Raw genomic sequence first — 72089 nt, 5'->3', positions numbered from 1 at the left:
AACGTGGTGTTCAACAGAATGCCAATAATATCAGCAATCTGAGACCAATATAAGGGAATCATAGGACAGCTCCAAAGGACTTAAAAGAGGGATCTGATGGCACGGCCACAGTGCCAACATAGCGGATCAGCATGATAAAGTGTAGACGCTGAGGGGTAAAGTACACCCCAGTCTAGTTTTCAGTATAGACTCCCTCTGAGCTGTACTAATGAAAGCTTTTAGTGACCAATAACATGCTTTAGACCATTTACCAGGGGCAAAAGTGGTATTCAATTCTTTTTCCCAGTGTAAAATGGCAGGACTTTTAAAGAAGGTGTCAAGGTTGCCAAACAACATGGAGTTTACAGTCAAACAGGGGAAGCACCTGGGCAGACCACATGACCGGACGTTTAAATTTTTCTATTAAAAAATGTCTGATTTGTAGATAAAGAAAAAAATCATGAGGGGAAAGGGTATATGAATCCCTTAATAATGAGTAGGGCTTCAATATAAGGCCATGAAAAAGATCCTGGAGTAGAAGAAGGCCAGCTTGGCAGGGTGGCTAGTGGTCGAAAAGGAAAAGGACAAGGTTAGTAGGGGGATTTTAACAGTGGGAAATGTATGGGGGGAACCCCGTTTGGTATTCAGGGTTGACCAGCACTTTAAACTGGCCAAAATTGTGGATGAGAATGTAGGGAGCGTCTGGGGCAGAAACCAGATATGGGAATATAAGAGGGCCTTTAAATTACCTCCAGAAAAGTGTTGCTCTATATGTTCCCAAGGTTTAGCAGAGTCTTTAGACCACCAATCCCTAAGCTGGGCCGCATAATAGTAATGTGGGTCGGGAAGACCGATGCCTCCTTTGTCTTTGGGTCGGGTAAGAGTATCATACGCAATTTGTGGTTATTCCATACGTATCTGGAGATTAAGGAGCACAATTTTTTTAAGTAGAACTGAGGCATAGGTATGGGGAGTGTGCGATATAGTTATAAAAGTTTAGTCAAGAGCATCATCTTAAATGCTGCCAGACGACCTGTCCAGAAAATTTCAGATTTGTTCATTTGGGTAGCCAGTGTCTGAAGCTCAGAAAGCAAGGGTAGATAGTTAGCAGGTTTTACAGGTTTTACATAGTAGGGGTAATATGTGTACCTAGGTACTTAATCGACTGTGACTTCCAATCTAAAGGGCAGGTAGAGTTTAAGAAGGGGGGGCTTCTGATTTAGTAGTATTCAATTTATAGTATTAAAGGTTTGCAAAATGGACAACGAAGGATAAGGATGTACGGGGAGAGCTTAAAGTTAGTATCACGTCGTCTGTGTATAGGGAGGTGACATGTTGTGAGTTGCCAATTGTGATTCCAGTGACAGAAGAGGCTAATGGTTCCAGGGACATGATAAATACTAGTGGGGATAAAGGGCACCCCTGACTGGTGCTGTTTGTTATGCGGAATGGGGAGGAAAGGGTACCGTTGGCAAAGAACTGCGCCGAGGGAGCAGAGTACAACACTTTGACACATGTCAGAAAGTCGCCAGTAAGTCCCAATTTTTGGAGCACCGAGAAGGCGAATGGCCAGGCGATGCAGGAGGGAGACCAGCACGGAGGGTGTCGTTCTCACATTAACATAATAGACCAAGTTAACAACCCGGTGTCTGTTATCAAAGGCCTGTCTATGTCTTACAAGAGCCCGTCTGGTCTCCTGATATTATAGTGGGAAGCACTTTGGCGAGTCTGTCAGCAAGAATTTGCATAGATCTTGATGTCAGTATTGAGAAGGGATATGGGATGGAAATTTTAGGGGTGACAGGTGTCTTGTCAGCTTTGGGAATAGTAACAATAGTAGCGAATTGACTTTCAGAGGAACCAGTAACTCTAACATGGTGGAAGAAGGCCAAAAGGTGGGGGGACAAAATGGGTGCAAAGGATCGGAAGTAGTGATTAGTCAGTCCGTCAGGTCCGGGTGATTTATTAGTAGGGAGGGTTTTAATCACTGAGAGTAGTAGTAGTAGTCGGCAAGCTTAATTTCCTAAGGAAGTCATCAATGGATTATTGGGTGGGTTGTGGGGTCTGGGGGTCTTCTTTTTAATTATATAATGGTGCGTTCACACCTACAGGATCTGCAGCTGATTTTCTGCAGCAGATTTCAGTTAAATAACTGAACACAGCATCAGATTTGATGCTGTGTCCAGTTATTTAACTTAAATCTGCTGCAGAAAATCAGCTGCAGATCCTGTAGGTGTGAACGCACCCTAACGAGGCGTATTAATCGCAAAAGCAATTAGCAATTGCCTTAGGGTCAGTGAGTTTGCCCTGGGAGATTGGGTCGATCATACGTGGGATGAGGGACTTTCAATTTGGCCGCTTACTGTTACCTTGGGAACAGTAGAGTGACTAAGACTTTCTAAATTTATATTCGCATTCGGAAAGTAATACCTCTGGCAATTTACTACGAAGGATTTTAATTTTATCTGTAAGGGATTGGGACAGTAGACGTTTATGAAGTTATTCCAATTCCTTAATTTCTGTGAGTAGATTGGTAATTGTCTACTGTTTATCCTTTTTAACTCTACTGCCTAGTTGAATAAGAGCCCCACGGACAACCAATTTGTGGGCAATTCCACACAGTTGTTGGAGTGACATGGGTAGTAGAGTTAATGGAAAAATATTCCAGAAGAGCTCGTTCCACAACGGCCTTATGGACAGGGTGGGTGACTAGAAAGTTGTTGCAGCTCCACAGGAAGGATCTAGATGGGTTGTTTAATTTGCTAAGAGAAAAGGTGAGTGGGCAGTGGTCCGACCAGGTGCGTACTTCAATGGTAATGCACTCTACTGACGGTAAAGTCTGCATGTCAGTCAGTAGCAAGTCAATGCGAGAGTAGTTATTGTGGACCGGAGTGAATAAGTGCCTAGCCCACTTGTCGCTCCTCGTGGACTCCCTGGAATTGTCAGGGACTACGTTAAAATCTCAGCACATGACAAGTTTCCCAGTTTTATGTTTGGAGATTAGATGATACATTTTCTTCATAAACCCAAGCTGCCTGTAGGAGTAGTGCACACTTATACTGTATAAGGAATCTACCTGCGGGATCAGCAATTTCTTTTTGGATGGAAACTGTCAACAAACTTTTAAATGCTACCAGCACACCACATGCCTTGGAAGTAAATTGAGCATGGTGTATCAAAAGAAAGAGAGGGTGTCGGAGCCTGTGAGCATTCTTGGCAAGTAAGTGTGTTTTCACCAAACAAAGCATGTGACTCTTGAGCTTTCTGGCCTCAGCCCAAAGGTGAGATTGGCGGGCTGGTGAGTTAAGGCCGCGTACGTTATAGGAAACAAACCTAATTGTCATTGTGGGAGAAAAGTGGAAAAAAAAATGCAAAGAACCTTAAATCTAGGGGGTAGTGAGTGTAGGAATAATAGAGTAGTTTACTGTACCAATACTTCAAATGTACCATAGAGAACATCAACGGTAGTCATCACATAGTAATAGCAGATACTAGTGCCATAGCCTGCAAACAAAACACAGGAATATAAAACAAAACAAAAACAAAGTCAGAAACAATGTCTGAAGCATTTAGACAGCAAGTCACATAAAGGGGACTCAATCAAGAAAAAGGAGCTTAAAAGTCCAGCAAAGGCTGAGAAAGGGGACTAAAGGATATCAGTGGAACACCAGAAGTCCAACCAATGTATTCAGCGGCGACCTTTATTTCGGGTGGAGATTGTTTGCCAATCCAGATGAACACGTTGTGGATCAGTGGATGACTAAAGATGAGAAGCAGGGACCTCAATTCCCCACATAGAGAGGAGCTGGATACCTGCAGTTTTCACCATCGAGGAGGCACCATTTCTAGTGATGATCAGACAATTAGGATATCCCCACTTGTATGGGATATTTGCTTCTCTCAAGGTGGCTGTGACAGGAACAAGGGAGCGCCACTATTGGAGGGTTGCGGCGGACAGGTCCGTAGTCCTTATACTTGTCAGGGATATTCTCTTTACTCCTGGTGGCGTTCATGAACTCTTCCTTAACGTGGAAGTAATGAACCCTGGCTAGGGTATCACATGGAACTTTGGGGCCCAAGTGCCTGGGGGCGTGGAACCCTATGGGCTCTATCAATGGTCAAGTCTCTATGGGAACAATCCAGAAGGACATTTTTAATCAGCTTCTGAATATAATTAGTAAGTTCAGAAGGAAGGACAGTCTCAGGTATCCCACGGATTTTGACGTTATTATGCCGGGACCTGTCCTTCAAGTCTGTGACCTTTCCCTTTAATTTCTTAAACCTCATCTTCCAGTGGTGAATGAGAGTCTAGAAGAGAGTTATGCGACTTGATAATATCTATGGTCTTAGATTCTTAGTGATCTACCCTGGAACCTAATTCATGCACTGTAGCTTTAACTGGATCCACTGTTTTAGCAAGGTTGTACTGGAGAGAGTCTCTTAAGGCAAGAAGCAGCAGTTTCAGTGAGTTATATTTAATGGGTTCATCTGATAATTGTAGAGCATCCATGCAATCAAAGGGGTCAGCTAGTTGAGAGGTGGCAGGGCCGTATTTAGTGCAGTTCATCTTTTGCTTTAGTTTGACTGGGCTGGCATTTACACTAGAAGGGGAAGATGGAGGGGAGGGAGATTCATTAGCTGCATTATCAGTGTGGCTGGGGCGGTGAGCAGCAGAGGGACCCGAGGCAGCGTCCTTCGAGTCTCCTGTCTCACTCCAGGTGTCGAGAACAAGGAGGGGAGCATATTTGTTGAAGATAGGCAGGACCTTACTGTATGTCGCTGAAGATACTGTTGGAGGATACTGTTCTTTATATAGTGGATTTTTTTAAGTAATGTAACGGTGGTAGTAGTCACTATCTGTTGGAAATGGTAGTGGTGAATATATTGGTTTCTTATATACCGGATGTAATTTAGTGCATGCTGGGAGTTGTGAACATTTAACTTCCAGCATTTACTGATGGTCTGTAGTAGTGATGAGCGAGTACTAAAATGCTCAGGTGCTTGTTACTCGAGACCAATATTTCCCGATACTCGGGTGCTCGTTTCGAGTAATGAACCCCATTGAAGTCAATGTGAAACTCGAGCATTTTTGCAGGGGACCCAAGCTCGGCCCAGGGAAGGTTGTGTGAAAACCTGTCAACCTCTGAAAATGATGGAAACACCACAGAAATGGATTCCTCTGAGGCTGCCTTATCGCACCATTATGCCAAATTCTGGCCAACAGCATTGCAGTGAGAACACAGTGAACCATCAACCCCTTAAGGACAGAGCCTGAAATGGCCTTAAGGACAGAGACAAATTTTATGAATATGACCTGTGTCACTTTATTCATTAATAACTTCGGGATGCTTTTACCTATCCGGACGATTCTGAGATTGTTTTCTCGTGACATATGGTATTTACATTTCTGGTAAAATGGAGTCGATACTCATAAGGAATCTTTATGAAAAATACCAAAATAACGTGAAAAATTGTGAAAAAAAGCATTTTTCCAACTTTGAAACCTTTCTGCTTATACAGAAAATGGTTATGCCACATAAATTATATATTAAATAGCATTAGCAACATGTCTACTTTATGTTGGCAGCATTTATTAAACTATATTTAATTTTTTTTAGACAATAGGAAGCTTAAAACATTTTCAGTAAAATTTTCAGTAAAATTTAAAAATCTGATATTTTTAGGGACCTGTTCAGGTTTAGGCTGGGTTCACACTACGTAAGTTTCCGGCCATATCGCGTTCCGTGAATAAGCGGCCGGAAACTTACGTAGTTTGCGTACAATGTAAAGTATACGATCTACGGCCGCACAGTTCACACTACGTACGAACTTACGCCCGGATCGCATGCGGCGACGTAAAAAATGAACCAGACCATTGTTTTGGGACGGAAATGCCGTAACTTACGCCCGTAGCGTTACATGCGGTCCCGTACGTAGTGGTGATTTCTTCATTTTGAAAGCTTTTTGTGCCGATCCAAAAGGTTCTGTGGGGTGTCCGGGGCTAGGCGAAGATTTCCAAGTAAAAGACCGCTGTCACATTGCTACGAAGAGCGCTCAGGAAGCGTAAGTACACTACGGGCGTAAGTTTGCGGTCCGTACGTATCCGGCCGCAACTTGCGTAAAGTCCCGGCCGGAGTTTCATACGTATATGTCCGGCCGCGGAAAATATGCGGCCGGACATATACGTAGTGTGAACATAGCCATAAAGTGTATTTGAGGGGACTGTATGTTAGAAAGCCCCACAAAGCACCCCATTTCAGAAACTGCACCCCCCAAACTCTGCAAAAGCACATCCAGAAAGTTTTTTAACCCTTTAGGAAAGTCACAGAAATAAAAGCTAAGTGTGTAAGAAATTTGAAAATTTTTATTTTCTGTGCAGAGATTTTATTGTAATCCAATATTTTTCATAATGATAAACCTATTAGCAGAGAAATGCACCCCAATATTGATTGCTCCGTTTCTTCAGTTTATAGAAATATCCCATATGTGGCCCTATTGCACTATTTGACGCAACCACAAGCCTCAGATATAAGGGAGCGCCTAGTGAATTTCAATGCCTCCGTTATATTTGGTCATTTTTGACCGTACCACTTCAGGTTGGCAGAGGCTCTGGGGTGCCAAAACCTAAAAAAACACCCCTAAAAGGACACCATTTAGAAAACTGCACTCCTCAAGGAATGTAACAAAGGGTGCGGTGAGCATTTGGACCCCACAGGTGCTTCACAGATTTTCAGAACAATTCTATTTTTTACACAAAAATGTTGTTCTAGCCTTCATTTTTCATTTTTACAAGGGGATAAAAGAAAAAAAAAACACCAAACGTGTAGTGCAGTTTCTCCAGAGTACAGAAATACCCCACATGTGAACATAAAGTTCCAAGCGGAGTAGGACGAGCCTCCAAAGGGAAGGAGCGCCAATTGGCCTTTGCAAGCTGGATTTTACTGGAATGGATTTCAAGGGTCATGTCGCATTTACAGAGCCCTCGTGCTGCCAAAACACTGGAAACCCCCCACAAGGGACCCCATTCTGGAAACGACACCCCTCAAGGAATCTAACAAGGGGTTCAGTGAGCATATGGACCCCACTGGTGACGGGCACAAATGTGGAACAATGTGACGTGAAAGGGAAAATTTTCATTTTTTCACTTTCACGGCACAAATGTGGCCGTCATCAAGGGGTCCATATCCTCACTGCACCCCTTGTTAGATTCCTTGAGGGGTGTAGTTTCCAGAATGGTGTCACTTGTGGGGGGTTTACAGTGTTTTGGCAGCACGAGGGCTCTGTAAATGCAACATGGCGTTCATCATCCATTCTGGCCACCCTTACCTTACCCTGCACCCGCATGGCGCTTTATGTCCACAAGTGGGGTATTTCCGTACTCAGGGGAAATTTCTCTACACATTTAGTGTTTTTTTTTATCTTTTAACCCCTTGTGAAAATGAAAAAATCAAGACAAGATCAATGATTTAGTGTAAAAATTAAACATTTTTTACACTAAATGTTGGTCTAGCCTTGATTTTTTCCTTTTCCACAAGGGGTTAAAAATGAAAGTGAACACAAAACGTGTAGCGTAATTTCCCCTGAGTACAAAAATACCCCACGTGTGGATATAATGTGCCATATGGGCACAGGGCAAGCCACCAAAGGGACAGAGCGCCATTTAGAGGCTGGAATGGAGGATGGAGGCCATGTTGCAATTAAAAAGCTCCTGTGCTGCCAGGACAGTAGAAACCCCCCACAAGTGACCCTATTCTGGAAACTACACCTCATAAGGAATTCAACAAGGGGTACAGTGAGCATATGGACCCCACTGGTGACGGGCACATATGTGGAACATGTGCCGTGAAAATAAAAAATACAATTTTTTTTCATTTTCACGTCCCAAATGTGTCCGTCACCAGGGGGACATATCCCCGCTGCCCCCCTTATTAGATTCCTTATGGGGTATAGTTTCCAGAATGGGGTCACTTGTGGGGGGTTTCTACTGTCCTGGCAGCACAGAGGCTTTGTAATTGCATCATGGTATCCTCTAATGGGAATGGTGGCCATACCTATTTAGCTGGGGAAAAGGGACAATTCTAATTTATTTGGGGGTATTAAGCCAATAATTAGTTTATAAGGTTGAAAATGACAGGTGTCCATCAAATTCAACCTGTGTTGATCCAGAGGAAGGCAAAAAACCCTCGTGAGGCAAACGACAGTAGCCTCATCACAGGGGAAAAATTCCTTCCCGACTCCATAATGGCAATCAGAATAATCCCTTGATCAACGTGACCCCTGAAATAAGAATAAGGGACAGAATTTAGATAATGTGGAACTCCAATGACGTGTAGTACGCCTTGAAGTGATCCTGTATGCAGAGAACGGGGTGATCAGGACAGGTGTCACACTGGAAAATGGTGTCCTTCCTGATCCCCCTGTTACGCCACACTCTGCACTTCTTCTGGGGTCTCCCATTCTCCAGTGTGGGGGACGTCACCTGGAAAATGTTGCCCTGGTGCGATACGGGGTCCTTCATATCCAGAAGCGCCGGGTCCGCTCCATGACTGCTAAATATTAGGGCTTTATTACTACTGCTGATATTTTCGGATCGTGCCACAAGCTACAGTAGCTCGGGCAGCGAGGGACCAGAAGAGGGGGTGCTGGTATAAAAGTTATCCCCATACAGGTGGTGGTGACCTTTATCCAGCAGTGGGAAGATCAGTTCCCGAATGATCTCCCCACTAACTCCGAGGATGGGGGGGTGGCATCTGGGGGCTGCAGTCGGGTGTCCCTTCCTTCATACACTCTAAGGGTACGTGCACACTGCGGAATGGCGAAGATTAACCCTTTGTGCATTCCGCAGCTGGCACCCGCCGGCGGGCTGATGGAGGCGCATATGTCTCCTCTCGTGTCACACTCCATTCTACGCCAAGAAAGGAGCTGCTGATAAATGCTGCACTTATGTGCGGCACTTATCAGCAGACAGTGGCGGTAGGATATAGGGGGAAAAAACGCCCCTACGCCAAAAAGGAGAAGTTGCTGATCAGCGGCTCACTCACGTGCAATGCTGATCAGCACTCAGCGGCGTTAGGGCGCAAAAAAAGAAAAAAAAAATTGGAAAAAAATAAATAATATCTTTTTAACCCAAAGCAACTGATCAGTGAATGATATTCACTGATCATCCGCTAGGGGGCAGTAGAGCGACGCTGCCGGAGATTTCCGAGGCCCGCCAAACCCGAGTGTTTCCGAAGATTTCCGACACTGGACGACGAAGACGCGAGGACAGCGCGGACCGCAGATCGTCACTCCGGACGCCCAGATCAGGTGATTATGGTACTCCTGCACCACACACACGTGTTCTGCACCCCTCAGCAACCTAGCTGAGGGGTGCAGAACCCGGCAAAACAGTTTTTTTACAGTATGATCGCCGTGATGGGCCGGCCGGTATTGGCCGGCCTATCACGGAGATCGTGGGGGTGGCACCGGCGCCATCTTTTGCTGGGTCACTAATGGCGATTGGTGCTATCTCGGACCGCACCAATCGCCATTGCTTTCCGGGTCACCGGGTCACCGATGACCTGGAAAGCTGTTTTCAGCTGCTATATGCTGATCTGTATTGATCAGCCTATAGCAGCGATTGTCGGCACGGGAAGGGTTAATCACCCCCTGTGCCGACGAGCAGAGATGGCCTGCTATACATTACACACAGCGATCGGGGAAACATCGGGCGTAAGTATACGCCCGTTTGCGTTAAAGTCCACCCTGCGGGGGCGTATACTTACGCCCGATGTCATTAAGGGGTTAAAAGAGAGGTAGCATATGAACCACCCCAAAATTTAGCCTGACACAGCATGGCAGTGAGAACACAATGAACCATTAAAACAGAGGTTGCAAAGTTTTTTGAGGTTGTCATATAGAATCTGTGGGTAAGTGCTGCTATAAGGTGTATGCCACCTTCTTACACAGGACAATCAGCAGTGAGCTTGGTAATTGCTGCACTAAGAAATAATAAAGCAACCCTGGTCACCGGCTGCAGATGAGAAAATATACTGGTCACACTAGTTTTTGGAGGTTGTCATATAGAGTCTGTTACACAGGACAATAAGCAGTAATGTTCTATGCAGCTGTACTACAAATCACAACAATACAATGTACAACAGCAGCAGCACCAGCAAGCAAAAATTAAAGATTTTAAGCCTTCTTTCTCTAGTATCCCTGCCTACAGGAACGCTAATTCCCTCCCTAACACTCTCCCTGACAATCAGCAGTTCTTGCCCTATTCTCTTCCAGCCTGCATGTGAGGCGAGCACTGCGGGCCCAAATTTTTCCATGCCAGGGTCATCTGATCTGGCCAACCAATCGCTGCTATCGACATGTCCCATGTCATTGCACGCTGTACCAAAGAGTCTCCTGCATGTTGATTGGCTGAGAAATTGCGCCCAAACTTACAGGAAAAGGATGATGCCATGCTTTCGAGTATCCCGAGATGCTCGTCCGAGTAACGAGTACCATCGAGTATCCTAATACTCGAACAAGTACCAAGCTTGCTCATCACTAGTCTGTAGCCCACAAAATATGTTGGGAGTTGTACAGGGGCGTAGCTAGGGGTTCAGCCTAGGGGGGGCGAGTGAGGCTGAGTGGGCCCCCAACCAACGTTACCCATAGGGAACCCCAGCAGGTGACAAGGATTTTTTTGAATAATAAAGGGAATATTCTTCTACATTTCTTATAGTGAATAAGGATACAGAGCCGTGTAAGAGGCTTCTACATCTGGAATATAGAACCATAAAAAAAGTAAAAGTGCTTAACATTAGAAAAATATAGCTGCCTTCTTCCACAGACAGCACCACTCTTGTCCTCAGTTTGATTCTCCTGGTGGCTGCAACCTGTGGGTGACAACCATCAGCCCTGAAGTTCCAGCAATACATCTGTCTACAGCGGCAGGAATCGGAGGATTGTACTACAATGTAGTACTGCCCCCTTATAGATGCCCCCCCCTGTATTACCCCCTTATAGATGGCTACCCCTGTATCCCCCCCCCTTATAGATGGCTCCCCTCCCCTGTATCCCCCCCTTATAGATGGCTTCCCTCCCCTGTATCCCCCCTTATAGATGGCTCCTCCTGTATTCCCCCCTTATAGATGGCTCCTCCTGTATTCCCCCCTTATAGATGGTTCCCCCCCCTGTATCCCCCCCTTATAGATGGCTTCCCTCCCCTGTATTCCCCCCTTATAGATGGCTTCCCTCCCCTGTATTCCCCCTTATAGATGGCTCCCCCCCTGTATCCCCCCCCTTATAGATGGCTCCTCCCCTGTATCCCCCCCTTATAGATGGCTCCCCTCCCCTGTATCCCTCCCTTATAGATGGCTCCCCCCTGTATCCCCCCTTATAGATGGCTTCCCTCCCCTGTATTCCCCCTTATAGATGGCTCCCCCCCTGTATCCCCCCCCCCCCTTATAGATGGCTTCCCTCCCCTGTATTCCCCCCTTATAGATGGCTTCCCTCCCCTGTATTCCCCCTTATAGATGGCTCCCCCCCTGTATCCCCCCCCCTTATAGATGGCTCCTCCCCTGTATCCCCCCCCCTTATAGATGGCTCCCCTCCCCTGTATCCCTCCCTTATAGATGGCTCCCCCCCTGTATCCCCCCTTATAGATGGCTCCCCTCCCTGTATCCCTCCCTTATAGATGGCTCCCCCCCTGTATCCCCCCTTATAGATGGCTTCCCTCCCCTGTATTCCCCCCTTGTAGATGGCTCCCCCCCTGTATCCCCCCTTATAGTTTGCCCCCTGCACAGCAGATTAAAAACAACAAACACACAACTCACCTAACAAGCGCTCCCCCGTCGCTGCTGTCCTCTCTTCTGCCCCCAGCTGATGCGTCCCTCCCTGGGGGATTCCCGGGCAGCGCACACATCCGGAAGCTGAGTGTGCGCCCAGGCCGGGACTTCCGGTACAGGAAGTCCCAGCGACGCGCACTAAGGTTCCTGATACGTGCGCTCCCTGGGAATCCCCCAGGGAGCGACGCATCAGACAGGGGCAAGATTGCCTCTTGCGGCCGCAAGCAAGACCGTGCTTGCGGTCGCAAGAGAGGCATAAAGGAGGGGGTGGGCTCGGCGGTTCGGGGGGCGTGTGCGGATGCGGAGCGCAGCCTCTTGTGGCTGGAGGCATAACGCTGCCTCCGGCCACAAGAATGATTGACACAGCCAGGAGCCAATGGCTCCTGATGCTGTGTCAATCACATCCTGGCCCAGTCGGAACTGTATGCGCTCATTAGGAGTGCGAGCGCATACAGTTCCGGCCACTACTGACGTGTTAATGCTGTCTGCAAAAGCAATAGCTTTTGCAGACAGCATTAACTGTCTAAGACCTCAGTGGGCCCCTGTCTGAGTGGGCCCGGGGGCGACCGCCCCCCTTGCCCCCCACCAAATTTCGCTACTGGAGTTGTAGTACAGTGAACAGACAATCCTCGGATAACCGCTGGCACTGTAGAAGGATATATTGCTGAACCTTAAGGGCTGATAGTTGTGACCTACACAAAGGGCATTCTGAGAGTTGCAGATCACAGAAGTTGTGGTCACAGAGCATACAGCTGATTCCAGGATGCCAGCATGCTGTTTTTTACTGGTTCTTTGGTGGGGCCTCAGGATTAGTTCCACTACTGGGACCCAGGTACCCAAGTCCTACACTGCTACTGACACCACCACCCACTGCATAATATCTTCTGAACTGTTCACACAAAATGTCTAGAACAGTTTCCAAGAGAAGTTAATGAGTCAACTCAAGGCATATATGGACTTTGGTGTGAGACTTCATCCATGTTAAAACTAACTAAAAGCTAACTCTGAGACACCAAATAGGTGGTGTTTTGACTAAAACCCTGTAATGGGAAGGTTAAAAGGCTTATCCAGCATTAAAAAACTTTTTGTATGTTACTGTACGTATAAAACAAAATACAAACCTTTTCTCCTTACCACTTTACGTTCCCCTGATGTTCTCCTATGGCATCTCTGGGTCTCCTGCTGACTGCACTTCCAATACGAACTTGGCTCAGTGATCGGCTGCTCAGGCAGGTGGGCGGTTTGTTGCAGGGGGATGAGGGGATGATTGGGCATAGGTTTAGATTGTTTAGGAAGTGCTGGTGGCTGCAGTCAGGGGGGAACCTGCAAACTATGCAGGAGAACACCGGGGGAGCACAGAGAGGTACGTTTGTTATGTTTTATATAACTCCCTTATATGTAAAAATGTAAAACAAACTTTTAAGTGATGGATAACCATTAAAAGAGAATTCTTGAAGATTAGTCAGGGATGTGAGAATTGTCCCTCTTCGTTACTGGTTAAAAAACTAATTTTTTAGTTTACCACAACCAAAAGCATTATTGTACCTGTGGCCATTGTGAACAGCTGTTCATAAGTAATTTTCAATTTAGGTCAGTTCAAAATGGCTATAATTTTGGCATTTTGATTAACCATTACCTCATGTGTATGGCTACGAAATAAAACATACAGGGGCGCCTTATGGTATAGTATCTTAAGTATCACAATCAGGCCAGGGGGTGTATAGGTGTGTACACTCACCTGGAAGGGTTATGCTAGGTCGGACAAGGGCCAAACACATTGCCAATAAACATTTAGTTGGAGTAACTTGATACTGTGTCTGAATTCCCTCCACCTTCTATTTAATCCGCATATATTGCTGACCAGCCTCCTGCTTAATGTTGTCGTAATCACTGTGTGCCAGGTCATGCAAATGCTTCTTCTCTCCCGTGTGGTCCTGACATTGCCGTTCCAGGATTCTGGGCGGACTGTGGGTAGCTGGTAAGTGGAGGGAGTGACATCATCAATAAACTCTGGCTGTGCATGTGCGCTGAGGGGCTGAAGTCAATGCCCTCAAATGGGACTCTCAACACCCTTAGTTAGGACACTCAGCCCTTGCCAGCAGTGGCACTTGCGCACACAGCATTGATAGGAATGTTAAGCAGGAGGCTGGCCAGCAGTAAATATGGGGGAAGAGGGAGAAAGAAGTAGTGGTGAGGCATGCCGAGGCACGCCACAAACGCCAAGCCAATATTCCTCTTTGACTCTTGATTACAGTATGAGACCCAAGACTGCTCAGAATCTACTGCATGGATCTTTTCACTAAATGTAGCATGCTCACAAGGCTACTTACACTACACTATCAGCACCTGGGGTCTGGTCCAGGTGCTGAAGGATTCCCTTTAACGGGTCCAAAATCTCATTAAAGAAATTCAATCCATTGTATTTATTTGTATGATGCCACTCCGTGTGTTTTATAACTATTAGGCATTTGTGCCGCTGTTGTGAAAAACTATACATTTGGGGTTTTTTTGCCATATTGTTTTGCAATGATATATATTAAGAATGGGGGCTTATTGTTTTTCTTGAATGTAGGCATTTGCTTAAACAACAACTTTTATTAGAGAGTGCTGTATCCATAGGATGTGATGATGTGATAACAGAGTGACACGACCACTAACAAGAAGCCACGTGTGTTTGATACTGGTAAAGCATATACTGAGGTCAAGTGTGTAAAAATCTTAACTACTTCTTCTAGATTGTGTAGAGTTGTTTTATTTAGTTCCATCCAGAAATTCTCTTATCTTCATGGTAAACTCAACATACCAAGTAGCCAGTCTCTTGGCTTAGGCAGCCACTTCTGTATTTTAACTTGGTCATTTTTTTAAATATAAGAACAAAAGACACCTCCACCAAGTGTGAATGAGTTTCGTACATCTTTTTATTATGTGTCTCTTTACACCAACCAATAAAAAAAGTTTACAAAGATAGTTAATGCCTGCCAACTGTGTCCTAGTTGCTTCAGTGATATATGCTGACTAATATTGAGTAATTGCCACATGCTAGTGACACGTGCCATCAATGATGTTGTATGCCAGCAAACAGAAGACAGGCATTTTCTCTAATGTTGTAAAACTTTTTTTCTTTTCCTGTGTTCAGTTACTCATCAATACTTAGCACAAAGTTTCTGAGTGGAAAGATGTTAGCATTTAGCACCATGATGTCCGATATTCAAACTTCCCTTTTAGTTTAGTGGTCTTGGCCAGCAATGACAAGAACATATAAAAAGCACCTAGCAAAACTGAATCTCATTATCAGTTCTGGACAATACATATCATACAAAATAGTATCTGTGCCTGACAAATTGTTTTAGAAGCCAAATGATAACTATATTGTGTTGAACATCAGCTGGGTCTTGCATGCTGTAATTCTTATACCTCATCAAACTCTCCCCACATTCTGCCCACGATGAGGTAGTTGAAACGTGGAAGTTCTTTCTTTAAGCTGTGAACTTCATCTTGGTTAGAAACATGGGTGGAGTTTGATGTTCATATTGATCAGTGCGTGTTTGCTCACAAATTTAAAAAACTGTGTTTTTTAATCTTTCATTTCAACTTTCGATAGCACCATTCAGATGTCTTCAAAATAGGATTTTTTGTACAAAAAATAGAGCAAAGCATTTAGTTTGTGTTATTGCAAAATATTTAGCGCCTCTCCTCCAAATTATCCCCTTTTCCACAATGTGTGGAAAATAAATTACTATTTTGGTGACAAAATTATAACAGGGACAAAAAACGGAGTGCTGATTGTTTGCTGTGGTTTAAAATTAAGTAATACCCTAAATTTACAAGAAGCATACTGGTCCCACTTCAACACCAAATTCTTGTTCTGGTCCTCCAATATCCAAGGGTGCAATATCTACAATAGGCAATCTCATTGTCTTACGTGTTCTGTACTCGAAAATGGTTTTACCCCAGGCCCCTGTGTGTTTCTGTGAAGCAAATAAGAAATGAAATAGAAGAGTATAAGATTAGGTTAGGTTTCACATAGTAGTAACTAAAGAAGATGCTTAAAAATGGCCCAGAAACACACGGTAACACGGTACAACAATACTCTACTTAAAATCCCCGAGAAACATAGTTAATATACACTCATTGACAAAAAATAGTACCAGACTGCTAAAAAACCCAGCATGCAGTTATGTTTTATTCCGAAATTTATATATATATATATATATATATATATATATATATATATATATATATATAAAATTAAAGGCTTGGTCTGATTAGGAACTGGGTCTGGATGGCCCAGAAAGACCCCCAGTAGAGAGGACCCTTTGATAAGCACAAACAGCTCCTGCAGTTTGCTTGTCCATCCAGACATCCAGACACAGGTGCTAAGCAGAAGGAAATCCCCCTTCATTCCGCTGCAAATATGTAAACCCCGCTCCCCTTAACCCACTGTGGCCAAGTGAATACTTTACCTGTCCACGCTCCAGCCTACTTCTGTGGCTCCTGACCCTCTGACGTCCTGCTCAGCCAATCAGTGGGTGTGGCGGGACAGCACACTGATTGTCTGAGTGGGACACGAGGGAGCGGGGAACCACAAAAGCAGGCTGGAATGTGGACAGGTAAAGTATTCACTACCAGTACATAAACTTATTCAAACTGGCAGAACATGCAGTGTGACACCTGCTGTATTTCCGGTACATGTGAATGCACCCTTAATGTGGAGCCGCACACTACCCCAACTACTGGAGTGATGATATGGAAAGCCATCACATATGACAGTCACCACTAGTAATAATACAAGGGACATTAACAGCAATTTTTTTTTCATTATGTATAGTTACTGCACAGATTTTATGTTTTTTTGCACAGTTATAGAGGACCTGTCACGAAGAATCAGCAAACAGATTGCAGCAGATGCTGCGAGTTGCATGCATTGCAATGGGATCTTCCAGTGTCAGCTGCAGCTGCATACTGATCTGCACAGTGATTCTTCTTGACAAATACCCTTTAAATTAAACATGGCCCAAAAAGCCACCTGAAACTGACAGTCTGATTTACAGACAATGAAAATGGAGACTCCAGATGACAGACTACAGAATCATAGGATGCTTTATCTACTCCTAGAAAAGACTTAGTTGAGATAAAATATTATGCAGTGTTCCCTTTTCTGGAGCTCTGATGGGACAGAGAATTACATACACCTCTAATTATTATACTGAACATAGAGATGCTGAACACTTTTGGAGTAAAACATTTTAGGCAATTTATCTTACACTCCTGCCTTAAAAAGTCCCCCGCCAGGGCATAGGCATGCCGGACCTATATAAGAGCAAATGACTCTACATAAATCTAGATGCCTCAGTGCTTCCCCATGTGCCAGTTCAGATTTACTGCAGTGTGCCCCGAAGAGCACACAGAGGTCACACCTCCTCTGCATGTGACCACACCCACTTCTCCGCTTGCAACATTTTTGAGCAACATGAGTTTGCGCAAAATATTTAGCAAATGTTTTATGGCTTAAAGCAATGAAAGAAAATATAGTTGTAATAAAGAATAGAAGGCAAGGGCGAAAAGAGCACAAACTGTGTAACACAAGAAACAAGCTTGGATGTAAATACTTACAGTACAACCATCTTCCAAAACAGTGTATGTGAATTTGCTGTTTCCCTCAGCCTTCAGCTCACTTTCAGTGGAGCTCATGAATTTTACGGCCTTCTTAACATTTCCATTCTCTCCATCCATGTATGCTACACTGTTTTTGCAGTGGTAAGTGATATTTTGAGAACCTCGGCTAGAGAGAATTCTGAGGAACGCCATTTGGACATCACTAACATCTTCTGGGAGGTCTGGATCACCATAGCTAAACTGCAATGTGCACACAGCAGTTATTAGTATCTAATATAGAGATAAGTAACTTATTTGGATAAGCATTAAAATTTTGGGCAAAGACAGAATATTAAAGTCATGTTGAAGTTCAGAAGTAGAGATGAGCAAATTTACAGTAATAATGAAGCAAATCGCTTTGTTATCTCTGCAATCTGCTTATCAGCCTGCTGCCGTTTAACTCACTGCTGCTCCTCTCCGGATGATGGAAAAGGCTTGATCCAGTCCTGGGAAACTTCTCCCAGTTTACCAAGACTGGATGCAGCTTTTCCCAGCACCTGGGGAGGAGCGGCTGTGAGATAAAAGACAGCAGGCTGATAAGCGGATTGCAGAGATAATGAATCACTTTGCTTCATTATTACTGTACATTTGCTCATCTCTATTCACAAGTGAACAATGTAGATAAGAATCATGTTAGCCCTGTACAATGTTGCTTATCCTTTGTGCAATAAGAAACTACAATGGGAAATCTTTCCTTTTGGAGAGATTGTTTTGCTTGGCATAAAATCCCCAGTCAATGTTCTAAGGCTCCTTGATTGAGCGAGACTTGACTCGAAGGGACATCTCTTTGTTAAAGAGGTGTGAGAGCTATTTTATATATCCTTTCAAAACAGTCATTATCCTTTTATAAACAATACACTATATTCCTCATAGTCTTACCTGGAATCCACCACTCATAGACTCGCCAAACCAAACATGTTTCCTTGCAGCACCGCCAGGGCCAGTGTACCAATTCTTTTGTGGGATATTTCTTGGATTGGCATTAATGCATGTTTCACCTGTTTCCATGTTGCAGAACACTTTAATGGCATCCATTTTACAACCTTGGTTGGGGTCAATCCAATATTCTCCTACAAATTAAAATAACAAAAATGTCACACAATTATTAGATGATGGATCAAAAGGGTAACTTTTACATGGAATTTGCATGTGGGTTTAGAGCTACTGTGCAGTTTGTGGCACGTACCAGCCGCGGCTGCAGCAGTAGCTTTAGTAGGCCGAAAAAGAGGTGTAATTCTGTTGCATGAGACAGAGGGAGAGGGGTGGCAACTAGTCATCTGGGCAGGGAGCCGCTCTGGGCTAGTCACGGCTCTCTCCCTGTTGATGCTTAGTGCATGGATGATTGACAGGCAGAAAGGCCACTAGCGGGCCTCTCTGCCTGTCAATCATCCTCGCACTGCACGCTGACAGGGAGAGAGCTGTTACTAGCCCCGGGCAGCTCCCTGCCCAGATGACTAGTTGCCGCCCCTCTCCCTCTGTCTCATGCAGCAGAATAAACCTTTTTTTTTCTGCCTACTAAACCTACTTTTGCAGCTGCGGCCGATATGTGCACGCTGCACAGTAGCTCTATACGGTGCTTGAGGGAACCATATCAGCACAATTGTGCTGATTGGTTCCCTTTAAGTTTATTGTCCTCTATTTCCAAGAGGTGATAAATGCACTTAAAAAAGTTCTCTGTGTTTTGTATAAACAAAACTGTAAAGAAACACATTAAAGCCCCTATTACATAGGTGGTCGCAAATAATGAGCATGACTATGCTGAAGAAAAGGATGTCTGAAGTTTATAATATAATTCTGTTCAGTAGGGGTGTTTCGGGCGGCAGCCCGGGGCCCTGAGCTCCTGGGGGGCCCATGACCACCCAAAAAGACTTATACTTTCAGTGGTGTACTGTCTCCTAGCTACACTTCCGCCATGATTTGCAAAAAATCACTGTTTTTTATGGCAATTTTGCACAAATCAGGACATTATGACATTATCTGTCCTGTACTATGAACGTCAGGCTAGTGCCGCCATAGTTACAGTAGGGTGGGGGGGCCCAGGCTTGGTGAACAGCCCGGGGCCTATGGTAAAGTTAATCCGCCCCTGATTCTGTTCTTCTGTTACACCCATAGAAAGCAATAACACTTTATATTTACTGGTGAATATGTTTACAGGTAAAAAAAAAAAAGTAAATGCACATAATAAATTTGCAGTTTTAGAAGCCTTGTTAATGTGTGATAATCTAAGTTCTTTTTAGCAATCCTATTTGTTAGGTTGTAGCTGTTAGAAAGAATACACCTAGTGACCAGCCTGGTAAATATTAACACAAAAAGCAGCTACACATACAAATGCTTACATATATCTAGTCCCATATAATTTCAGATTATACAATATTACATAGTCATCATGCTATTTTTATGTGATAAATGTGTTCTCAATGTAATTACTGTAACAACTTATCTCAATGCTGTCACTATCTCATTGCACATAGCGTATAGAAATTTAGTTTTTGAAATTGAGTACTTGTTGCAAAATATTACAATTGGTAACATTCTAACCTTTGTTCTTTCAATAATCTTTATAACATCTGTGCACAACTTACCACTCTTCAGGTCAGGGTGGCAGAATTTAAGGTCACGGCAGTTGCGAGCTGGGTTCTTTCGGGTACCATCAGGACTGATGATGTTTTCTATCTGACTATTGATGGACTTTAATGAGGACATAATCTCAGTTGTAGTTGTTGCATCAAGTGGCTGGTCACCATAATATGGGGCTGATGGTCCTTTTTCCCCACCATAGGAACCAAGGCCAGCTGATCCACCATCACAGCAAGAACCAGGTGGGCCAGGAGGGCCAGGTTGTCCTGGTGGTCCAGGTTGTCCAGATGCTCCCTAGAATATACAGAACAATTAATATTAATAAAAGTCATTGTAACTCATTTGTCCATAAGATTCTATATATTGGTTTGCTATGCTTACTAACATAATCTAGATACTTTTATGTTTTTACCTCTGGGCCACTTTCTCCTCTGCTGCCACGGGGACCTGGGGGACCAATAGGTCCTGGATATCCACTTGTACCATCTTTACCTGGGGCACCATTAGATCCTGGGGGACCCTAAAACCATCACATAGTTCATCAGATAAACATGTTTTTTTTTAAATTAAAATCAGCATACCAAAAATGTATACTAGAGTACAATTATTTACTTACTCTGGGACCTAGAGGACCTGGGGATCCAGCAGTACCTTGCTCTCCAGCAGGGCCCTAAAAAGTAATATTGTTAAATAATGTTAATAAGGCTAAGGCTCTAATCATGTCTGCATCATATTATGGCAACTTGGAGCACAGGGGCACATCCATCATACAATGGGCATAAGAAGCTCCAGATTGACATAATGTAGTAAACGTTCCAGTGGGGTTTCCATTTGAAGAGGAAATAATGCTACAATGCTATTTACCATTAAAAAAAAAAATAATTAGTCATCATCTAAAGCTATTTTAGCATGTGACATACAGGTGTACATTGGCCTATTAAATAGCAGACATTAATAAATATATTTTACTGTTCAAAATTACTTTTTTTAAGAATATTTTCAGTAGTCCCTTGAAACATTCTTGATGTAAGAAATATGTTCAAATATTGCTAGAATCAAGGCGAAAATAATATGGAAGTAATAGATTTAATAATAGAGTAAAGACTAAATGAATTAAAGAATTAACTAATTTGTACAAACAATTATGAGCTTTGATGTAAACTTACAGGAGAACCAGGGGGGCCAGGGTTGCCAGGGAATCCACGATGACCTTTGATTCCATTGGTACCACGCTCTCCTGCTTCACCCTTATCACCCCTTGGGCCCTGAAGACCCTAAAGAAAACATTAAAAAATATATAACATTAGCAGTCAGATCAATATTCTCCCTCTATCAATATTTTTCTATACAGTATAGGATGTAGATCCTATTGTAGGCATGCTATAAAAGAAATGTTTAAGACATACGGGTTGGCCTCGAGCACCAGCAGGACCAGCGGGACCAGCAGGACCGGCATGACCCTAAAAGAAAAGAAAGTGAAATTGTGTTTTTATTTTCTGCTCAAAATATTCTGCTTTCCATGATTTTGAATTTAATAGTATACTAGGTACTAACTATATTAGGTACTAACACTAACACATCCTTCTACAGGAGTTAACTGTCTATGAAAGCACACAGATTAGTTAACCAAACTAACACAGTCCTACAAAAGTCAAGATTTGTTAAAATGTTATAACTCCAAAATGTGGAGTTAGGAACTGTTATTTATTTATTTTTTTATATAGGCATATAGTCGCAAATGTTTAACATATGGATCTATCCTAATCCTTTATACTTAGAATTAGTAGGTCATGTGAACCAGCAAATGATTAAATCGTTGTCCATGGACTTATTGCAAAGAGATTAGTAGTAGTATCATAGAATATTAAAAGTATTAATATGTTTGCATATTGTTGATCAGGTTGTTCCCTAATAAAGCAGACTTACACTTTCTCCTCTATCCCCTGATTTTCCAGCTGGACCAACAGGGCCAGGGGCACCAGGGTGGCCTGGAGATCCAGGAGCACCAGGAGAGCCATTTTCACCACGATCACCCTGTAAATAGTACAATAGATTAGATAACAAAAAAAAAAAAAGGAAATGAAGCAAACTTTTGCTTGTACTGTACTGTACTAGATACTTACCTTAGGACCAGAAGATCCATCCCGTCCAGGCAAGCCATCAGAACCTGGATTACCCTAAATTAATAAATGAATAGGTTACAGTTACTTTTGATAAAATTGTTAAGAAAGAATATTTCCCAGGGACGTTTAGTCACATTCCGCTACAAATAGTGCAAAGAATGCAAAGATGAGTTTATTTTAAAGGGCTTTCCAGGATTAGAAAAAACATTAGGATTAGAAAAAAAGCACCACACCTGTCCTCGGATTATGTTAGGTAGTAGAATTGAACCCTATTCACTTCAATGGAACTAAACTTTAAAACCACGCTCAAACTGAAGACAAGAGTGGTGCTCTTTCTGGAAGAAAGCAACCATGGTTTTTTAAGCCTGGATAACCCCAATATCTATATAATGAGGCTGCAACAATAACAAAAATAAAAAAAAAATTTTTTCACATGGCATGCTTCAAGCAACATACATCTCTTCCTGCTTCTCCAGGGGAACCATTGAGACCTGATGGACCTGGGGGACCTGGGGTACCACGATCACCTGGAGACCCATTGCTACCTGGTCTACCATCTTCTCCCTTAAAAAAAAAATGTTGTTTAGTGAGTAAATGATTTGTGAAGCTATGTATATGAATAAGGTTTTATACATACACTCACAGAATAGGAATTATCATTGCAAACTGCAAAAATGAGTCTGCAAAGTAGCTGTCAAAACAATTAAAAAATATATAGAAGAAATAAAACAATAAGTAACACAAGCAATGATCCATGTAGTACCTTAGCACCTGGAAGGCCGGGACTACCAGGTCTACCTTGTAGACCAGGTAAACCTACAATACCACGGGTACCAGCTGGGCCAGAGATACCAGAAGGACCTGGAGCACCCTGTAAAAAAAGATAGAAACTAAATATTAAATACAGTAAATAGATAATCTCTTATATAATGTGTTACTATTAAAGCTCTTAAAGGATTTTCTATGCATTGACAGACAAAGTAAGGTCTAACATGTGGCATGTTAAATGTTTTTAAAATCATGCTCACTATCCATGTCAGTGTTCAGCTGAAATAATACAGTAAATACTAACCGATTCTCCCCGAGAACCCGGTAGACCTCTCTCTCCTGGTTGGCCTGGTTCACCCTTTGGACCTGCAGAACCTGCACTACCGGGTGCACCAACACTGCCTGCAGGACCTGGAGGACCATCTTTTCCTGGGCCACCAGGAGGGCCAGCAGGACCAGCATTGCCCTATTAATAGACAGAGATTTTAGTTAAGTTCGGCGAGTAAGGGAGTGCACTGAATTTTATACCCTTTCTCTACAACTATAGCAAGGCTATAAACCACTCATTCTTATAAAGCAAATATTTAAATAGCATCATTTAAATCATACATGTCAGTGCTATATTTCCTATCTATAAGCTGAGAGATTTGAGAAGCCAGGTTAGCCATATTGTTCATACCACTGTAAATGGTATTGTAAAGATATGTGGATAGGTTTTGTATTAAGTTGTAATAAATTAAGTTGTAATAAATAAAATAACTATTATTGTCAGAATTATAATTCAGATTATATCAAATCGGTCAGGCATAAATAGTGTGCACTTACATTAGTTCCTGGGGGTCCAGGTAAACCACGAGCACCAGGGAAACCGGCAGCACCCTGTAACACATAAAACAAATAGGCTGAATAATTCCTAATGTCAGAAATCCAATGTTCTGTTTGTAATCGGTGATAATATTATTATTTATCTATACAGTACAGTACATTGATTTTTCTTCTAACAGGGAAATATGACAAAGCTTGCCTTCTTTGACATTTTTATTTTATTTTCCCTGGCTTTTGGTTAATCTGAAGAAGAGTAGCTAAAGTATAATTACATTAGGTATTTACAGTATATAAAGATTTCTGGTGTTAGTCATGTGGTCATTGTCACTGTGGTCTTACAATATAGGAGGCTGAAACTGCAGCTATATCTCTTTTACTTTTAAAAACCATATACCGTAGCTGCTGGGAAAGCGGCATTTTTTGATGGAAGTGTGCACAGAACACCTAAGGAATAACTATTAAATACATGTACTGGGACATAACAATGTGCATATTTCTATTACCTGACCATAATATATACCAGAATTAGTATTGAAATTGCTCTCTACTCCTTAGGATTTCTATTTACATTATACATTAAATAAAAATATATGTAATCACTCACAGCTGCGCCTGGAGATCCGCGGTCACCTTTAGCTCCCTGGGGACCACTATTACCCTAAAAGGTGGATAAACAGACATATTTTAAATGTGCAAATCTACTTTAAATATTGAAAAAAAAATTGTTCACAGACTAATAAATGGAAGTATAATTCAAAAAATCAATAAAAACAACTCACAGCAGGGCCAGGGCCACCAGTAGGTCCAGCAACACCTGGGGGACCAGCCTCTCCTCTTTCACCAGGGCCGCCCTTATCTCCTTTACCTCCAGGTTCTCCATTCTGACCCTAAACACAGTTGATATAGAAGGTTATATGAGCAGTATGTTTTAAAACAAAGTATGATTTTCTTACAAACTCTTCTACAGAGTTAGTGGGTGTCATAAAACCTCCATTGCTTTATTGCAGCCAGAAGGTGTTTACAAATGTGGCAGATCTGTTAGTTATTGTGCACATTATGAACTAAAAATTATAGCAATTCACAGTATGAAACCAAAGTCAAAAGAATCTGTGCAGAATGTGTTTTATCACAACATCCCACCACTTTGTGTTAATGTAGCCATGGCAGTAAAACATGTCAGACAACTGTATTTTATCTGTAAAACCATGCAGCCAGTAACCTATAGAAAGATAATGTCCACTGCCATTGTGACTACATAACATAAGAAAATGGTGGAGAAAATGTCATTTCTAAATGCCATGTCTTTTTGTAACATATTGGGTTGGGTGCTTCATAACACATCACTTATTATGTCCACTCCACATCTACACCTAAATAGCTGACTGTGGACAATGTGTAGTTTTGTGATTATGAATTATGACTAAACAGTTTTGATGGTAATACAGTATAGCTTGATTTATGGAATACTATCCAGAATGACTTACAGGCGCTCCAGGGAAGCCAGCGGGACCAGGGGGACCAGTTTCTCCACGTTCTCCCTAAATTAGAAAAACAAACAAAAATAGAATGTAACAACACTGTAACAACATGCAATGTTGGTTACATTTAGATTGAAAGGTTTGTATTAGGTACTTTAGGTAAACGTCATAATAAAAATTTAAAGGATAAAAAAATCATTTAAATGTCTTATCTTTTAATGATTTCCAGATTTTACCTATTCTATCTTAAAGTAGAGAAATCTTCTACACATCTGACATATAAGATATGTTTGTGCACTATAGGAAAATTAACAAGCAAACACTAAAAGTTTTCTGCAGGTGTCTTGAGACAAAAACATCCTATTGACAAGTTTAAATTTTGGTACTGTTTTGATAGTATAGCATATATAGATAGTATATTCTACTACTTTGCTACTTGGCAACACCATTTAAGTAATATACCATGGCACCTTTATGCACCATAGAAATCAGTGGGCACAATCAGTGGGCAACATACAGTTGCTTTTTCTTGTACAAACAAAAATAAGCAATGGTAAGCAATGAACATGTGTTATGTCATATATGTACTTTCTTGATATTTAAGTGTTTAGTTTTTATTAATATATTAATATAAATTTCAACAATTACTTTTATCTTTTATTTAGGACTGCAGAAAAAATGTACTTACAGGACCACCACGTGTACCAGTAGGCCCAGGGGGTCCAGCTGGACCACCATCACCCTATAAAAGACATATGTTTTGTTAAATATGGTAGCTGTATAAACTGAGCATGAAACGTGAAAACCAAATGTAATCTACTATATAAAGAAACCAAATGCAATATTACCTTATCTCCAGCAGGACCAGCGGGACCAGGAGGACCAATAGGGCCAGCAAGTCCCTATATTAAGACAATAAAAAGCAAAATCATAACGTGTAGCTGAGAAGCACGCATTAATAATATTCAGTTTTGAAATCCTATGCCTGCTATGCTTAATTTAGAACTTTAATTTGAGAACATTTACCCTCACTCCATCCTTTCCGGGAGCTCCATCACCACCTTTGCCACCTGGTTCTCCCTAAAACAGCAATACAATAACATAACAATGTATTATTAACCTATTTATCTACATAGTTATTTTAGTTATTTTCTATAACTGTCAGAAATAATGAGCAGACCTTCTCTCCTCTTGGCCCAGGGCTTCCAAATGCTCCTCTTTCTCCAGGCATTCCTTGGAGACCAGGTGGTCCCATTGCTCCAGCTGGGCCTTGTGGGCCAGCAGGTCCCTAAAAGAATATAACACATTAAATAAGTAAACTTATATGGGAAGGTAAATAAATAAAGCTAGTGGGAGATATCTTTCAAAACTGGCCCACTTCATGAATGGTGTACCAATCTCTTCCCAGAGCAGCAGAACATGTCCGTTTGAACAATCGGACATTGTCTTGAAAAAACAAGAGGTCAAACCCAACATTGTTTCTGACAATGTTCTAGATAGAAAATTATAGAAAAGTGATATCCCACCTCTGTTACCCCCACACTTATGTATGTGTTAGAAAAAGGGACTTAGCGTCTGCTCACACAGCTCAGTCCCCATATTGTTCAATATTTAATTTCAGAAAACTGACATCACTTCAGATACTTAATATTACGCAAGGTAAATTCATTGTCTATTTAAGAATTCAGAAATGGCTGCCTTCTTTGTTACTTACAGAATATATGAACTAATACATATTTTCCAATGAATGAAGTTAAATATATTTTTTCATCTATATTTACCTTTCCACCATCTGGCCCAGGAGGACCAGCACTACCTCTTGCACCAGGATTTCCAGGAGGGCCTTGTGCACCTCTTTCACCAGGTACACCATTTTCTCCCTAAATAAAACAGGAATTAGTACATTAACAAAACTTAAATATAACAACAGTGATAAATAAATAAACATATACATTAGAAAAAAATTAAAATGCGTTTCTGACTCTACTCTTTTGTCACAGTCCTGTTTGTTAAAATTTAAAACAAGCTTCATTTAAAGTAAAAATTTCCATGTGCTACAAAACACTAGATTTGTGACTGCGAAATGAATTTGCACAGAACCATTGAATAAAAACCCAACACTGACTGGATCCATAATAAGTACAGATGTGTGTATGAGGCTACAGAAATCAATGGGTCTGCAATCTGTTCTCAACTGCTGATCAGCAATTGCGGACAGAATATGCTGATGTGTGAGAGGGCCTTATTATGATCAACTAAACATACTCTATCTGAAAACATAGATATCTGGGTTTTACTATACGGGTTTTACTATATGGGTTTTGGCCTTTTGTTCCTCTTTCTAGCTTGATGACATCATGTGTACAGTCAGCTTGGTGGTAGCCATTTAAAAGAATAGGACCCCAGAACATGAATGTTTGTAAGCTGTGAGGAGATGGGAGGCCCAGTATGTTTTTTATGTTCTTTTAAGTACATAAAAACATACAGAGTACTAAAGAAAAGCGGGAAACCTGATTAACATTTGTGTTTGTCGAATGTCAGTCACAATGGCCCCTTAGACACGTACAGTATGCCATATTTATAGACACATCCATCTCTGGGACCCACTACTATCTCCAGTACAGGAGTCTCTAGATGGTAGGATTACAGAATCAGCACAGTACAGCTATCTCTGCTTATGTTATGTATAAAGCAGAACACAGTAATTTTGGTCATCTATCTCTTCATTGCCACCTGGGGTTGTCTACCAGTTGCTGCCTCACCAGGTGGAATAAGGTAATGGGGTTGTCAGAAATTGTCTAAAGTTATTTAGCCAACCCTCAAGATAAAAAATGAAAACTTATATGGGGATAGACTGAAAAATTGTTAAGAACATTCTGCTCAACTGAAAAATCTGGAAATCACAATATTGAAGGGGGATGCTACTGATTTCATTTAATTAAACAAACAAACTTTATGCTACTGATTTCACTTATGCTATTAATTTAATTTAATTAAACAAACTTTTTAATAACAATTAAATAGTATTGAATGACTTACTTTACTGCCCGAGGTCCCTGGAGCACCATTTTCACCCTTTGGTCCCTACAGGCAAAGTAAATAGAGTATTATTATTACTACTGTTATGGTCATCATCATTACATTTTTATCACTTTTAAAATTATTGTTGTTAGTTTTATAGTAAATTTGCGTCATTATTTATATTTTCATACTGTATTTTATTATATTTCATAAAAAGAAAACTCAGATCTCAGAATTACTTACTGCTTCTCCTGGTTTTCCATTCTCACCAGCGGGTCCAGGAGATCCAGGCAATCCCTGTAAGAAAAAAAATATTTTAACTCCTGTGAGATGCAAAAAACATTTATAACAAAGACTGTAAAGTATAATAAACCAATAAACCATCTGATCATAGCAGTCTAGGCACCGCCTTGTACTGCCATGGCTACTAAAAATACACTGCCAGTCTGACATACGATTTGCCATATGTAACCAATTATTAGAACATTTTGGAAAATTCTAGTTTGGATCATCATATTACCACTCCTTAGATAACATCTTTCTATTTGCAAGATCTTGTTTATTTTTTTATTTTTTTACTGTTGACTATGACAAGTTTTTGTCTGCTCTAGTTACACTAAGGTCATTTTTGGAGTAACCACTATAGATGACTTTACAAGATATATTTTTGTACCTAGATATGAGGACAGAGCAGTAGCAAGTCCCTATATAAAACCTCTCCTGCACAGTTCCTGTCATGAAAAGAGGTGGCAGTATAGAGCTCTATCTCAGACTGAAAACAAAAAACACACTTCCTGCAGGACATACAGCATACAGCATACGAACTCGAACCTTGCCGAACCTTCCACATTTGATTCCCGATGCCTTCCCGGTCCGTGGGGAAGGAGGAGACCACCTGGAATTCTGGGATTCAGCCTAGGTAATAGGCTGTATCCTTGAATAGCCGGGCTGTCTCCTCCTACCCCACAGACCGCGAAGGCATCGGGAATCAAATGCGGAAGGTTTGGCAAGATTTGAGTTCGATAGAACCTAAGATTTTCGATCATCTCTATTGTTAAGTACTCAGAGATAGATTTAAAAAAAAAAAAAAAAAGAAGTGATTTACAAATCTGTATAACATTCTGAAATCAGTTGATTTTAATTTTTTTCTCTTCAAAGTACCTCTTTAATGTCATTTATTGCTGTTGGGAGCAGTCATTTTATTAGGTCAGGGGTGAGACTGACTATAGCAGTGCTTCTCAAACTTTTTCTACTGGAGCCTCACCCAACAGACCAAGGCAATGCCTGGGCCTCACCAGACTGACCAAGAGGGTGCCTGGGCCCCACCAAAGTCTGCTTAAAAGCTGAAAGTAATGCTAGAGCTACCTTTCACCCATCTTCCAAGCTCTAGATACTAATAAAGCAAGTACTAAATAAATTAATAATGTTGCTAAAATGGAGATTTTTGCAAACTGCAAAAGGACTTTGGGGATTATAGTAAATTTTCTGAAAACTGGCTCCCCAGTTGAGCCTCACCAACAACTAGGGGGCGCCTCACTGGTGAGGCCCGCCTGACAGTTTGAGAAGCACAGGACTATAGTGTTCTTCCATGAATTTGATGAACAATGCCATTGTCACTCCCATTTTAAGTTCTTTGAGTTCTGAGAACTGACTTTAAAAATTGTCGATGATAACAGTAGCTCTGTATAAGCTTTTCTTATTTTAAGCTCTGACTTTATGTCTATTGTTCTTTTACATGAATTAGACTCAGTGACAATGTAGAAGAATAGCATTTTCTTCAGGGCATATAAGGCCTATGATCTGCATTTTAATAGTATTATGTATAAAACATACAATTTAGATGAAAAATTGTATGATATAACAAAAAATGTGATTCTATCCGATGTTACCTGGAAGCCAGGGGGACCGGTTGCTCCTGGTTCTCCACGTTCTCCTGCGGGACCCTGGTAAATACACAGTTACTTAGTTAACATTAGATGTTAGAAGGCATTTAAAAATATCACAAGTAACATTTAAAAATTCTACAAGTAACTTGTTTAAAGGTTATTGGTATATGATTATGATAGAAATCTAAAATTAATTACATATAGTGGTATATATATATATATATATCTCAAAATGTTATCAGTACTTACTGCTGCGCCTGGGGGACCCTGTGCTCCTGCGTCACCACCCTTTCCTGGAAGACCCTGATAACAGCAAAATATTTTGTATATGAATTGGTAAGACATTGAATAATAACACTGGTAACATCATCACAGGGTATAAGGCTTCATAATGAAATACCTGTGGCCCCTGAGATCCGGCAGGGCCTCTTTCTCCATTTTTACCAGGTGCTCCCTGTAGAAAGGTATGCAAGATTAGTTGAAGCTATACTACTTTTATATGGCATTTATCATGTAGTCTGTTTTTATTCATTACTCTATGTATATCTTTACAATAAATTACAATGAATACTAATGGTAGAGAGAACTTACCTCATTACCCTTTGGACCTGGGAAGCCCATAACTCCAGGCTGACCTCTTGGGCCTGGTGGACCAGGATTGCCTGAACGTCCAGATTCTCCAGGTGGACCCTTGAGAGGTAAGAGTGGAAGTCTTAAATTAGATTTTTGAGCTCAACACAGGAATAGTAAGAAATAATAGGTCAGGAACTGGAACTTAATAACACATGGCACAAGTCTTTAGTAAAATGAGCGTATTGTAATGAATACAATAAAAATGTTACATCTTTCAGCCTAAGTGTGAACACTCACTGAAGGTCCAGCCTTGCCATCAGATCCAGGGCTACCCGGGCTTCCTGTAAGACCCTAGAATGTAGAATAAAGTATTTATACAACTTACCAGGCATTAAATGAAGAAATATGATCTGAATAATGAAATATACTCTATTATAACAATAGCAGTAGGAAGTGTTATCCTATAGGCACCAAGCATCTACTTTTAGAAAGTCCAAGCATCTACCTCTATTCTTAGGCCATTCTCTTCATAAAAGTACATTGTATAAACACATAGCCTAAGGTTATGTTCACACTACATATTTTTTATGTAGTGTGGCCATTTTTGCAGTTGAAAGAACAGCGGTTCTTGTTATAGAGAAATGTGTTGCAATGAAGTCAATGCAAACAACAGCCATTAGTCACACATTGTGCGATCATAGCCTTATCCTGCACAATATACTGTAATCAAAGCATGTTTACTTCAACAATATATTAAGATTTACCCTCATTCCAGGTAGGCCAGGACCTCCATCTCTTCCTGGTTCACCACCAACTCCTCTAGGTCCAGGACTGCCTGCTGGACCACGTTCTCCTGCAGGTCCCTACATACATAAAGCACAAATTGTTAGATCGATTGATCTATCTATCTATCTATCTATCTATCTATCTATCTATCTAATAGAGAATTACCTTTTCGCCTGGTAGTCCATTGGAACCTTGGGGTCCACGGAAACCTGGAGCTCCCTAAATGAGAAGCAATACATATAAATAAAACATTTGCTAATCATAAACACTGCAGAGTAATTATGCTCTGTATGCCCCTTCCCTTAGGAAACATACTCCAAAACCTGTATTAAACCATACCATGGAGATAATATGCAAAGGTAACCTAACAATTATGTTATCAATCAGCTTAAATATCATATTGCTAAACAAGTACTGGACTGATTCTCTTAAATGTCATTAAATTACAAAAAAAGTAAAACTCACAGCATAGTTTTTGACAAAACTATAGTTCTCTGAGTTTTTAATATGTATGACTTTTAATGTTGACCCCTCTGAATACAGTGCTTTAAAACATGTCACATATGTATAACCTGCAGCAGACTTGACAACTTACTCGTTCTCCTGGAGTTCCTGGAACACCATTTGTTCCTGGTTCACCATTAGTTCCTTTTTTGCCTTCTTCTCCTGCCGGACCAGGTGCACCAGGAGTTCCAGCTTCTCCCTACACAGCAACAGAAACAATCGCAAAAGACATTTTTAAGTAAAATATTTTACATTTATAATAGTTGATATTCATATTAAAAAAGTATATCCAAGGACTTACACGCTCTCCTCTTGGACCAGTCTCTCCTTTTCCACCATCTTTGCCGGGTTCACCCTGAAAAATTAAACATATAACAAGGAATTAAAAAAAAAAAAAAAAACACATCCTGTTCCATTTTTTTTATGGTTGTACCCATTACATGTTGGTATCACTAATACAATATATTCTTCAAGAGCAAAAGACAGGCCCTTTATTACATTTAATGAATTTATTCCTTAGGCCCCATTTACATCTCATTTTCACTGTCCGATGTCTTTTAGACATTGTGATACCAAAAGATATGAAAACATATAACATGACATAGCTATAGACTTTAGTAGGTCAAAGGTAGTTTCTGACTATGATTGGTCTGTTCATTTGTTATGTGAAAGGGTCTCTATTTTATTGTCCTGTTGTAATGTTTAAAACATGTGCTCTTCACAGTTTGTAAGAGAAGATTTCAGCACGTGCAGGGAATTGGATTACTGAGGCTACTGTCCCATGGCCAGCAAGTTCTGTGCATGATCCCAATTCTAATTAATAGAGCTCATATACAGGAGCACATAGGATTGCACCATGGCAATGACCCTTAAAGATCACTCTGTACTCTGTAAGGCTATGTTCACACAACATATTGTTCATCTGCAACAACGGCCGTGATAAATAGAAATTTTATGTTGCACTGAAGTCAGTGGGAATCCCGACCGTAGTGTATACACATAGTATACACTCCGACCGGGATCCCTAGCGGCCGCATCGAGAACTGATATGCCAGTTTTGTGGGGCTGCTATTCATTTAATAGCGGCAGCACAGAACTGACAGTTCACACAATTGAGAGTGTGGCTCAATAGAAATGAAGTTTATCCGGCCGGTACTGCAGTACTGGCTGGGATTAACTTTACTGACATGGCCATTCCGTGACATGGCCGAGTCACAAAATGGCCGGTGTCATACTAAGTGTGAACGTGGCCTAAAACTGTACCTTTCCTGGAGCTGATGGTTGTTACCATACTTATAAATTCACCATTTTATTTCTAAGTCAAGTGCCAAGGTAATGGGGCATAGTAGCCCACAACCTTGTACACCTCCTTGTTCACCCTCACTTTCCAATTTCTCCTTAATTGATGTACAAAGCCCTGTGCATTAGTCAAGGGGGGTGGGAAGTGTGAGTAAACAAGGAGGTGTACCAAGCTGTAGCACTTGTGTAGCTTGGCCCTGCCTCCTTGGAACTTAAACAATAAAAATTTGAAATGTTTTTATACGTTTTGCAACCACCAGGAAAGGTGCTGTTTACTTTGATAGCCTAACAGCTATTATACAGTGTCTGATTCTCTTGACATCTAATATATCTTACAGATTTTCTTTAGACAAATAAATGGTTTCTGGTTACTTACTGCTGCACCACGTAATCCAGGAACTCCATTAGTCCCAGGTGGGCCAGGAGGACCACGAGCGCCAGCCAGACCAGGAGCACCAGGAATACCAGCAGGACCCTTTTTTTGAGAATAAAAGTTTTTTTCAGTTCCAACATATATTATGATGAATCAAATGTGCTTTCCATAGATAGTAATACTTACAGTTTCTCCTTTACCACCTGGGTTTCCATCTCTGCCTTGGGGACCCTGAAATGATATTTAATGCATTGGCATATCATAGATGAATTAAAAAAATTACTATATATATATATATATATATATATATATATTTATTTATGTGTGTGTGTTGAAAAAATTCTTACAGCAGGGCCAGTTGAGCCAACAGGACCTGCAGGGCCTGGTTCACCTCTAGACCCGGGAGATCCATCAGAACCACGTGATCCAGGAGATCCATTTTCACCCTAGACAGACAAAGGTTTGCAAGAAAAAGTGATATATGAGACTACATTAATGAAGTTTTAATTGTATTAGATAATAAAAGTCTTTGTTGAATGATGAAATTTCCAAAGAAACGTATGCAATGCACAAAGTCCAGCGGCACTCCTAAGAAATAAGGTGAATGGTGTGTTCATTCCATCAAATAAAATACAAAAAACAGGTGAGATGTTTCAGCTCACAAGACTTTTTTCAAGCATACTATCTTGGGAAAAGTTCTGGTTGTGAGCTGAAATGTCGCACCTTATTTGTTAGGACTTTCTGCATTGTATGGCTATGTTCACATTACGTGAACATCCGGCCATTCCGTGACCCTAGCCGGGTCACGGAACGGCTGGTCCCAGCCCGGATCATCATGGCCAGTACTTGTATCTTGATCTATCCGCCCGGGAAGCTCTGATGCGGGCGCATCAGCGCGCGCCCGCATCAGAGCTTCCCATAGCACACAGTGAAGCAAGCGGCCGGAGCTGCTCGCTTCACTGTGTGAACTGACAGGTCCCTCTGCAGCCGGAACTCACTGAACTAATGGACCTGTCAGTTTTTTGCAGCGCCTCATGGGATCCGGCCGGAACGTATACGATGTGTGCACGCTCCACCCGGATCCCATTGAAACTGAGGCTGTGTCCACACCGCAAATCTACGGCCGTGGTCCTGCGGCGAGAACTATGGCCGTAGATTTACGTAGTGTGAACATAGCCTATATTGGAATGACTTTTTCATCCAGTCTGACCTTGCTGATACCCACCACTGCGGTGCATTACCTGTTGTTGAATATTCACCTAAACATGGTTATTACTTGAATATAGTCCCAGTGTGATGACCTAAACGTTGTGTCACTGTTAGATGTTTTATCTTTCAATAAATTACTGTTGGAATGAACCCCATGGCGTGCTGTGGACGTTGGCTTATTTAGACATGGATATAGTTATTTTTTTTACTTTTTTAGTTAACATGCAGTAACATACCTTAGGACCAGGACCGCCAGGGAATCCTGCATTACCAGGGGGACCTGGTGGACCCTATAGAAAAAGAGTAAAATCAACACAAAAATATTATAAAATACCATAATGTATTTATTGAAATCAGTTAATTAAATAACTTCAACATTTCAAGTATTCACTAAACCAATATGGATTTCACACAATAAATTCTATCCATTTATGAAAAGGTTCATACCGGCTGTCCAGAAGCACCAGGAGCTCCATCGTTACCCCGCGCACCCTAAAATAAATGTAGTGCTAGTTATTTATTTGTTTTACTGACTTGTCTTATATAAAGGCTTTAAAATAGTAGCATTGAGTCCTGATATGCCATTCAGCATCAAAATGTAGTGTGCACACAACTTCTTCACACTGGAAAGCATCAACACCTAGTCTGTCAGTGTTTAGACCTGAAAAGACCTGCAGGAGAAGACCTGCAGCCTGGATAGTTAAAGTATGATGTTTTTAAATCGTCGGTCGCCCGCCACGCACCGCTATTCCACGTAGCGATGTGCGGGTGGCGACCGATGATTTTAGGTTTGAACCTAAGTGAAAGATCAGCCGATGACATAATCATGGGCTGATCATTCTCTCTATTCCACGGAGCAATAATCGGCCATATCGGGACGATTCGGCCGATTATCACTCCGTGGAATAGGCCCCTAAGCTTTGCTGCATGAGTCTGTAAACTCCATCTAAATTACAGGATGCAAATGTAAATGATGATTGTGTTGATAAAGAATGCATTTCCGCAGGCTTCTTATTGGAATTGTTCCAACTTGTATAGAACTGTTTACAGTATTAAACTAACAATCTACAATCTAATGTAAATTAAGTTAAGGGTATATAAAAGACTGGATTTTTAAGTAACATGCTTTTTTGAATACAGTACAGTATATTGACAAGGAAACTTTTCATAAACAATGTTAGGTGAATAAAATGCTAATGTAATATTATGTGTCTTCAGCAAGTATTTTTTATGCAATATTTATTTTTACTTTTACTTACAGGGTTCCACCCACTATAAGAAATGATGGCATAGCTAGAGAATACACTTCTAAAGAATAAACCATTACTTTAACCTTAGGGGTTAATGTGGCTCATTGTTCATGGAAATGCATCACAGGCTCATTCATTGGAGCGGTGCTGCAGTTTACAGCACAGCAAGTGGACAGGAACAGTGAAGGCAATATTAAAGTTTAGACCCCCACTGATCAGATAGTGACAGCATCTAATAGCTATATCGCAACACTTCTTAAGATGGTAACTCCCTTTAATATAAGAACTATTTATTAGGTATAGTCCAGTTTACTTACAGCTGTTCCAGGAGATCCAGGGCGGCCTCTCTCACCAGCTTGCCCTCTTGGACCCTAAAAAATAAAGAGCATTTAGTATCAAGTTTATTTGACTAATTGAAAGAATAATAACAATATAATATTGACAGTGAATTATAATGATGTTTGTGAGTTGCCTTTAAACAGAAGAAAGTACTTACCGCTGCGCCAGGCAATCCATTGTCACCAGGAGCACCAGGTTCTCCCTAGTAAGCAAAATGAATCAATATGAATTTAATAAAAATGCAACATATAATAATAAAAACAATACCAACAAAAACACCAACAACAAAATACAAGCAAATATATATACATATGAATGAATAATTACCCTAAGTCCAGGGGCTCCAGTGTCTCCCTTTGCCCCATCCCTTCCATCTATACCCTGCAGAGAGGAGAAGTATTAAGATCATAATAACATAGAAATATTTTAATAGAAATATCTAAGAAAGTGAGCGTATGTGTATTAAAATAATTGCTCTTCGGCTTTTAGACAAATGGGCAATTAAAAAGCGACCATCAATCTTATAGATCAGCGCTCATATACAGAGGCCTAATCCTTCACTGTGTGCAGGAGAATGGGTTATTCTATGTTGCTGGGCTAATTCAGTAGCCTCAGAATTACCTCAGCCTACCTGCTTAGCCACTGGCTCTCTAATCGGGTCGGGCCATCTAATATGCCCTTTAAATTTTGCTCGCTTGTCTGCTGTTTCATGGACAGATATCTAGTGATCATTGATTAAAAAGTAAAAACCAGGCAAACAGGCAAATACAGTATACTCACTCGGTGGCCTTTCATACCAGGGAAGCCAGCCATGCCAGGTGGTCCTCTGCCGCCCTATATAAAGCAAAGAAACCTTAAGGGCAACTGCTTCACAATGTATTGTACATAATGCAATCAAGCAAGGAAACCTTTTACTAATTTTCTAATAATATTTCTGATTCACTGTGTGATAGGATAATAGCTGATTTATACTCACAGGGGCACCAGCTACTCCACGCTCTCCAGGTCTTCCAGGTCTGCCATTGTCTCCCTAAATAAAGTCAGAAACGTACCGGTGTACCGTTAGCTGCAATAAATTCTTATACACATTTCCAGACCCACTTTCTATTTGTGCTAGAAGTTAAAGGGGTGTTCTGGGACTATAGGACAGGCTTATTCACCAACAGATGGGGACGAGGAACGTCTAGCCAGTTTCATCATAGTTTACCTAGAAATGTTTTTTTCGTTTGTAGTTACTGTTTCTAATTCTGCAGACCAGTACCATTCATGTGCATGGGTTGCAGAAGGCTCCAGCACCAGGCAAAGCTGCTACAAACATACAGAGCCATGTTTTATGCATAGTTCTATGGATGGGCAATCTGTAGTAAACTCTCAGAAAACCATTTTGGGTTTTGAAACGTACTCTAGGAGATTAACTTGGAAAGTGTAGACCTTAGTTCTTATGTGAGTGTGTGTATAACAAACTAAGAGCTCTGCGGAGCCATAATATGGCATCCATATGTAAGTTCAGTAGTCCCCTTAAGCATCAGGCATTATTTCTCACTTTTAGGATACAGTCTGGTGTTTTGGCCCTTAAGGCCAGAAAGTGTTGTAAACATAGTTATAACACTACAGCTGCCCTCAGGTTGTGTGCGGTGTTACAACTTAGCTGTATTCACTTTAAACTGAGCTGCCATATCACACCTAAGCAGTCAAGTTTTTTATGTTGTATTTATTTATTTTTTTTACTAATGCATTATGGGCCATAACATGTGAAGTAGCTCTAACCATGTGACATCCAGCAGTCTATTGAGAAATAGTTAATGTATATTATATCCCATGGAAACCATTTCACTAGTTACCATTTAATGTGAGATCATGGAGAATATACTTACATCTTTTCCTGATGGACCAATAGGCCCAACAGGTCCGGACTGTCCAGGAGGTCCCTATAAATAAAGAAAAATATAGAAAATGGATTATAAAGTGGGATTTATGTCATTTAGTGTAAGAAAATAAATGTATAGATAGATGTAAAGATGTAGCTGTCTTTGCTATGTAAGTTGTGCAAGTTACAGATATTAATCAATGTTAATTATTAATGACCTGCATATACAATTACACATTTACTTTATTGATGCATTTGACCAACAATGATGTACAGAGAGATGAGTGACAAGAAGAATCTCAGCCATGACACACTGGGGTGTGGAGGAGTCTCCTGAGCTCAAGCTACATGGCCTAGGTGGAACTACAACCTCTGCATTCTCTATAGTTATACCTCTGTATAAAGAAAATTTGTATTATATCAGGCTAACTGGTATTTGGTGAGGTGACTTTTTACCTTGAGGCAGAGCCTTAAAAAAAGAATGAAGGGGGGAGATGGGGGAGGTGGGACTGGACTGACTGGAGTATTTATGCAGCTCGGAGAGCTCAGTTTCTTCCTCCAGGTTAGAACAGACGTGGTTCAGGAACAAGAACAGTCAACATTGTGGCATCTCGGGATTATCAAGTTTTTAACTCAATGTCTCAACAAGTTTACCAGGTCGTGGATCACTGCATATGAACAATTTTCTAGAGGATTACTAGGAGATGGATACACTGATATTGAGACATCAGAAACTGGACAATGTATTACTGGTAGATGACCATGGGCAGCGCATGCTATACAGTATATTATGCAACACTGTTCTGTTTTTTCCCTGATTATTTAATAGTAATTGTGGATGTTTTGTGTCTTTACTTAATGCTGCATGTTTTCTGCTAACTAATGTTCTTCATTCCTTCTAGATCTCAGCTATGGAGTGTTTACTGGTATTTATAAATGTAAATTTCTGATACTTTTAGTATCAGAAAACCTCAGTAGATTGTATTCATACATGTATAAGGGATATCATGTCACACAGACCTTATATAATTTCTGATGTTCTGTACTAGTTTCACTGTGAAGCCATATGAGTGCTTTATATTATAGAGAAAATATGAAATAGGAAAGGTAGCTGATTACTTCTTAGTGGAGTCTATTCTTTTACATCTATGAGCAGATAAGTTGCTGGCAGAAATTTAAGGTGCATTCAATTGCATTGTGTAAGCTATGACTGCCATCTAGAGGCGAAACATAATATTACAGATTTCATGTCAAACATTTTCTTTCTGTCAAACATAAAAATGTTATACAGTACATAGTACATGTAACTGAGATAGGGCAATTTTATTGTGAGGAAGTCAAGTAACTGTAACTCTGTTAGAATCTCATAAACCAAATGTTTTCTGTATAGAATTGGCCAGACTGTGGATAGGTGATGGGGCTACAAGTTGAAATGTTTCTGTTAACATTAACTACAGGACAAATCCCACAACCATTTATAACTTCCAATTTTAGTTACTGCATCTTTTTTTTCTTCTTTTATATAAGTGAATATAACAATACTATAACAACACTCTTTGTGCATGAATTCCTTATGGTTCTTTGACAGATTGACACACAGGTGAATGACTGCTTACAAGAGACAGCTCTGGCACCTGTATTGTAACTGGGACTGGGACACATGTCCCTCACCTTATCAGGACATATTATGATCCCCTGAATGTGAATAATTAATTGATCTATTAAATCACAGCAAGCAGAGATTTCGCAAACCATGAAAATGAAGAAAGAATACTAGATAGAAAACCCCCTTAATAATGTGCAGTTTTAAGTAACTGGTGTCAAGTAGAATTTACAATAAAAATCTTTCAGATGATGCTGAGTATACATGTCAGAGGACAGGGTGATAACATTGCCACATTGGATGCTTCAATTTTAGGCTTAACTAAGAATAGATTTAAATAGTAACACACTGTATGTCTTTATGATGTATGATCAGTAAGGCTCCTAGGGTCAGACACACGTCTCACCAGTAGTCACAGTCAGTGAGGCATCGTCAGTGAGGCATCTGACAGCTTTCTTTATAGTAGTTACTTACAGGAGGACCAGGTTGTCCAGATTCGCCTGGGGGTCCTTGATAACCATGAGGTCCCTGTTGGGAGAAAGAAAGATGAAATAAAAGCAAATTCATTATTATGTCCAGGATTGCCACCTGGTTATAACTAGAAAGCAGCTATATTTTTTTTTTTCTTTACAATTTGATACTTTCAGGAAAAAATAAATAAAGGAAATAAGAAGGACAGAAGAATATTTAGTTATATCCATAAATTATTTAACGTGGAATTCCAGCCTATAGTAAAAAATAGATAGATACTCCTGTAGCGGGAAGAAAATACAATAAAAACTATAGCTCCTGTTTTCCTTTTGATTCCCCAATCTTCTTACTTTTTCCCTTTTTCTGACACAAGCGTTCTGAACAGCATCTCCCCGCTCAGCCATTCACTGTCAGCGTTCAGAGACACCCTGTACCTATTGAATGGCTGAGGCAGGAGGTTCCAGGCATGTGTGTCAGAAACAGGAAGATGTGGTGGTGGTGGTGGTGGTGGGGTGCTGAACTGAAGGGAGAGCATTGTGAACTGGAGCTAGGTAAGTATAGGTTTTCAGGCTGGGATTATGGAAAGAGTGGAGCCTGCTAAAGTTAATGGGAATAATGGAAATATCATAGCATATTGAGCGGTGCTGTTTCTGTAACTTGAGAGCTCTGCTCATTCACTTCTATGAGTTTTACTGCAATAGTGGAAAAACAGTAGAACCCAGCAATCTCTTCTGAGACTCCAGCTGCTTCTCTGTTCAGGGTAGTTTTCTGTAGTATATCCAGTGTTTTATTAATTTGTAACTAAAGGTCCTTTGGTCCTAAAGATTTGTCGGTCTCACACGAGTGTGGTCAATGAGATTGAAACTCATTTACAGTGCCTTTACACGCTACAACAAATTGAGCAACTGAGCTCCATGAATGATCAATGCATCGTTCATGCAGGCATGAAAATTGACAGCAAAACCATGTATCTCTAGTGTCAGTTTCCAGATCACACCACAGTGCATACTTACCTAGTGTGCTGCTGCTGTGATCCAGCAATCTGTTTCTCCAACCACTGTATCTTCAGGCTGACCCACCCCCTCTAGCTCTCAATCATTCTGGAGGAGGTGGCGGTCTGAAGATACAGCTACTGGATGGGAGAGCCGGAGGAACAAGGTGCTGGATCACAGCAGCAGTGCACTAGGTGAGTATGCACTGCTGTTTGATCTGGGAACTGAAAGCATGGATATATGTATATCTATGCTGTCAGTTTTCCTTTATCATTGTCAGCCTCACATCCCCTGATTACATGGAGGGATGTGTGGCTGATGATTAATTTTGAAGCCTGCTCTGAAGACACGATCAGACGAGGATCGAGAATTTTCCCCAGGGGCGTAACTAGTAATGGCTGGGCCCCCCGACTGACCACAAACCCATTAAGCGTAGTCATAACCTTTTACTTCAAGCGATCCTGATGGGTACTTGCAGTTTAATGTTAAAGGGACATTTGCAGCACCCATGAGGCCCACTGAGCCACGGGTGCTGCAAATGATGATGACTCAGGGGGCCCAGTGTATAGCAGGAGTTGGCCAGTGGGCTCCCTAATGCGGCGGACTCTGTAGCAGCCACTATGGCTGATATAGTGGTAATTATGGCCCTGATTTTCCCCATTCTCAGCTAATCACTGTCCCTTTTATTAGGGCCAATTATCACTCGCAGAAGCATTTCTTGCAATGCCCCTGACCAATAATCAGCCTGTGTAAAAGACCTTTTAAGTGGTTTGGCTCACCAGTTACACCAGTTTGTCCTGCTCCATCTGCCTGCTGCCTCCTTATGAGTATTTAACTGCAGTGATGTGTACAGTCTTCTGCATGCTGTTAGTTTACCTTTACCTTCACACACACCGGATCCGCAGCAGAGCCGCAGCAGATTTGATGGTGCAGATTTAAAACTGTGTTCAGTTATTTAGATCACATCAGCTGCGGATCTGCTGCAGAAAATCCGCTGCGATACGGTGTGTGTGAAGCTACCTTAAATGTGCTTCTTTGAAGAAATATTGTTTTTTAATTTAACATCCACCTCAGCTACTGAATAGTTGAACTGGCATTTCCTATGTGTTAGGACAGAAAATAAGAAGTGCTGAATTCGGGGCGGCTGTCATTGAGACTGCACTAGTGGAGCAACGACAGCATCTGTGCTATTATTATTGTTATGACTATAAAAATTGGTTAGTCGGTTGTAAATTTGACTTAATATTTTATTAATTTTCTTACTTTCTTAATTATATATTAGACATTTTTTGCACCTCATCTAAAAGAGGCATGGCCTAATGGTAAAAGGGGTGTGGCTTAGTGGTAAAGGGGTGTGGTTTGAAGCTACGTATCAAGATTTTTGTGCACATTATTGGCATAAAGTAAGCCAACCAATGTACTGTAGCTATGACTCTGTTGTCTACGTTTTATGTCTTTCTCACAATTGAATAGCTTCAGAAATGCAAGAATGTTTTCATTTTTTTTCTGTTTTAAAATCAGTATTATTTTCAGTGAAGATCATCCCAGCCGGACGTAGGGTACCGTCAGGATGATCTTCATTTGCGCTGAATTAGTTTGCGGGTGGATCCGTGTGCGCCCACATCCCAATTCACCATAGCCGATAATGGAGAGTGCGGCCAGAGCCGTGCTCTCCATTGTGTGACCTGTCAGGCTTGTGCACCCGCTATTTAATAAATAGGGGCCGCACAAAACTCACATGTCAGTGCGGCCGCTAGGGTTCCCAGCTCGAGTGTATACTATTTGTATACTCTTTGTCCGGGATTCCCTTCAGACTGCAATGCACGTTAGTTTTGTATTAATCAAAGTCGTTGTTGTCGACTTGCAACAATGGCTGTGATTAATACAAAACTTAAATTGTGTGAACATGGCCGTATACTGTAAAACATAAAAAATGTATGTTCCTTCTACCTATAGCAACTTTATTCTAGAAAGTCAAAATTTTCAGCAGTCCTCACTGCATCTACTGCATCTGTAGAGTCATTGTAATAGTTGTTTACCTTGTTTACCTAGAGTATTACCTTGATATGCTGGTGTCATTGCTAAGACTGATTGGTCATCTATGGATATATATATATATATATATATATATATATATATAATGTACATATAATTAGAATAAAAGTAAAAATGGATATCAACTTACGGGTTGGCCAGCTGGTCCTGGAGGCCCTGGTGGTCCAGAAGGTCCAGGTGCGCCCTAAATTAAAAGTCAGTTTAAAACCTTGAGATAGTTGCTACAACTAAAATTTAGACCACATCCTGATACTGTACGGCTATATGTGTGCTACAGAGAATGTGTGGAGCCTGTCTTTATCTTAAGAAGTCAGCTCGCATTTCTTAAAATCATTAACTCATATAGGATATTGAATAAAGTTAAATATAAGCATTTTTTTCTCTGAAGTACAATAGTACTATAGGAATTGGATTCTATAACACGCATCTACAACAATACTGCATTAGAGAATAAATAAGAAAGACGTCTGTATAGAATTCCAGACTTGTTTATACAGGTTAGTTTCTGTAAATCGTGGTAACTGTGGCAAAGGTGCAGCACAGAGCTGAATAATAATAATAAAAAAAAACAATTCTGATCTATGGTAGCATTACCTCCTGGTGAGCATTTACATGAGCACACACACACACACACACACACACACATACACACACACACACACACGCACACACACACACACACACACACACATTATTTTGTGACATTTTTGACTGTAAAACAAATAGACTTAATTCTGCAAATTAAATGTGTTAATTAGTCTCTAGAGAAAAATTAAAACTTGTCTTACAAGCATCATTTGACCGCCAAGTTGACCTGATCCTGATTTAAAGTCATATCCAGACTTGGAATCATACTGAGGACGGTAGCTCTGTAGAAAAAAAAATCCCAGCATGAGTTATTTATGTGTGTTTTTTAAAATCGCTTTGTCTATCTGGCTATCTCTCTATCCTTGTTTACATCAGTTTTACAATCTATCTGTACTTATTTTCTCCTACACTGACATTAGAAAAATTTACAGGGAAACTAACAGCAGGTTAGAAAACCCTGCAGCTATGTTTCCATAGTGCACAGAACGCTTAGGATGAAAATAATTTTCTTACTTTCATCCTAAATCTTTACTCTAGTTGACATATAAATTAGATGTTTTGGTGCACTTGGGAATACGACTACTGTTCCGTTCCACCCCACTAGCCCAGCCCCCTTTATGAATATACAGTGATGCTATATTTAGGTAATTAAAAACCATCAGGTTCCAATGATATCTTTTGGTTTAACAGGTAAAATAGCTCTGAAAAAAGTGGTATTCTTCCTGTCAAATTACACAGATTTTGCAACAGCGTCTTGGAAAAAAGATGTCACTGCAAATATGAACAGAAGTTAATTTAACAATAAAAAATGTATTTACCACATCTCCACCACTTGCTGAGCCACCTGCACAACCTTCGCAGATTCCAGGGGGGCCGGGAGGACCAGGTGGACCGGGCACACCAGGATTTCCGTTATCACCATTTCGGCCAGGAATGCCAGGAGTTCCCTATGGAGAAAAAACATGTATGAATATTAGCAGAGGTCTTCACCTATTTAACACATAAATATAAGGCGTCATGTGGTCTTCGAGTATTTAAGTCTAACTGCAGGTTCTCAAGACTTGTCGAGCAGCAAGCAGAAAAGAATATGTCAGCAGGTGTAGTGTTTAAGCACAGTTCAGAGAACCACCAACACATCCCAAGCTCCTTACTGGATTTTAATATGTTTTATATAGATATTAGTAGTTTTAACTGGTGCTGTATCACTATATCTTCTGACTTGGACATATACTTATACATTGGTTTCTTGCCATCCATACTTTGTGCGGAGATTAGCTTTGTGATGGACATTCTTTGTGTATTGCAAGTTTTGATGACAAGGTAAAAGTTACCATTCTGTTCAATACCTAAACTACTGGATTATATTCTGATATTCCTATAGCGCATACAATTTTAGACATTTATTGAAAGGAAACAAAATGTTTTTGCTTTTTATGTGATTTCCACAAATTAATGGATAGCAATGCATTTCCTTATTATCCTAGAAGGGAGATAAATCTTATGTCAACTAAAGGCCCTATTACATGGGCCGATGGTGAGGAGCAAGCGAGCGCTGACCCGTCAGATCGCTTGCTTCTTATTCCCCGCCCGCTGCCGGCACACACACACATCAAAAGCAAGCGGGTAAGTGTGTGGGGGGGGTTTCCCCGGATGATCTTTAGATCGTACGGGGAACCCATAGGAGATATCTGTGGTCTGCTGTTGCCGCTCTTATTATGCGGAGTGACGGGCAGCAGACTGTCGTTATCGTTGAATAAATTTTCAACATGTTTAAAAAAAAGGATCAGCCGTCATCCTCATCCTCATTGTCGGCTCATTGTTACCTTTTAACTGTAGCTATCACACTAAGTGATTATCAGCCATAACGTCCAACAATTGGCCAGTGTGGTCGATAATCGCTTGGTGTAAAAGGGCCTTAAGACCTTATACAGTCTGTGGTTACACACTTGATCCCATGACTCTACAAAGGTCTATGTATACTTCTCTGTATGGGGCAAAAATACAGAAACATTCGCCCTGAAAAACAGTGCTGCATTTGATGGAACATAACAAGATTTTTATTTTGTTCTGTTGAATTTATATAGTACAATAGAGTCGCAATAGTAAAATATGGATGCCACTTTTACAGCTCTGTACAACTTTTGTTAATACAGTGCCATAATATGCTTCTGTGCTGATAGACAACATGATGCAAATAGGTGGTGAGTGACTTCATACAGGGATATTATACTGCATAGCTTTTAGGAATACTATTAAGAAAACTGACACTACCTTATGTAAAAGAAATAATGTTACCAATGGATATATAATCAGGGAAGTTTTATTCTCTCCGGCACCAACGAACTTGAAAAACCTCTTTATAAACCCTGTATTTGCCCTGTAGTGGAAATCATTTTATTTGTTCGGTCCCCTTATTGCTCACACTCCTTAGGCTCATCTAATCCCTGTTCTGTAGAGGTTTTCCAGAGTATAGATATTGGAAATGACTACTCTAGTTTTTATTCTATTTCAAATCTAGTAGGTAATCAGAAAACAGTATTTATAAAGCTTTTGAATTACATATAGGAAATACCAGCATAAGCATGTCAGTGTATGTTATATATAGTATATAGTATATATAGTATACTTACAGGATCACCTTTGGGTCCACGATCCCCCTTTTGGGTTGTTTTACCACCATCTGGGGTAGGCTGCATATGAAGAAAATGACCAATGAATAAAGCTACTATAATTGTAGTAAAGCTCAATATCTATATTTCTATAAGGGTCATGTAAAAATGCAATGGAAAATCATATACTGTACCTGAGATGAAATCAACATTCTGACTGAATTAAAGCAGGCCAATGGGAAGAGGAATCTAGACATCAGTAGCAGTGGATTGATCCTTACAGTATGTCCCCCATCATTTACCATGGGAATGGCTAGGAGAACCCCAATCTTCTGCTTTATTGAAATCAGCAGATTTGGATGACTTTTATCTAATGTGTTTGGACAGCTTAACAGGGATGTCTGATCGATTTGATTTTAGTTTTGTGTCAGAAATCGATCAAATGAATCAGATTAGCAATATATCAATATGTCAATATCAAAAGTTGCCACAAAAGTTGGATCCAGCGACTTCATCTCTGTTTGGTACCATGAACAGCACATTGAACCCATCAAATAGCTGTGCATCACAGGGAATGTTCCTGGTTATTGTTGCAATTTCTGTGTTGATAACATTTGAACCACAAGAGATATTCCAAACCTGATAGCTGCAATCAATTTCTCAGACAATTCTGCCCTAGTTTTATATGCTATACATGACCACCTTCCCATTAAACCTGTGTTTTATCCAATATGGCAGCTTTCAATATGATGGCCATTTTCCAGACATAGCCTAAAAGATAGCCCCCTCACACATTACTTGCTGGGCTATTTAGATTTGTCATTTTCCCATTTGTTTAACAAATGAAAGGTTGTCCTGAGACTTTTGGCTCATCCTGTATATGTCCAGCTTTAAAGTCTGCCGGCAGTCACCAAGGCTTGCTTGCAAACGTGCGTTTATTTACATGACGAGGTGCACACAATAAAGCAGGGCAGAACGCGTTTCAGCTAAGTTGCCTTAATCCACTGCCTGTGTGCACCTTGTCATGTAAATAAACGCATGTTTGCAAGCAAGCCTTGGTGAGTGCCGGGAACCTTTGTGAATATATTGTGACTCTATCCACGGGCACCACATGACAGAGTGCCGGCATTGAGCTTTAAAGTCTGACCTGTGCATGATCTTTCTACAGGATCCTGAACTCTTGTGTACACTAACATAACATTCACTACAGTGAAAAAAATGAGTTTTCAAAAACACACACACACATATATATATATATATATATATATATATATATTTTTTTTATTATTATTATTTTTATTTACTTTTTCATTATAAGTAAAAGTGAATTGTAAAAGGGGAAATAATTTCGTTTTTTTAACAAAATACATTTCACAATTTCTTTTATGTATTCTCCCCTATATGTTTGGTTGCTTTGACTAACACTAATTTTCTTAACTCCGTGTTTTCATAATGTACATAGAATGTGGTGTGTAGCAATAGAAAGGAAACTCTTTCAGTGAATCAGGGGACATGGGCTTTCCTCTAGAACAAATACATACACTTGGTGCAGTTGGGCAGATTGGGCAACATTCTCCAAATGGAATCTCAGGGTTATCACATTCTAGCTCAGTTTCGTCACAGAGGATATCATCGCATAGCACAGATCCAGTGTCACAAACGCAGATTTGGCAAGGTTCTGGTTTCCAGACGTCCCTATCAGCATAAACTTGTCCAAAATGTGTACATGCTCCGTCTATGGCTGCAAAGACATAAAAAAACAGAAGTTTTTGAAATTTTTAAGTGAGGATTTTTTCATGTGGTGTAACATTTTCCCAACATTTACCACTTTTTTATGTTTTCTTAAAGTCACTACATTCAGACAGAAATGTTCTTTGTATTTCTCTGGCTACTACCCAGACATTGCTTTGGTTAGACCCACAAGTGCTATAACAACACGGCAGCTATGCAGCAGCGCTCATCTTGTAATATGTGTCTACACCACAATGTAAAGATAGGCACACTGCCTTGGTTGTTGGCTTCTACAGGAGGCCGAGATTTTGGCCCATGATGATGCAGAAATAATTCTACCTGGCTACAATATGAAAATGTTTTAGGATAAATTAAATGGTTTTGAGTATCATCAGCCATATGCAGCAGCTCACTGTTTCCCTGTCATTCAGACCTGTAAAAAGAAATAAATAATAATAAAAATACTATTTATTTGTATACCACCAACAGATTCCGCAGTGCTTATTAGTTAATACTAATATATCTAATTTAAAGGCCTTCCCCCTCAGATTCTGTTCACTCCACAAATACAAAGCTTCCCATCCCAGCAGGATTTTGTCTTGCAACGTCTTTTTTTTTGTTTTTTGTCTGCTCGGGGCCCCTCTAAACAGATTCTGTGACAGAGGACAGTGTACCAAGGTTGAGCTTTTCGAAGGTTGGGTTGAGTTTATTAATATGTAATTAATATGTTTATTCAATATGCGTTATAGAGTTGAGCTGAGGTGGATATAGGTCACCAGATGTACACATACACCACATTCAAGCACTTAGGTAACAGCACCACCAAGTGCCCTCTTAGTGTATTACATCAGCTAGGAGAAACATCTAGAAAGTGGGTGGAGCCACGCTAATGAGCTCCCTTTAAAAAGGCAGTTGTGACAGCTCAGCTGTGCTCAGTCTGCGTAGTTGAGGGAGGCTGTGGTTATGTTAATGAACTTTCATGTCATGAACTTTACTTAGTGGGACAGATGTAAGTTGTTGACCCAAGGAGCTTATTTATTATTATTATTATTATTATTATTATTATTAACAAGAGAGAAAGCCTGCTCATCTTTACTTATTAAGGTATTTTACTCTGAGGGGCAATTCATTGACTTACCCTTAGTATCCTCTGGGATCCGAAACATTGTGGCTTACGGCCCAGTCCAGATAACCCTAAAAAGACTTCAATGCCACTGGTCTGTGGTTCACTGCCAGTACTAAAAAGGGTGAACCCATTTTAATGCACAAATCTCCTGACCAGCACAAGTCACCCATCACTGGCCAACGGCCATTTTGGAAGGTACCACAGAGAGAGACAGTATATGTTATGTATCTCAAGTCGCTATTGCACCTCAAGACCTCAACTCCCTGTTGTCCTCTTTACTCTGCACCAACATCAAGGGCGTCTCCACCATCACCTCAGGGAGCATTAATAGAGAAGCCCCAGGGGAACTACAAGGTTCATCATCACCAACCATTAACACCTCGGTGCAGTCCCTTTCTTTAAGCTCTGTGGCAGTTTTACCCCAGGAGAGGTAATATGCTTGCCACTCGGTCTAAATATTATTTGTTCAGCGATTCTCTCTCATCCCTGAATTTCCCCCACTCCAGTCTGCTACAAGAGCTCTCCAAGCAGAGCTCCAACGCAGAGGTGACCTTACTCTTACATGTTCATGTACATTTACACGTAGTTTCTGCTGAAGATTTGATGCTGCAGATATAAATGTGACTAAAGGATGTAAGGGTGGGTTCAGACTACGGAATCCACGCGGATAAGTTCCGGCGGATTCCCTCACCTGTACCCGCTCGAGGCGGCACGCATCTCCGCCCGTCCCATAAACTCAATTCTATGGGTGGGTGAATTCCACATTAGTCGAAAGAAGTGACATGTCAATTCTTTTGGCGGAATGTGAAATCCACCCAGCCATAGAATGGTTTATGGAGCCGGCGGAAAGGCTCACCACCGCGAACAGGAACGAGCGAAGGAATCTGCCAGAACTTATCCGTGCAGATTCTGTAGTCTAAACCCACCCTAACACAGAATCCTCTGCAGCAGATCATATTGAAATATGTAAGCAACATGTATTTATATAAGCGACAGGAAATAAATACATGTGGTCTTGGCACATGGGAGAGTCACTTCAAGCTGACTAGATAGGACAGTCACTTTATGGGAACTATAAATGGAATTGTAACAAACCTCACTTATTATGTGTTTAATTATACAGCTTTGATGAGCAGGATTATTTTTCACATTACAACCATTGAAGAGTTTACAAGGTCATAGCTTAGGGCAAAGTACTTTTTGATCCAGATCCTTGGCAACACACACAAAGCTTTCTTTTGAATTCAGTTTTTTAGCGGTTTGGTTTTACAGGAAAATATTTGGAGATTGTGTGTATTTTTTTTTTTTTTTAGAATATAATTCTCTAAAAGGAGATTTTAAACTTAATTCTGTTTAGTCACATGTACACAATGTAACTACAGCAGTTAGAGGGGACAGCCAATCAGAAATTCCTTTATATGGATGGACAACATAAATAAAAAAAATAAAAACACCTTTGTGTATCACAGCCACCAGTATCACAGAACTGCTGGGGTTCAGCATGTCTTGATAGGTTAAATGAGTCAGTCCTTTGCTTAGGTGGGACACCACTATAGCATCTAATTCATGCTGCAACTGATTTTTAGAGGGAATAAACTAGTAGAGTTTAGGGATTATGCATACGCTACTGCCCAAATGGTGTAAAACCTTAAACATGAGGCTCACAAACCATGAATTAAAAGAAGAATTTTACTTGATTTTAGATACAACTTTTATTTCTGTTGCACATAATTTTGCAGTTAGGTTTTGAGTCCTAGTCGCATTAATATATGATTTAATATATGATATTATTTTTACAAATGATGCTAAACTATGTAATGTAGATAATTTATTAAAGGCCAGTATAATGTTACAAATGTATCTAGATACGTTGGAGACTTAAACAGGTAAGAGGCAAAAAGGTAGTTTTATCATACAGATTTGTGCACTGGTTGGCTGGGCAAAAAGCCTTAGCTGTGGGTTTGAGGGCCTAATGCATCTCCTTAAAACATGACTAGCGATGATCAACCATATAAGAATGAGAAGTAAATTATGTGTTTACCAAAGTGCATGTTACATTACAAGTTTTAGCTCTTTGTTCATATATGTTTCTGTATATGGTTGTTTATGTACCTAATATAACAACTGCGCAGTATAAAACATTAACAGACTAACAACTATTAACATATAATTAACTAGAAATACATAGGTCTTGTAAATTACGGCCTTGACCAGCAGAGGGCAATGTTTGACAGCATTCTAGAATTTTCTTACATCTGGCTATAATGAATTGCGTTTTATTCTTCATTTGAACTTAAGTGAAACAAGATATGAGAAACATAAAAAAAATCTTTTCAGTTTTTGCTGTTTTTGGCAGATTGTGCAGAGCAGAATAATTTTACATGGGGATTTTTTTTTTCATCTGCCCTGATTTAGTTTATTTAGTGTATCCCTATTGTGAACAGATGGGGATTGTTTCTCAGAATCGCATGACATAATGGTAAAACATATTCTGTGTAGATACACTAAAAAGAAAGTTCTAGAAAATTGTTAAATATATTCATGGGAAAACATTGGCAGTATTTAATGTTATGTATAATGTGTAATTATAAAGAATCATGTGTTCCTGGAAACAGCTGCCGTTGCAAATTGAATGGAGTATTAAATTGTGTAATCTTTTGCCTAGTTTCTTAATGAAAGGGATTTCTAGTTTTATTAATTAATCACTGTATAATGAAGTATTTTGTCCTTAAAGAAGAAGTCCGGCAAAATTTTTATTAAAGTATTGTATTGCCACCCAAAAGTTATACAAATCCCCAATATACACTTATTACGGGAAATGCTTATAAAGTGTTTTTTTTCCCTGCACTTACTACTGCATCAAGGCTTCACTTCCTGGATAAAATAGTGATGTCACGACCCGACTCCCAGAGCTGTGCGGGCTGTGGCTGCTGGAGAGGATGATGGCAGGGGGACACTGAGGGACACAGGGCACTGGAGGGACACTGAGCATCCCTCTGCCATCATACTCTCCAGCAGCCACAGCCCCGGGAGTCAGGTCGTGACATCACCATTTTATCCAGGAAGTGAAGCCTTGATGAGCATTTCTCGTAATAAGTGTATATTGATAATTTGAATAACTTTTGTGGGGGCAATATAATACTTTAATAAAAATTTTCGCCAGCCTTCTCCTTTAAATTTTACATTTAATTTCATCATTAATCCCAAGATTTCTGATTGCTGTCTGTGAATTGAAACATGTTGGGTAATGAAAACATTGTTAACAAAAGCGGAAAACAGCTCATGATCATGGCCAACCAACACCAGGGAACAGCAAGTATTGATCAAGGCATCAGGGCAGCTTCTGAATGTAAATGAGGCTGATTTATATTCTGATATGATGGCTGAGTAGGGAACTGCAGGGCTGCTCAAGCCCTGATCCCAGCTAAGGTTTCCCTCAGACAAGTTTTGCACTGTGTTTTTTGGGCTAAACAAAATACACATTTTTTGGCATTTTTTTCTGAAGTTTTCTTATTTTAGTGTAAATTACTATACGACTATTACACATGGGGTGCTGTCTGTGTCAGGAGCGCGGTAGCAGAGAGAGTAGTAATTGGCAGATATCTCTCCTGCAGCACTACAGGACACAGACAACTTCCCCACATATAATGTCTGTTCTAGTGATAACATGCATTAGAATAGGCATCAAGGAGACTTAATAGTGATATGTAACATACCCATTTGCCCATACCCATTTAATTGCATGAAAATGAAAAAGAAAAATACCAGGGCACCGGCGCCTCATGTCTCACCGTGGTAGAACCAGAAAAGGAAGAGTAAAAGATTGCACCCACCTTCAAGCCCCTTGGGCTGTATGCATATCACCCCACAGGGGTAACCGAAGATCCGTAAGGAATGGAGGTGGCTAAGATTAGGGACTGTAGTCGAATGTACCACAACCGGGATACTTCCAAGCAGAATTGGCCCGTATGATAGTGAGTAGACAAATAAAGAGAGAAAAAATGGTACTTGCAAGCACAGCGCTGTACCAAAAAATCTAAGTGTACGCCAATATTAATGAAAAATTCATTGCATTTATTGTAAAAAGCACAAGGTTTACGCGTTTTAGGAGGTTAACAGTCTCCCTTCATCAGAACAGTGCGTCATAACGTAAATGTAAACCTTGTACTTTTTAACCCCTTAAGGACCGGAGCAATTTTGATTTTTGCGTGTTCGGTTTTCCCTCCTTGTGCATAAAAGGCCATAGCAGTTGCATTTTTCCACCTAGAGACCCACATGAGCCCTTATTTTTTGCGCCACTAATTGTACTTTGCAATGACAGGCTGAATTTTTGCATAAAGTACACTGCAAAAGCAGGAAAAAATTCAATGTGTGGTGAAATTGAAAAAGTGGATATGTGTTTTTACGCCGTTCGCCCTGGGGTAAAACTGACTTGTTATATATGTTCCACAAGTCGTTACAATTAAAACGATATATAACATGTATAACTTTTCTTGTATCTGATGGCCTGTAAAAAACTTAAAACCATTGTTTACAAATATACGTTCCTTAAAACCGCTCCATTCCCAGGCTTATAGCACTTTTATCCTTTGGTCTATGGGGCTGTGCGAGGTGTCATTTTTTGCGCCATGATGTGATCTTTCTATCGGTACCTTGATTGCCCATATACGTCTTTTTGATCGCTTTTTATTAACATTTTTCGGGATTTGATGTGACCAAAAATGCGCAATTTTGCACTTTGGGATTTTTTGCGCTTACGCAGTTTACCGTGCGAGATCAGGAATGTGATTAATTAATAGTTCGGGCGATTACGCATGCGGCAATAGCAAACATGTTTGTTTATTTATTTATTTATTTACTTTTATTAATAACCTGGGAAAAGGGGGGTGATTCTGACTTTTATTAGGGGAGGGGGCTTTTTATTAATAACAACACTTTTTTTTTTACTTTTACACTTATACTAGAAGCCCCCCTAGGGGACTTCTAGTATAAGTGCTTTAATCTCTCATAGAGATCCCTGCAGCATAGATATGCTGCAGAGATCCATGAGAAAGGCACTCGTTTACTTCCGGCTGCTGCAGCCAGAAGTAAACGAGTGCCGAACCGGGGACAGCGCCATCTTGGAGCGGTCCCCGGCCGGCTTCAGTTACGGAGATCGCTCCTCCGGGATAACATCCCGGAAGAGCGATCTCCCCACTAGACACCAGGGATGATGCTGCGTCCGGTAATTACTGTATTAGCGGGCACGGCGATCGGACCGTGCCTGCTAATACCTGTGGACCCGGGCTACAAGCGGCACCCGGGACCACCGCGGTTCAGAGCGCGACCGCCGCGTGGCCCCGCTCTGAACGTCCTTACCGACTGTAGGGTGTAAATATACACCCGCGGTCGTTAAGGGGTTAAAATAAATGCAATTTTTGCATTAATATTGGCGTACACTTGGATTTTTTGGGACGGCGCTGTGCTTGCAAGTACCATTTTCTCTCTCTTTTTTTGTCTACTCATTTAATTGCATGTGACTGGTAAGACTGGTAAATTGCAGTTAGCAGAGTGCAGTGTGTTGCTAAGAAGCAAGTGATAACATATTAAAAGAGTGTCAGAGATGCTTTTTCTTTGTTATGAAAGACAGATGACTTTACTTTTGTGCACACACTGCAAGCTTGAGTTTTCTGTGGGTACAATACAGTTGGCGGTTACAGCTTATTCTTGGGGGGCAAGTTCTCTTAAATAGTTATGTAACAATAACTTTATATAGTGGTTTATTATTGGCCCCCACATGACTGAGCCACACCACCAGTCCTCCAGATGGTCAGTTAAGATACGGCCATACCATCTGTGCCACTGGGGGGCCTTGGGAGGCAGCTTTTTGCCACAGCCCATCCTGCCTAAGCATTTATACCACTATTGCTAAAGCCACCTGCCTTGCACCTCAGTAGCTCCTTTCAATTGCTAGGCCCCTACTGTTCACATAGTTACCTCTTGAACATAGACCTATGTCCAAGTGTGTACAGTGCCCAAATGTTTAGACTTTGGTTTTACACATCAGAGTACAGTCCCTGGTCACCAGGTGGTGTAAACTTTTTTTTATGTTTAAATCTTTTCTGTAGACTGTGCAGGTAGTTCTCATACTGAGCATAGCAAGCTTTCTATTCATTTTGGTAGGAAAATGAAGGGCTGTCTTCAGGAAAAAAACTTATCAGGTGTAGTATGGGGGAAAGATGGGCAAGGGCGATATGATCAAAGCCTTTAAATATGTTACAGGTTTAATAAGGTCCAGAAGGGAAATGTTTTAACAAGAAACTGAAAACAAGAACATGGGGACACAATCTGAGGTTAGTTGGGGAAAGATCAGAAGCAATATAAAAAAATATTACTTTACTGTAAGAGTAGTAGATGCTTGGAACAAACTTCCAGCAAATGTGGTAGGTAAATCTACAGTGCATTAACCTGCCTTGGATAAACATATAATATAAGAATGGACTTGATGGGCCATGTGGACTTCTTCTGCTGACAATCTTTCTCCCTTTCTGTGTTTCTACACAAGCAGATCATGTTGTGCCGTGATAGTGCAGACATACATATGGTAGAGATCAAATTACCTAGCAGCCAGTGTATTCGACAGACACCTTTTCATATAAGAGAAACTTATATGTATGTTTTAAGACGATATTGAAAATAAACCACAGCTGGTAAATGGCAGTATAATGTGGTGAGAGGTATTGGAGTGGTGTATTATAGTTTTCTGCAAGCTGATATATAATGATGTTTTAATGCCAATGCAGACACATGGCTATCCAAAAAACCTCTACCTCTTTATTAATGTTTGATTTGGTTGGCTCTGGTACAGAAATGAAACACACAAAGCAGATCAAAAGGTACCTTAACACAATGAACTGATTTAAAAGCACTTACAAGCTTTTCATTCTGCCATTTTCCATACATATGGACCAATAAGTGCCAAGATGAGGGAAAAAATAGGCTTTACACTTTTTAATGGTACTTTGTAGGCCTGTAAAACTTTGATGGTTAAGGTGCACACAATAATACAGTACTTTTTTGGGCTTATGATGCCTTATTTTATTTCAAAGAATGAAGTTATGCTGGATATCTGACTAGTAAAGCTTAGTATGTATAGTATATACTAAAGAACATCTGAAAAACATACAGCGTGGAGCATCATCATTCAGTGTGGTATAGTACTTCACTTGTAGAGATGAGGAAAAAGTATTTTGTCACTTATAATGAAGAACAAGAGAATGTTTCTATGCTATTAGCAGTTTAATCCTTACGCTAATTGGATATTTTGGTGCACTGGAGGCGGGACTACTGTTCCCGTTGCATCGATTCGCCCCTTGGCCGGATCAGCACAGCAAGCCAGCCCTACTCCAAAAATAAGCCTCAGTTAAAGTCAGCTGACCAGATCCCTCACACTGGGTGCTGAGCATCAGCCAATCTCTACCAAACTTTTTATGCTCTGCCCCCATCTGCTCAACACAAGCTGCATGTAAGACAGGAGTAGTAAGAAGATGCACAGTAGGAGATATATGAATTAGTAGGGATGGAGGATGCATGGGTCAACTACAGAGGGGAGCTGAGGTATAAAGTATGGGGACTACTTGCAGAGAGGAGATGTATACAGTATGGGTGAAGAACTACTGAGGGGGACTGAGGTATAAAGTATGGGGACTACTTACAGAGAGGAGATGTATACAGTATGGGTGAAGAACTACTGAGGGGGACTGAGGTATAAAGTATGGGGACTACTTACAGAGAGGAGATGTATACAGTATGGGTGAAGAACTACAGAGGGGGGCTGAGGTATAAAGTATGGGGACTACTTGCAGAGAGGAGATGTATACAGTATGGGTGAAGAACTACAGAGGGGGGCTGAGGTATAAAGTATGGGGACTACTTGCAGAGAGGAGATGTATACAGTATGGATGAAGAACTACAGAGGAGGGCTGAGGTATAAAGTATGGGGACTACTTACAGAGAGGAGATGTATACATTATGGGTGAAGAACTACAGAGGGGAGCTGAGGTATAAAGTATGGGGACTACTTGCAGAGAGGAGATGTATACAGTATGGGTGAAGAACTACAGAGGGGGAGGGAGCTATAAATTATGGAAATTACCTTGAGGGAGGATGTATACAGTATGGGTAAAGAACTACAGAGAGAGGAGGGAGGTATATAGCATGTAGGGAGGTGTACAGGAGGTATACAGTATGGAGGCCTATCTGAGCACTTACAGTATAGAAGCCTAACAACAGTGGGACACACAGTATGGCGGTTATCTACCGCATAGAGTGGGGCTACAGTGTAGAGGCATAGCGTGTTTCTCTGTAAATAGGACCTAGCTATTTTTTTTTTTAGAGAAAAAATGAGACCCTGTCTTATTTTTTGAGAGACACGGTATACCTGGCTTTAAGCCCACTTGGGTCCTAATGTTGACTATGGGGCCCTTATAATGTATTGTCCTATAATGTCTTATAATGTCCTATAATGTATTCTTAGCAGAACATAGTGTTGCCCTAAGCTGTCCTGAACTCCACATCCAGTTTCACAGAAAGAGAGGCTTACTCTATTCTATACTACTATTATTACTACTACTACTTTCTAAACTTCCTGTTCCTAGTAGTAGTAAGACTCCAAGAGGGAATGATCCTCTCTCCCTTTTGTTAGGTTTCTAACAGTGTGGATACATGTGTTAACCCTTCATTGCTCATAGCCATACCTTTTACATTACAGTTTCATTATTATAAATGGTGTAGAGCAAAAAAAAAAAAAATACTAGTGCAATCTGGCATAAAACAGTTTAAACATTAAAACTTTATGTAACAAGGCACTGGACAAGTGACACCCAACCACAGTGCCTGCCAAGGTTCCAATGGGACACTGCAGATGTTCTACTGACAAAGAGAAAAGTGATGGACCACACAAATGATCCAGTAATCATTCTTGAGGCCCGTCTGTTACAATAATTTAACTAGGTAAAGGAGTCCTATATCTAAAGCTGATTTACTGAATAGGGCACACGTCTGCCTGTGTAAAATGACCCTAAAAGAGGTCACGTGTACTCTGACCTGCCTTAGCCCTGTGACGTACTGGAGCTGTGGCCATGTACAGCTCCAGTAAATGAGCAGTGATTCAGAGGCATCACTGTTTGTGCTGAGCTAGCTTCATACTTTAGGTTTAGCAGAGATTCCTGCACCACATGTGGTATTTGAGCCTTCATTACTTTTTGTAAACACATCATTTTTGAGGTGGCCACTATGTGTGGTAGATACAAGGCACACAAAGAGGAAACTGTGTGTTGTATGTAATGAGGTGACCCTTGTTTTTACTTACGTGGGTTTTTTTGTTAATCGTCTCCCTAACCCTAACCTTACCCCTTCTAGATGTGTGTTTAGCTGTCCCCAAGAAGTCCCTTAAGGGTACAAACCCACTTGACGTATTTGCTGCGTGAATCAGTCTTAAAAATAAGCAGGCAAAACGCAGGTTGGCTTTATACAATTGTTCTGCGTTAAAATACGCAATTGCGTATTTTTGAAGCGTGAAGCTACATGCGTTTTTCGCACAGGTTGTTAACAACTGATGCTTTGCTAACAACAAGCTTCACGCTTCAAAAATATGCGATTGCGTATTTTAACGCAGAACAATTGTATAAAGCCAACCTGCGTTTTGCCTGCTTATTTTTAAGACTGATTCACGCAACAAAAACGTCAAGTGGGTTTGTACCCTTAGAGGAGATTATTACATTTAATTAAAATACCAATTGCTATTTAACATTTGTGTTTGGTGTGGATTGGTAAAAACACAGGACAAATAATCCTTCCAGGAGATAATTACAAGGCGCTTTGGTGCAAATACTGTACTTGTATTCCATTTCTATAAAACTATACCTATCTTTAATCCAGGTCCAGTCTCCTGAAGACATCTTTTTAGTCTTGTGCTGGTTGAAAAAAAGAGGCTAAACACATTGGGGGACATTCATTAAGACCTGGTCTTAAAATAGGTCAAAACCCTTTTCCCTCTACGGGTTCACTAAGAGGTGCATGCCTCTTAGTAAAACCAGCTGGCCCTTCACCTGTCCCTGTGCCCAGTGCAACAAATCTTCACCTTCTTCTAACATGTGTAGATTTGTATCATGATTAACACCTGTGAGCATGGGAGCAAGGTTCAAAAATGTCTCCCATGATGTCTGGCCAGTATATACTGTCACTGCTCAATGTCTCCATCAACCAAATGACTGCCTTCTCTGTGAGGGCAAAGATTACCTGGGAAACATGGGACTTCCTGTGTTAAGACTCTGAAAAACTAAAAAAAAATTAAAAAAAAAATTAAGTAAACACAGGAAGTGCCGTGTTTTCCTTGATTACTAGAAAGAAAATAAATAAATAATGAGTGTAAATTACAAACTTGCTTTATATCACATCTACTGTTGATTTAGATTTTGAAAGTTATAACGACAGCGACACTTAAAATGTCATTGGCACTAAATATGCCCATAGTCTTGAAGAGGGAAAGTACCACTTTGCTGTGTACATGTTAAATTTAGTGTGTGGTCTACTGTGAGTGCAAAATTAGAGTAAATACCTCTTTACAGTCACACTCGCCTTGCCACTTGCCAGGGAAGTGCATCCATGACAAGGTCATTTTAAGTTCCCTGTAGAGGGCAGGAAATTGGAAAGAAGGTCATGGAGACGTGAAGTAGCCCAAAGATATCTGGACAGAAACTGTGCAGAAGCAAGTGAAGATCAGGCATAATCATCATGGTAGTCTGGGAGAGATCAAGAGGAATGTCACTGTAGAGAAGGTACAGTATCTATCGCTATATGCTCACTGTATTGGGGCAAATATTGGTGTTCATTATTTAGTAACAATATAGTGGTATTATTCAGGCACTGTGTGGTGGTGCTGGTAGTAGTAACGTGATCATGATAAATTTAACTGTACCTCATATTTCATGATAACTGTATGACTGTATTAGAAGTATACCATCATGCCTAGATTAGTTTTTATGACAACACTAATAAATTTTGGGCAATTTTTCCATGGATTCAGGTTCCAGGTCCCACATAACTTATTTTCATAATAATGAAAATAAGTAATGACCATAAACAGTAATACATACAGAAAGACAATACAGAATGTTACCAGACATGTACAAGAATGCTTGCAGGAAAAAAAACTGCATATATATTATGCTTTATTGGCCTGCACAGAGCCCCCAGCATTTTAGGCTGGAATGAGCACCATATGTGTCCCCATATGTACCTTGTAAGGTCTCAGTGATGCAACTGTGTCAGCATAGTGAGGCATTCTTGGTACACCATGGTGAGCAATGTGGTAAGCCACTAAAAGAACTTAGAGATGATTATACATAATTACATTTGTAAGTAACCCCATCACACTAACTATGTTAGTTAGTTTTTAAAGTTTTGGTTATTTTTACCATTTTTTATATAATATATTTTTTTTATTTTGGATAATGCTTTTTAACTGCCATTTTTCAAATGCTAGGAAAGATGCCATACTAAGAGCATGCTTCTTTTTAAAGACCTGTGTGTCACTCTCTGTGCATACAACCTGAAACAGTCCCCTAGACTTACATTATAAGACCATCTTGGTCACATGGTGATAATGCACTTCACATGGCCTTCTCCTACCTAACAAAAAATTTGATCCTAAGACATGTTAATAACTTTTTGAAAGCTTAATGTTCCTTTACACACAATGTCAAAACACCACAAATGCCACAAAAGCCCTAGTACAACACTGTATAGGGGGGGTTTAATAAGACTGGCTTCTTAGACTTGTGACCTAACTTACATCAATTTCAAGCATAAATTATAATAAATCTGCTAGGTAATGGAAGGCCATACTTCTTGTGTAAAGGAACAGTGGAGCATTTTCCCACAGCAACCAAACAGATTCCAGAGTTAATTTTTCTGAGAATTAAAAAAAAAAACATGTAAATAAAGAATCTGATTGGATTCTATCCAGGGCTGGACTGGGACCAAAAATCAACTCAAGTAAATAATTTACCCCATCAGCCCACATAAGAACATTAGAATATTACAGAACGTTGGCTTAGAATGTTGACATAGAATGCAAGTTTAGAATGATATGTCAACATTTTAAGCTAGCATTGAATGCCGACATTCTATGGCAACATTCTAATACTACATTCTGACATACTGTAGAATGTTGTTATAGAATGTAGCATTAAAATGTTTGCTTAGAATGTCACCATTCTATGAAAACAATATAAAACGACATGACATTGACATTCTGTTATAGCATGTTGACATACAATGTAGGTTTTAAATATATTATGTCAAGGTTCAAAAACAACATACTATGATAACATTGTATGCCAACATTCTGACATAGAATGTTGACATAACGCTCTAAACATACATTCAATGTCAACATTCTAAACCTTAATTCTATGTCAACTTTCTAACGTGACAGAATGCTGTCATTGAATGTTGACTTAATATTTAAGTTTAGAATGTTGAAATAGAATGTAGGTTTACAATGCTGACAAAGAATGTAGGTTTAGAATGTTGGCATAGAATGTAGGCTTAAAATGTTGACATAAAATGTAGGTTTACAATGTTGACATAGAATGTTGGCTTTGAATGTTGACATAGAATGACATAGAATGAAGGCTCTCTGTGACCCTGTTTTTCTTTAAAGGAGAACTTACCATTGCAGCAAGGCTTTACTTCCTGGATAAAATGGTGATGTCGCGACCCGACTCCTAGAGCTGTGCGGGCTGTGGCTGCTGGAGAGGATGATGACAGGGGGATGCTCAGTGTCCCTCCAGGCCCTCTTTCCCTTAGGGTGTTATTATACGGGCCGATGAAGGCCCAATAATTACTGTAAATGAGTGCCGATCTGCTAGATTGGCGCTCATTTACTGGGCCTATTACACGGGCCGATTATCATTTAACAAGGGCTGCAGGGACATCGTTACCGATGTCCTTGCAGCCCTTGCTTAACTTTATACATTACCTGTCCAGACTGCAGGGCTCCTCTTGCGGTCTTCTCCCCAGGCCCCGTGCACTCCAGCTTCAGAGCGGCCTGTCTCAGCTGACAGGCCGCTCAGCCAATCACTTGGCGCGGCGGTCCTGGCCAGTGGTTGGCTGACCGGCCTGTTAGCTGAGACAGGCGGGACCTGGGGAGAAGACCGCAAGAGGAGCCCTGCAGCCTGGATAGGTAATGTATATCCTCAGCCGCCGACCATGCACTGCTATTACACATAGCGATGCACGGTCGGTGCCCGACAATTATAGGTTCAAACCTTTATCAACGATCAGCCGATGATCATTGTCATTGGCTGATCGTTGTATTTATTACACGGAGCGATTATCGATAGTACCCTCAGTGTCCCTCTGCCATCATCCAGCAGCCACAGCCCGCACAGCTCTGGGAGTCGGTTCATGACATCACCATTTTATCTAGGAAGTGAAGCCTTGATGCAGTAGTAAGTGCAGGGAAAAAAACACTTCATAAGCATTTCCCGTAATAAGTGTATATTGGTCATTTGTATAACTTTTGGTGGGGCAATACAATACTTTAATAACATTTTCGCCAGGCTTCTCCTTTAACAAAGCTGTCTTACTGACTTTTTATTACCTCTTCCTCTTTCACATGTGAACTGTTAATGACATCATTACAGTTTCCCGCTTCAGTTTTAGCCTTGATTTGCGTGAAACAGAACAATACTTGATTAACTGGTTGTGAGAAGAGTGGCCCATAGAGGGCACAGGCCCATCTGGCATTTTCCAGAACTGCCAGATGGCCAGTCTGGCCCTGATTCTATGAATCTTCTGCATAAACTTTAGCACAAAATGGCTTATTTTGCAAAAAACTTTTTGATGCCAGAAAACGGGCTGATTATAACTGTTGATTATGTAACCTGTGTATCGTGCTTTACACTTGAATTTTAAAGAAGTTTGGCTGTAAATGTTAAAAAAGATACAATTTAAAACATACCTGTCATTAGAAAAAACTTTTAACATATCACAGAGTGTTCAGAGCGCAATCAGGAGATTAAGCTGGGAGGATCTATGCATAGCGCGTTCTCTCCCAGATCTGTGGTATGTGATCTGGACCGCTGCATAAAATAAAGAGGGGTTGTCCAAATCGGACTGACATAGAGCAGGGAGTGAAACGAACGCAGTGTGGACTTATCCCCAACTCAAACACCCCAACCGATCAATTATTCTGACATGGGTTTTTTTTGTAACAAAAGGTACTCTTTAAACCAAAATGGCAGCCTAAAGTTGCTAAAATTGTTAAACTTTGCTAAAGTTGCCCGGGTCTGCCAGAGCCATTGCTTACTAACTGCTCTCAGTAAGGGCAGAGAGCAATTGCCCAGGGCCCCCACCCCCCGTGTGACAGTATGTGTCACAGGCAGGAACCCACTGACAGCTTCCTGCGACATCTTTGAATAAGCCCTGGCTACAGCTAATTGCTGCTATCAGGAAATATACAGAGGCTGCAGGACGCTGCGCTTCCAGTGTGTGCTCCCTTAAAACCCCCTCCTGCCCTCCAGCTCTTCTTCCTGCATGCTGTGACCTCCGTCCTTCTGCTGCGACTGGTGTAATGTTACAGCAGTCGGGACGATGAGGAAGAAGGCTGCAGTGTTAGGATCACAGCCTGCTGTTGCAGGGAACATGAGGGGGGTGCACCACTACACCCAGCATGCTGCTAGAGGTAGTAAGTATACTGTATAAGTAATGAGTAGTTTTAATGTGTATGAATGTAGGTGTAGAATGGATGAATGTAGTATGCGTCACATGCTCATGTGTATAGTGTGTACTGGATGTCCTGGATTTGTATAATGTGTTTTCATTAATGTGTTAGTGTGTGTGTGTGTGTGTGTGTGTGTGTGTGTGTGTGTGTGCGTGTGTGTGTGTGTATATATTATATATATATATATATATATATATATATATATATATATATACATATGATGTCACTAAGACAATACAGTGTTTTATTCAGGAAAAATAAGGTTGTATTTAGTCATTATGTGGTGGTCACTCTATGACGGTAATATTGGACTATATATAGTGTGTTGAGTCATTATACGGTGGTCAATATATTTTTTTAAACAATATATAACTAGTTGTTGTGTGTCAGTCTTTTACAACACTAGCATGTAACAATAGTCCAGGCATGTAACCTTCTGAACTGACTAATTGTGACTAAGGACCCTAATACACAGAGCTCAGCCAATCACTGGGCTCAACACTGTCCCTTGTCAGCCAGTGATTGGCTGAGCAGCCTGTCTCTTCAGAGAGGGGACCAGAAGTGAGAGCTGCAGCTGCAGTGATGGGGAACCCCACTGACAAGGCCTGAGGACACCGGGGAATGTGATCAGGTAGTATATATCTTTGTATCATATACTTTCAATAACTGTTGGCTGAACAATAGACAGTAGACAGGAATGTCCGGCATGGCTGAGCGTTCCCCTATTGGAAGGGTAAGCCACAGCCAGACAGATCTGATGGCAGTTTGTCTCTCTGAGAACAAAGAGGTTGGGCATTGATTTTCCATCATGTCCAACCCCCTATGTCCACTGGCATCATCTGTCAGAGGACTGTCCAGAGAGCCCCATACACCTTACACAGATAGCTGAAATCCACCATGAGCAGTGCGTACTACCAACAAAAGTTTGAAGTGTATGGGGACCTTAAATTGTTGCCACAATATTTCAGCATTTGGGGCCCCACATTCAACTTTGCCCAGGGCCACATTAAGTCTAAAACTTACCCTGCTCTCTGTTCAGGCTCATGGACAGAGGTTCCCAGACAGGGTCCTCTACCATGAGGTCTATATGTTGAGACAATCAATTTACGGGTATTGAGGAGCCCTGTGAAAGTCATTGGTAAGCAGATATGACTTTAAATCCATGAAGTCAGTAACCTAAAACCTGATACTTTTAATCACACAGACAGGCTGAATTGAAAAGATCCAAGTTACTATGTGATTGTTATATGCAGGTTATCCCTAAATGACACAACATGTGGTACGCATAATTACGGTAATCGTGAGCTAAGGTACATTTATAATACAGGAAATCCAACAATTACAATGTTCTGCCAAATCATAACCATTGATCTACCCTGGGGCAAAGGATTCAAGATGTGCTCAGCTAGTCATAGACTGAACTGTAGTCAGAATGTAGACAGTAGCGTAAATATACACTAACAGTAATATATAAAGGCATACTAAGAAATAATGTGTGTAAGTGACTCTAAAACCATGACCACATAGAGAACCTTGGAAATCTTTCAGATAGGGAATTTGTGTGTTTATTGAACAAAACTAACAACCCTATAGAGATCTATGTTGCAACAAACACTATTCAATAATACTGGAACATTGGCGGTCTGGATTTTACATCTGGTATGAGGTACTTGACTGTGATCACTCTGGCATCATAGCTTCAACTTTTCCAGGAGATATGATAGATGTCCTTCACAAAATGTTTTTTAAAGGGTTACTGGATATATCAGATATACATTCAAAGAAATAGAAACCTTATAAGAAGTACAAGTGTAAACAGTCATATATTTTTTAGAAATGGTAAATATGCCTTTAAGTACTTTTCAGCTGCTGCATATCCTGCAAGAAGTGGTGTATTCTTTCCAGTCTGACACAGTGCTCTCTGTTGCCATCTCTATGTGTGACAGAAAATCTCCAAAGAAGGTGAGGTTTTCTAATAGGATTCGTTACTGCTCTGGACAGTTCCTGTCATGGACAGAGGTGGCAGCAGAGAGCACCATGTCAGACTGTAAAGGAGACTGCAGCTGATAAGTACTGGAAGGCTTGATATTTTTAAATAGAACTTTTGCAAATCTGTAGAACTTTCTGGTACCAGTGTTTTTTTTTTTTAATCCCTCTGGGATACCCCTTTAAGTCTACAAAATCAATGTATGTGCATAAGGAATGAAACCTTTTTCTCTTTTTGGGTGACCCATAGAGTTTGTGATATGTTAGATCTCTTAGTGCTCATGTTTCATATGCATCCTCCTCAAAAGTTTTCTGAATGCTAAACAGGACATTACTTTTGGATTCTCTTATAACACAAGCCTTGTTTAAGGACATAAATTATGGAAAATGGAAATGGTTTCTTAGCTAATCTGTAAGGCATTCACTTTCAGTAAACAAAGCCAAATTTTCACGTCCAAAATCAATGTTCCAAATTACAGTTAACAAATGTCTATGGCCTGACTTATCTCATGTTTTCCATTGTCAGGCTGACATGAAACAGACGATGTCTCAGACAGTGCCAGCAGGCCGGAGCCAGGAGGCAGGAGGGTGAGCCCAATCCTGACATAGTCTGAAGATAGACGTCTAAGTGTTAGGGTGTTCATAATTTACAGAATATCTGAAAGAAGAATCTGACATTTGCAGTCATTGGACACTGACTCACCCTTCAGAGGACCAGCAAACCTTGTAAATATAAATCATAAAATGACTCCATTTCCTCATATGTTTGACAGCTGTTGCATGTGTCAGTACTTACAGCAACTAATACATATTCATGTTGACAGCACTTTACCAAAAACTGTTCTATTACCAGCTAAGATCATTGAATAAAGACACTTTCAAATGGCAGTATTTCTGTCAGTATGTGTAAATAGAAGTTGACCCAAAACACAGAAGATCTGCAAATGTTTTCCTTATAGTATTTCCTCTATGTAGGTACTACTCCTAGTTTTGACTTATGCAAACTACTGTCCAAAATACTGCTATATAAAATTATCTGCCATGAGCGTATTACAATTGCATTTTTGCCATTGCAGTTTGGCTCATCAGATCCAAAGTCAGGCCTAGAATTGTGGAAGCAATATGGATTCAAAAATCTGTCTGTATAATGCCCAGCATTGGGGCGGGTTCACCTGTAGCAAATTTTGCTGCAGACATGTAAGGGTATGTTCACACTGAGCAAATATGGCGGAATTCCGTGACGGAGCTCTCCGACACAGAATCCCGTCGTGCTCAGTGTCCTACAGCGAGTGAATTAGAGGTCGGGCGCGTCCGCTTCCTCCCCTCTCTGCTAAAAGAAGTTACATTTTACTTCTTTGAGCGGAGAGCCGCGGCTCTCCCATAGACGGGCAATGACGCACTGAGCATGGCGGGATTTCGCCGCGGAAAGTTCTGCCTGATTTGCAAAGTGTGAACATACCCTAAGAAAGCCATTGATTTGCTGGTGAGCTGCATCCAGGTGAAGAGAACTGATTTTCAGTCTCAGACAAAATCTCCACCCGTAGAATGGTGCATTTACATGTGAATGTCATTATTTGTTTATAAAAAACATTGGTGTCTTGTAAAAACCCAATAGTACTCCTCTGTAGATTTCCCCATACCCCAGCATTCTGGTCATCATACCTATAATCACCACCCAACACTACAAAGAGTAGACACTATTCTTTGTGGAGGACTGTAAGTCATTCTGTGATAGATGTTGCATAATAGGCGGCCATTTTCTCATCTGTAGAGCTTTCTAAATCACCATTCCCTTTCTGCTGTGACCACTGGGTGGCTTTTACAATGTTTGGCTTTCACCATAATTTTGCTGCATTGTTATTTCCATGTAATGGTGAGAAATGTTATTTAAGGAACATTTTGCATTATATAGGCTAATCATCAGGAGAGGGATAAGCCCCAACAAGAGCGATCTCGCTGTGGCTTATCTCTCTAGACAAATGGGCATGGCCGTGATTTTCCATCATTGGCGGACCCCTATGATCACTGACATCATATGTTGGTGGTTGTTCGGGGGACCCCATACACCCCTCCCCAGGAGAAAATCATTTGTTTGGCCTTTTGTTTTTATAAGAAGTCTTTGTTTATACAATAATATTCAACAATTAACAAATACCCATGAAATGTTTAGGTTATTGAAACTTCTACAACATATTAGTATAAAATACTAAATTGCTTCCTTGCTAAGCTATTGACTGAATTGACTTGACATACCGTTTAGCTTAAATGCTCAAGCACCAATTGAAAGATATTCTCCATAGAAAGCCTACATAATGTCCTACTTAGAAACACTAGTACATTGTACGCTGTACATTTCAATTATATTAACCAAATAATGAAATAAAGTAATAATAGAAGTAAAATGTTATTACATCACATTATATACTAAGAGTTGTGCTTTATAATTGTAAAAAAATAATATATTCAGAAATAAATAAAGGAATAGTGCACATGGCCTTAGCATGTTATAAGTCTATATTTTACCTCTTGTTTACTGTGTTTTGTATAAATAATGCAAAATGGATATGCACATGTGTATTACTATATAATTTATTAGTTTGAAAACTTTGTAGTTTTTATAACATTGCTTGAAGATAATACAAAAGATATTAAAAAAAGGGTTGCACACTAGGTGTGGCTGTTTCTTTAATACAAGACTACCACTAGATGGCAGCAAAGGACTTGTAGAAATTACCTCACATTGCATGTAAGGCAATCTAAGTCCTTTCCAAAAATGTCAGCAAATTCTGATCCATATAAGCTGGAATATGAATTGTCTAACAGGCCATGTCCGTCATTTGTCTTGTAACACACAGGGTAATAAAATTAGTTCTACAGAACATATGTTTTACATCATCTTCTTTTACGGTCAGAGGTCCATATTCCAAGTCCAAAAGAAAAAAAAAGTAATGTCATTACCCAGTTGTTTTCTATAGTAACATGACATATATTAATACTGATGAGATCATACTGTACATTGCCAGTTTCAGCAGACTACAGACAGGCAGAATGTTTTTATTCTGTCTGTTACAGCTGTTACAACATAGGGTGAACAGTCATAGCCTACAGCTACATATGACTACATGGAAACTGTTACTCTTATTCATGACACATCAACCCTGCAAACTTACTAGAGCAGAAAGTGCCATATGTAGTAATGGTAACACAGCAGTCCAAGTACAGTGATATGATATGTTTTGTAGTGTGAGGGGCTAGGATACTGAATACAGAGGGAATCTATCTATCTATCTATCTATCTATCTATCTATCTATCTATCTATCTATCTTCTATCATTTTATTATCTAATACATATAGTACCTGTCTTGTGATTTTGTTACAGGGAATGTCTTAGTGGCAGAACAGTACAACATGCCATAGAACAATAGAGCATTTGGGTTAGTACAAGCAGTGTAACTAGCAGCTACAATGTATTATATTATCTGTAGGGTGTGGTAATTCTCAGACAAAACCAGCTGGAGAATTTTATAGATCTTTTAATAACTCACAATTTCTGTCTACTTGCTATTCCAAACTGTATATAACTAATTCACTTATACAAAGTGATTAACCCTTAAGCTATTAGATTAGCTTGATTTAAAGTTAACCAAATGTGTTACTCACACTGAATACACTTAATATGTCCTATGGATAACACAGAAGCATGATCATATGTAACACAATATATTATTGCATTGTTACTGATGTACACCATACAGGCATGAAACACTAGAGAAATATGATGTAACACTAAAGACAACAATATCACTTTACCTTCATACATTTAAACATGTTTTAATCACAACTAATAATAGGAAAAATCCAATGGTTTATAGTACATAGAATAAGCTGTATACAAGTGTCATTCTCCTAGTTACTATGATACAATATGTATAATAAAACCACACAGAAAATATTAGTAAAGAGAGTTTGCTAATAACGCTTACAAGATGACATATACTAGGAGGGATTTCCTTGAGGTCTGGAAGCCTTTTTACAATAATTAGAAACGTCTTTCAAAATCTATAGAGCTGCCACACTGTCTATAACATCCCCAGATCCTGCTAGACATATTGATGTTCACATGCACATCTGTAGTGTGTTGAACTTTGCTCCCTCTTATTAGTAGTGCCTCATTCAGCACAGTGTTATCACAGCTGGTTTAAGCAGCATACTGTAGTAAGGTCAGATTACATCGCAGCTAGGGACATGTTACCTGCACTAAAGACTCACATCTGCAGTGCTGCGTCTGCAACCTGTTACTCTTCTAAGTTTCATGTGTTTTCAGATTGAAGCAATAAACACCATTCTCTACAAGCAAGATGATATAAGCCTCATTACTTGTTCATGCTGTGAAATATTTTTTTTTTCTCATCTCCCTTTAATACATTGTCTTTCATTATGACCAGTTAAGGAGAGGGAAGAAGTTGTGACAATTACTCACCTTCTTGCTGCTGTGCCAGAATATGGGAAGGGTAAGTCACTGCAAAGATGCAGAGGAGGAGAGATATTTGCGCAAAGCTCATCATGTCTAAATGTTAGACATGAGACTCTAAGTGCAGACTAGGGGATAAGTAAAAAAAAAAAATCTTCTTAAATTAGCACCATCAATTGTTCCCCAACCCCTTCAGCGATGGGCCCTTATAAAGAACTTAGCCACAGAGATTCCCTTGCACTGTTCTTAAATAGGGAAATCTTTGGCTTGCATTAAATTCCAGCCCCTTTCTGAAACTTGAGAGGTGTTGCCATCACGAAACCCCTTCCATGCTGAAGGATCCCTTATAGGGCTTGCATTACAATGTGTTGCCAAGTGAATATGCAGAGTTAACATGGGAAGACCCGTGTTTGACCTTACAGAACAGGAAGAAAAGTTAAAGAACACATCTGGAGAAATGTACTGTAATGTGCAAATGAGTATAGCTACAAATTTTCACTGCCTTCTAAATATAGAGCCAGCAGATGTTATCCCATCTATTACCACACATTGAGCACTGAAATTACTTATTTAGTAATTGGGCAACTTTAACCAGAGCTGCATATAGAATTAACTGACCAATAATGATTTAATCATAATGATTGAAAATAGATTCAGGATATGTGAGAAGCATCAATTCACTTTAATCATGGACATCATAAAAGTCTTGGTAATCAATATTTGGTGTGAAACATTTTTTCCAGCACATTTTTATTAAAAGGTTTGCTCATTTTTTTTCTGCAGCCTGCATGTTCTTACATACATTGCAGGCGGGTCCACCCCATTCAGAGAGAAATTCAGTAGACTACCTCAATGCATATAACTACCTATTGACATTGCCAACTTGGTTTCCAGCTTCTTTCCTCTCCTAATCCGGGGTTATAAGGGACCCCGGGACCTGGATGGAAGACAAACACAGACAGACAGTGTAAGCCCATGTGCTAGGCCCCAATACTGTCCCTGCCTACTTGCCGGTCTTGCTCTAAGACGCAAGTGACAACTAAGCATCAATCGCTACGCTGGATAAGTGGAACACAAAACGAAAGTTAAACAAACACAATAAAAAATGGTCAGGCAGATACAGGTCAAACCAAAGATAGCAGAAAAGCACAAAAACAGTAGGCAAAAAAGAAGGTAGGACATGCAGATAGGTCAGAAATCCAAGCAATCAAATCCAATATGAATGCCAGCTCAAGCTACAAGAGACTCCAAGGTTCTAGAGCACAAGTGAACTTATCATGAGATGTCAGCGTCTGGTCCAGTGAGTGATTTGACCAACCCTCTGACATCCAGCACATACAGAACAAAGACTAGCA

At 40.4% G+C, this 72089-nt stretch overlaps 1 protein-coding gene across 1 annotated transcript; it reads right to left on the bottom strand.

Moving 5' to 3' along the window:
* Window positions 1–14698: 14698 nt before the first annotated feature.
* On the bottom strand, window positions 14699–70963 carry COL3A1 (collagen type III alpha 1 chain). The gene is made up of 51 exons (XM_069983508.1): window positions 70744–70963; window positions 48191–48390; window positions 46671–46730; window positions 44859–44987; window positions 44241–44321; window positions 43583–43636; window positions 40409–40462; window positions 38339–38392; window positions 37441–37494; window positions 37245–37298; window positions 36792–36845; window positions 36622–36666; window positions 36443–36496; window positions 35323–35367; window positions 35112–35165; window positions 34014–34112; window positions 33853–33897; window positions 33670–33768; window positions 32296–32349; window positions 32086–32193; window positions 31656–31709; window positions 31469–31567; window positions 31002–31055; window positions 30723–30821; window positions 30532–30585; window positions 30381–30434; window positions 30135–30188; window positions 28489–28542; window positions 28264–28308; window positions 27006–27104; window positions 26405–26512; window positions 26251–26304; window positions 26073–26126; window positions 25913–25966; window positions 25231–25284; window positions 24526–24633; window positions 24351–24404; window positions 23747–23800; window positions 23226–23387; window positions 22917–23024; window positions 22610–22717; window positions 22154–22207; window positions 21957–22064; window positions 21437–21490; window positions 21197–21304; window positions 20647–20700; window positions 20443–20550; window positions 20036–20324; window positions 18333–18523; window positions 17412–17654; window positions 14699–15766 (listed from the first exon to the last, which is right to left on the bottom strand). The coding sequence occupies exons 1-51, from the start codon at window positions 70826–70828 to the stop codon at window positions 15620–15622; spliced, it is 4422 nt and encodes a 1473-aa protein (XP_069839609.1). The 5' UTR covers window positions 70829–70963; the 3' UTR covers window positions 14699–15619.
* Window positions 70964–72089: the final 1126 nt, after the last annotated feature.

Source organism: Dendropsophus ebraccatus, chromosome 9 (genome assembly GCF_027789765.1).
Source record: "Dendropsophus ebraccatus isolate aDenEbr1 chromosome 9, aDenEbr1.pat, whole genome shotgun sequence".
Lineage (NCBI taxonomy): Eukaryota > Metazoa > Chordata > Amphibia > Anura > Hylidae > Dendropsophus > Dendropsophus ebraccatus.
This window is presented reverse-complemented; position numbering and strand designations above follow the sequence as displayed.

Coding starts and splice junctions, on each gene's coding strand:
- COL3A1 (XM_069983508.1), bottom strand. CDS start 70,828: ATGATGAGCTTTGCGCAAATATCTCTCCTCCTCTGCATCTTTGCAGTG. Junction 32,350..33,669: donor CTGGATTACGTGGTGCAGCA/GTAAGTAACCAG, acceptor TTAATTTTTCAG/GGTGAACCCGGCAAAGATGG. Junction 20,551..20,646: donor CAGGTCCTCTAGGTCCCAGA/GTAAGTAAATAA, acceptor TGATGGTTTTAG/GGTCCCCCAGGATCTAATGG.